Here is a 60,447-nt window from a genome sequence, read left to right as displayed (position 1 = left end):
TGTGAAGTTTTGGACGTTGGTCCCTCGTCTTCCTTGACTCCGACTACGGAGAAGTTACGTCTGAACAGTTGTAGTGTTGTTCCAAACCTTTTTCCTTCTTAATGACTCGTATTCGACACACCCACGCAGTCCTAGACTCTTCCACAGTCTCTCGCTCGTCCGTTCCGTCTCCACGCTTAGAGACTGCAACGGTACAATGACCGAAAGGACTTATGGGTCCCGAAAACTTGGACCCAGCGTGCTTTGGGAACCAAAATACTCGTCCACAGTCTCTCTCGTTTCAATATTTTCAAGATGGCGGCGAAAACGAGAGAGACTGTGGACGAGTATTTCGGTTCCCAAAGCACGCTGGGTCCAAGTTTTCGGGACCCATAAGTCCTTTCGGTCATTGTACCGTTACAGTCTCTAAGCGTGGAGACGGAACGGACGAGCGAGAGACTGTGGAAGAGTCTAACGCAGTCCTACCTAGTAACCTTTAATCATTATCTGACATGTATGACATGTCAAAAAAATCCAAAGCTAGTTTCAAGATATCAAAGACACTTCGATCTTGAAAATCCATATGTTAAATGACTTTCCTACTACCTTTGTAGCTGATGTAGTGAATTTCTTGAACATCAGTAGGGACATCGTATCTTCACCACGGGAAAACCATGAAGCGCGTGCAGCTTATCGCGTTAATACTATCGTTACAAGTTACGACTTGAGCGAATCTTTCCAATCTTTAATATCCTCATTGCATATATGGCTACGTTAAAACTACAAAGCTGTGGGCAGTAAGCATTATAAATGAATGCATGAAAAAGGTTCGAACTGCTTAACTTATTTGGTCTTCATGCACCAGTTAGTGATAAGCGTCTTCAAGTATAGCGGTATAGCAGCAAAAGCTTTACATGTTCTATAATATTATATTGATGTTTCCAGGCTGTGATTTCAGTCGGCCTCAGCAAAATAGCTTTGTGCGCAATGGAGGGAGTTCACTATCATAGCTTTGTACAAAAGGATTTATATTCGAGATACGGTAAATAAAAGTAGAGAGTATGTTGCATATAAAAACAGATGCAAACAGATGTGCTTGTTATGATGCCATTGATTGAGTGATAGCTTTCAGTTTTCAACTCATTTCAGGACGGTTCAAATCACTCCGCAGTCAGCGAACTTTTCTCTGCCAATCTCTACAAAAAGATAGTTGTCATCGATACTTACAATCATTATATCACTTGATCTTGATAGTACATCTGGTAGCAGAGCCACTGCTCATGATATCAAATATGTTATTATGAGAAAAGGTTTATTTGTATTTAGTCTTCATGACAGCAGCCATAATTTACTAAAATCGTGTTTTGAATCATTTAAGTCTTATTGACAGGTTCCTTCCAAGAACGCCCACAAATAATAAAAATATGTGCGCAAGGGATGATATATCACTCACTGGTCGCCGGCAATCCGAGAAGAGCACTGATCATCTAGAAATGGCGGCATTGTTTCATGTTATCAGTCCCGTGATTCTTTTGGCCATTTTGCAATGTATCCGACTACTTTCTACAACAGGTAAGGAAAGTTTATTTACTTGTTTATTGTTACAGAAATCCGGTATTTACCTTATGTTCAAACTTTTGAGGAAATCAATATCTATTGTAAATCAATATAAAAGGCCCCGAGGGGCAATCTCAAACCCATTTTTATGTTCAAAATACATATTGGTAAAATCTCGGTATAAACGATGAATATAGGAAAAATCCTCAGAACCAACAGAAAACCAGTCATATAAGTATAGTCAGTAAAAGAGAAAAATCATATTCTTCTAGTTTTTTGCACATACGCGTCAGCTTACTCAGAATAAACAGAAAATCATAAGGCGCACATGTTTCCTCGAAGTTTCCCATGCAGTTTAGCCACATGCGAAACATTGCTGCGTGCAACAAATTTTGCTTCCAAGACGCAAAAAATGCTTTTGCTGTGCGGCAGAAACATTTCATGTTTCCAAGACGCATGGAAGCATTGTTTCCCGATGTTTCCTGACAGTTTTGCCACCTTAGGTAACATTTAGGGAAACATGTTTCCTAGTTTAGCCAGTGCCTAAGTATAGTCGGAGAAAGAGATCCGTCTCCAACTTCAGTTTAATCTGAATCCAATGAATCTGAAGTTTTGGCTTCCGTCAATGAAAGTTACCGGAAGGGCCGAGTTCAAAGAAATTCCCTTAACTCGACATCCATTTAAAAGTGCTCATGTTAATTATGGCTACGCCTGAATACTCATAATCTAAAAGAATTAAGTGTCAACTCAACAAATCGACAACCTTGAAGATCAGGTATCAAAACAAACTCGAACATTTAATGAATAGCATTTTCTTAAACTTTTTAATAAATATTTCTATTAACGTTTTTTACAATTGGAATTAATATGCTTTGTCCATTTCAAGCGTGGGTACGTTGTCTCTGATTGGTTGAACGGGAATTTCGTTTAACTCAGCCGGTGCTAACTTTGATTTACGTAATTTTGAAAATGGGTGTAAAATATGAATGCATTATCATTTTGACATGCACTTCGATTTCTGACTTCGCGTGCCACCTAAAGAAAGAAAAACAAGAAATGGAGAAAGAAGAAGATTCGTCCAGATGGCATGATTTATATTGGTCACTTTATTTAATTCAGTGGTTTATTTGGACAGTTGGCTCGATACTTCGCTCTCAAAGACAAGAAAATATAATTTCCCAAACAAAGAAGCTACTTTTGGCTGTCAAAACGGAGTGAAGAGGAAGCCATAAACAAACTAACAAATAAACAAAAAACAAAAACAAAAAAACTGGCAGCCGATTGAAAATTAAAAAGGTTAACTTGAAAAATCAGCCAGTATTTATAGCAACTAAGGGGAAAAAAATTTGGGTGATGAAAGTAAAAATATATTATAAATAAAAGGAAAAAATAAAAACTGCGTTCGTCAGATGGTTACAGTAGAGTTTATTTAATGTAAGTTTCAAAGCAAAATGGAAATCAAAGTTTGAATAATAAACTGAATGTTTGAACCTTGAGTGGAACGCATGAGCTGGTTTGACTGGAAGTTTTTTTGTTTGTTTTTTTTTTTTCAAACTTAGGTATTATAAAGTACTTTTAGCAGGGAACCGACTTTGTTTCAGGTCTTTGACAGTTTGAAGAAGAGAAAAACTTTCTTGATATTTTGCCAATCAAAACATTACGCGTGAAGTCATGATCATCACGAGTGAGCGCGGCGCACAAAACGTTTGCGCAGAAAGGATGCGCGTGAGCAGTGCCCAAGGACGTCCTTAAGTTTAATGACAGACGTTATGTTTACCGACGACGTGAAAACCTCCATATATTTAAAAGTAATGACGGATTCCATTTATAATGCTTGAGTCCAAATAATTGCGAGTTAAATCATTCCCATGTTACACGCATAAAGCACTATCAAAACTGATCTCGATCATTACGCATGGTGATTGGCTGTATTGTCAATGCGTGGGATATAATGCTGCTACATTTTGAAATGATCTGCTCCTTTATTATTTCAGCTGCTTCATGTTGTTCTAAATGTACTATACGGAGGACTAGCATAAGTGATCCTGACAACATACTAGTAAATGTCACTGAACGAACCGATGGCCACCTTGATGTATATAAAAGATGGAAGCAATGTGATTGGCTACTGACAGCACCTGATGGTTATTCCACCAACTTAGTTAAAATTAATCGCTACCTTGACCTTTACTATAACGAACCTCTTTTGGCTTATGATGGTGTTACTCCAAGCAGTTCTTCCAAGACGCTATCTAAACACAGTTCAGACCTTACAATGACTTCCAGTGGCCGAAATATATGGTTGAAGTATGTCATAACGGGTCGGATTCAAACCAGGTTTACATTGGAATATAGTGTCTTGAAACAGCAAAAAGGTATTGTTCTGAGTTAATTGATAAGGTTGTTATGACGACGGGGTAGATTTGAAGTACTGCTTGATATGCCGGTACTTTTGGACAATTCTCTCTTATCACGTGACCACTCAGATATTATCTTCTCAAAATATTTTTCTATTTAGTATCCCAGTGCTTAGGGGTGAAGATCCAGAATGCAAGACTGAACTGTTCCGTTTATACCTGTCACGTGTCCTGTAATCCTGGATATTTCATTTTTGGGTCTACAAAGTTGACGTGCGTCGATGGAAACCAGTGGGCTGGTTTGTTGCCCAAGTGCTGTGAGTCATATCATAGTCCATGTCATAGTCATAGTCATAGTCCATGTCATAGTCATAGTCTGTAACATGCTACGTTTGGTGCTCTAATGTAAGTGTCCGCGTATCAATACTAAATCCTTTTTCTTTCCAGTATCAGTCAAGGTCGTAGGTACAACCAAGAATGACTCCATGGGTCGTGTAGAAGTGTTTGTTGATGGACAGTGGTACGCGGTGTCTTACAGCAGGGGATGGACCATCCAATCAGCGAACATTGTCTGTCGAATGCTGGGTCTTCCCAACGCAACAGCAGCACCAGAAGGTTCCATATTTCCTTCTACAACAAGATACACGTTAATGCAGGTTGAAGGATGCACAGGACATCGTCTTTTAGAGTTTCTTAGATATTGCTATAACAAAGACGGTAATTCTGGAGTCGTTTGTGGCCTCCCCACAGGTAAGGTATCACCTTCATCTCAAATCATAGGTTTTCCCTGACTAAATTATGTGACTTTTACTGACGGCCAAAAATGGCATGGACTTTATTTCAGGATTTCAAAAAACGTTTGTTATATGACACCTTCAATTTGTTCTATGCCGTGAAACAGCTTCTGGGCAGATCAAAGTCAAGGCACGGCTAACTAACAGATCGAATTAGAATTTAGCGTATCGCCGGTGATGAGGTTTTTGCGACTAGGGAGGAAAACCGTAGAACCAGAGATTTTAGAAATGACCTGACGAATAAGACCTAGCAAACTCTACTCACATGTGAAGCTGGGTACTAATCTGGAACTATCGAACGCATAGGCCGGGTCAGCATAGGCCTGAGGTCGTTCAGCAAGGTTCTGTCAAACGGTTTTTGCAATGTTACTTCTATCTTTTTTTGAAACCAAACACTCAAATTTATGATACTAGTCGAAGTCTATCTATTTGTTACTTTTAAAGCAAAATCTAAATATGTGAGTTCTATTGCATTCCCCCAGCTACTATGATAGTCTCTAAGTCCCCTGAAACCAATGGAACCTTGATAACTGGCGAGGTTCTACTGTCTCTCAATGGGGTAAAAGCACCAATTGGGATCAATAATTGGGATAAGAACGCTATGGACGTAGTGTGTCGAATGCTTGGCATCGAAGGACCTCATGATGCATCTCCTCTTACTAAATGGAGTGGCAGTGACAAACATATATGGGTAGATCATACCAAGTGCTTAGGAAACGAGAGTTCTTTACTGGACTGTGATCATCCTGGGTTGAGGAATAAGAATCAGTACATCGTTACTTCATCTACTACAGCAGTAGTAGCATGTGGACAGCAGAAGAGTAAGCAATGTGTTCAATTGTCATGCAGTACTCTATTTACAGCGCAACGTGCAAAAATATGACTGGCGATAATATATCCGCATACATTTATGTGCACGGGTATGTTATACGCTAGACCAACACATTTGGATGGAAAGCTGGCTGGTTTTCACAAATAAGGCGTGTTTGGCAGCAAGAAGCCTGTGCATAGAAGTATACCAATACAATTTATGTGTTCATGATATTTCGCGTTGCGCTGTCAGTTCCTACCTTCAAACCAACCACATCTCATTTTAATCTATTTTTAGGATGTGGTTCCTCTTTAAAGATTCCAAATGGAAATGTCAAGTGCATAAATGATACCTGTCACGTGACCTGTCATCTGGGATATTTTATTATGGGGTCTAGAGTGGTGACTTGCATACAAGGAAAACCGTTAGCAGACTCGATCCCTAAATGCCGTGATTGAACAGTAAACCTGCAAGGGCGGATCCAGCCAAAATTTTAGGGTGGGGGCTTATTGAGTTTAGGGGGGAGGGGGGGGGGCTAATTGAGTTTCTTCCGCCAACACAACGGGGAAAAAATGCATCGTTTTTCCCTGCTGAAGGGGGAGCTTCAGCTCCCCTTTGCCGCCCCCCCCCCCCCCCCCTCCTGGATCCGCCCTTCACCTGTCCTCATTGTCTTAGACTTTAAGTTAGAATTAATGTTTTCTCATTTCAAATCACATTTCATTTTTTTGAGAATAATTCTCTCGGTTTGAGTTGTTCATATCCATATTTATGTGTCTTCTCATGCGAAATCGTTAAAATGATCTGAAATGGTCTGAAATGGAAAAAACATCACGTCCAAATTATTAACTATGTCCAAACTATTAATGTATTAATGACGGGTTTTTCAACTCAGTGAAAATGTTGAGATGTTGATGGTGGGGTTTGTCGTAACAGCAACCCTGAACATCTTACAAACATATACCTTCATGTTCTTGACAAGAATTATAATAAGAAACACCATTCATTGATATTCTTGGATTTTGGAATAACCGATCTCCTATTGCCTATAGATCGCCTTGATTCCAAAGGCGTACCTTTAAATATATAGGTATATATCGCAGTAGTGATCCTTGATCACGCGTCACTGCTTTGACTACAGGCCACTTCACCTAGTGTTACGAATTTGGCAAACGTGGGGATAACGGATTGGTATGTAGTACAAAGCCCCTGTACAAAGAATATAAGTGCAAAGGGCTTTGCAAGCTTTTCTATAGTTTAATATTGATATAGCGCCCTTTTTATGTCAAATAAGAAGAAGGTACATACCGATCGAAGGCGTCACTGCAGCTTTTCTTTTTAATTACGTCCTCAGTTTGTCTTTTACTTTCCCCCGATATTGATTAATGATAATTAAGACTGAGTAGAGAAAGAGGAAAGTGGTTGGTCATTCGAGCCGCTTGAGAGTCTAAACATTTGCAATTGCAAACGCAGTTTGTGAAACGCCGACCTTATTCTCAGTTATTTTAATACCCCGAGTTAACCAACACGTTGTCGTCATCCGGCCTTGATTCCAATAACAGGCCACTAAGAACAATTTTGAAGTTTGATTATTTTTGTTCAGTTTCTGTCAGGATTCAAGGCAGCAACAGTAACTCAACAGGTCGAGTAGAAGTATTTCTTTACGGGTCCTGGGGCCAAGTGTCTTATAGCAGAGGATGGACCATCCAATCAGCGAACATTGTCTGTCGAATGCTGGGTCTTCCCAATGCAACAGCAGCACCAGAAGGTTCCATATTTCCTTCAACTACAGGAACGGATACCTTGGTACATATTGAAAACTGTACCGGTGAAGAATTATCCATCTTTGATTGTAATGGGCTTACCTTGAAAAAAACCCCTCCATGACAACAAAGGCTTTGCAGGGATTGTTTGTGGCCATCCCAAAAGTAAGTGTTACTTTTCTAGAGAACTGAGTGTCAGACGCATCCAGACTCTTTGTGATATTGGCGGTTCTACCTTCACCAGGGAATTGGGGAGGTACTGAAGAGAATGGAGTAAGAAGGGCCTTAATATCAAGTCCCAACATCCTCACCTTATCTAATCTAGATACGAAAAGCTTTGTGAATTATAAACCCTGGTTAAGATTGTTGGAGGGTCACAAGTTTATCAGCTTAAGATGTAGTGTTTTCAACCCTTGTGAAATAACTGTATCATGATGATGTCAATGATGCTTGATGATGACGACGATGATGATAATGATGACTATGCTGATGATGACAACGATGATGATTATGCTGATGATGACAATGATGCTTGATGATGATGATGACGACGATGATTATTATTATTATGCTGATGATTATGACGATAATGATGATTATTATTATTATGCTGATAATGATGACAATGATGCTTGATGACGATGACGATAGTGATTATTATTATTATTATGCTGATGATGACAATGATGCTTGATGATGATGACGATGATGATTATCATTATTATGCTGATGATGACAATGATGCTAGATGAGGATGACGACGATGATGAAGCCTAAGCGTCAAATACAAAGAAATCTGTTCGTAATTAATAGGTCTGTTTCAGCAATAAAAGATAGGCTGATAAAAAGTCGATTAGTCTTTCTACTCGATGAAATAAAAAGTGTCCTCAATCGGTCAATATAAAGTAAAATAAAATTTCAAAAAAATCACATCAATCTTTCAGTTGAAGTTGTCACTTGGCTTGACTCCATAAGCGAAACACAACTAGCCATAGGGAATGTTCTACTTTCTGTGGATGGTGTAAAAGCACCAATTGGGATCAATAATTGGGATAAGAACGCCATGGACGTAGTGTGTCGAATGCTGGGCATCGAAGGACCTCATGATGCACCTCCTTTAAGCAGCAGAAATAAAGCTCCTCATCTGTGGATAGATCACGTGAAATGTTTAGGACACGAAAGTTCTTTACTGGACTGCGATCATCCAGGGCTGAGGAACAAGAATCGCTACAGTTTAACTTGACGAAATAAAGCATTAGTAGCTTGTGGACGGCTGAACAGTAAGTAATATAAAGCCAAATGAAGCTCATGATTCAGTAATAGACATTGTAGTTAGTACTAACATCCTATTAGAATTGCTATTCAAGTTTTCTGATGTTGAAATATCCTTAATTGTTTGCGCTGGCTACCTGCAGTTTTATATGATATTTTTTGGCGTCAGACTGGTGGATTATTAATTATTTTATAAAGAAAATGATGAGAATCAGTTCTTATAGCTGATATTACCTCACTGCTACATTTAGCGCCAAAAAGAATAGGGTGATTCCCCTTTTGATTCAGATCCTGAACCAATTATGACTTAATCATTAATAATCGTCAGACGGTCATAAAAACTTATTACATTTGTTTTGAAAGTTACTTTCCAGCTCGCTAAAGGAATGAGCAAACAAGAAGGAATTGTTCATGTGTCTTTCAATGGCATCATGGGATATACTGATTTACAGTATAGTAGCCTTCCAGAATTTCAAAATGTAGTATTACGCATGCTTGGTCTCTCAACAACACACTGCTTATTAATAAGACATGACGTATCCATGTCTTTTGACGTATTACCCTATGATGGGCTGGCATTGTCAAATATATATTGCCATGGAAACGAGTCTTCTATAAAGGATTGTAGCTATACGATCACGGTACTGCAACCGCGAGTGATCTTCGTGAAAGTTTCACTTTACAACCTGGTCTGTGGTAAAGGTACGCAACCATCCAACCATCCAACCATCCAACCATCCAACCATCCAACCATCCAACCATCCAACCATCCAACCATCCAACCATCCAACCATCCAACCATCCAACCATCCAACCATCCAACCATCCAACCATTGAATAAACATATCAGCCAATCACAGATTATTATTTATCATCGTGTAAACACGCTTGGGTCCAGAACGAAGAATCTTGCTCTGATTGGCAGACTGTCTTAACTAGAGTTTGTCAAAGTCGCTTGCTAGTAGAAGTAATGCTTTTCCAACTTTTATCACTGAGTTTAAATATGATCTAATTTTTTTTCTCATATGGTCAGATTTTTCCTGTCCTTCTGGTTGCCAGTGTTTTGATAAACATGTTGAGGTTTATTGTTCGAACGCAAACCTGACAGATGTCTGGACAAACATTCATATAATGACGTCAACTCTGTGAGACACAATGGAATATAAATATTTCCTTCCCAATATTTTATCATATTATTATAGAGTATATACTGACTTAAAACACATACACGGTACGAAATGTCGTAGTGCCGTTTTGGTAAGATACGGTACTGGCTTACAGCATGTACACAGAGCGGTCTTGGTAGAAGGGGGAGACATACGGTACTGGCTTACAGCATGTACACAGAGCGGTCTTGGTAGAAGGGGAAGACATACGGTACTGGCTTACAGCAGATGTACACAGAGCGGTCTTGGTAGAAGGGGAAGACATACGGTACTGGCTTACAGTATGTACACAGAGCGGTCTTGGTAGAAGGGGAAGACATACGGTACTGGCTTACAGTATGTACACAGAGCGGTCTTGGTAGAAGGGGAAGACATACGGTACTGGCTTACAGTATGTACACAGAGCGGTCTTGGTAGGAGGGGGGGGGACATACGGTACTGATTTAAGTGCACAATGTATACAACATATTCTCGAAACTAAATGGCAGCCAAATTTGAATAACTATTGTTCTGGCCTGATTAGCCTTGTGTTCAAGTGGAAACATAAAAGCGTTTTCACATCTAAGAGAAGCTATAGTCAGTCCAGAACAAAAGTTACTCAAATTGGTCACCACATAGTTTCGAGTTAGTGTATAGATCATGCAAAGATAGCTCTCAAAATAGCTCTCGTAACGTCTCTAAATATAGTTTATTATATACAGATCCATTCACAGCGATGCGGATATGCCAGACCTCCAGGAGAATTTTTTGCTCCAATTTCCATACTATATAACCTATCTGTAACTGCAGTATCTTATTCAAAGAACAGAGTTGTGACCGCAGTGAAAGGCCCTTTATGGTACTCACTGCTGGTTCAAGCCGTTTTCCTAAATTATTTTCCAAGGTGCAGTTGATAAAGTCGGTAAAAAATGAACGATACGCTTTACGCTTTTTACTTCTTGTCTCTTCAGTGAAAAAAGAAAGGAAGGAAAAAGACAGGGGCTACGAATAAAATAAAGAATAAAATAAGTAAATTTTGAAGGACGACCACCCCCCTAAATAATGGGTCATTCCACACCAACCAAATTAGCCAATCACAATATATTATTTAAGTTGTGTATGATCAGGATTGAACAAGAAACAGTCTAAACAACAGAAATCATCAATTCATCTGTCAATCAGCGTTAAAAATGTGATTTGTTAATTTGATTTGAAATTTGTCTGGATGGCCTTGGTTAATGTATTCACACTGTAATTGAAAATTGCAATGATTGTAAGAACAAATAATCTAACTACGTTGAACTATTCTATTACAAAATATACGAAACATTTTAAAGCACGATTTTAATTTCTCTTTATCGTCTCTTTTTTGAAACAAATTCAAAAACTGACGTCATCAAATGACGTCATAATCAAATATTCCTCAATATCTTCCTTCTACACTTAAATTTAATTCCACCATCTTTTGCCCCTTTAACGTCCTTCAGAAAAGTATTAGAGGTCATCAAAATCAAACTTTATAGTTTTGAAATGTTCATATTTGAGAACACACCATTGACTACATTTCTAAATTCTCAGTAAATTGTTCAAAACATAATTTTGTAACAATATTGATAGATTACTTTGGCGGCTACTACCTTATTTTACTAAACCATATAGCTTTTTGCCTAACCTGTGATGTACGTTAGGTCTTAGACAAGTCAAAGGATAATCTTGAATGACATTTCTTGGCCGACAAGAATACTACTCTCGTCATTTTCGGCTGAATGCTTACGCTGATAATATAATTGTTCTTCAATATCTCTACATTACAAATTCAAAAATCAATAATTTTTGCCCTTGTAGTTCGTGGTCTAAATAACTGGAAAGCTGAATTGGTTCGAGCTTTTTATTCCATCAAAACTGAAGCCCTCTAGCAATTGCAGTCCGGCGTTATTTGACAATCACCATCATTCTTTGGCTCAGTTCTCCTTTCTTCTCTTTACATAGTGCGATCAAAGGATACAGACTCATGGTATGAGTGATATTAAGCTGGATGATGTTGGAATATCTTCCGACTGTTTTGGGACGGGTTTGATTCCAGGAATGAGTCATATGTTATTATGTTATATGTTATGATGACATTATTTATTCATACAATACAATACAACTGATAGTAATATCTATTTTACCCCAGAGTTCTCCATGATAACCATTTAAAGATTATCGACCCGTGGTTTCTATCAAGTAATTATCTTAGAACCCTGTATGTAACTCACTGTCCGTCCTTTTTCGTCAAAACCATAATAAGTACAGTAAAGCATAGGACAGCATAGAAATACCATGCATTTTTTGTTCATTAATATTATGCAATTCATGAGAATATATCCCCGGGGGGGGGGGGGGGGGGTGGGTACTCTTGCCCGTTTAGGGTAAGGATGTGCCGCTGAGCCCCCTGAACCCTGACCCTGTTCCAGAGCAAGATCGCTGAAAATCATTACCTTTTCCGGTAGTTCGAAAATGGATACCCTGTTCCAGAGAGGAGAGAGCGTGATTTCATATACCCTGTTCCATAGTAGAATTGCTGAAAACAATACCCTGTTTGGCGGCACGTACCCGTATAGCCAATATAGGGGAGTACCCCCCCTCCCCCCCGGGAATATATCACAAACTCAACCCACGGCCACTGCATCAAGCTAGCAAGCAGGCATTTTCTACATAGTTCAATAACGCTTTATCACAACCGCTCGACGTCCACGAAGATCACTAGCAATAACTAAGGTGATTATCTAAATAAATTAACGGAATATGTGACTTCATTTAATTGGCAGGCAAATCCATGGCAATAACATTACCACAGTGAAATCAAAAGCTTTCGCGGGACTGTATGGCCGTTCAGGAATGTACGTACCATGGAACACGAACAAGTGTGTCGTGTTTCTATTTTTTGGTTTTGGTGAGGAGTGGGTGATTAGTCATGTGTTATATTCTTACGATTTATTCACCTTTTACCTCTTTAGAGAATTAGTAAGAAACAATATAAGATCTTTGGAAAAAGGAGCGTTTTACGAACCGTTTTCAATGTAAGTTGGATGGTAATTTTCTGTTTTTAAAAAGGAATCCCTAGAAAAATTGTTTTTAATAATCATAATTTCTTCGTGCTTTGCTTCATCGACCTCAGGGTTCTGGAAGGAAACAAGATTGCCAAACTGAAGCAAGAATATTTTTACTCCTGGTAACTGTGGTCATTCATTTATTTTTACTTCTACTATTAACATACATTGCAATGCATAACTTCTAAGCTCTTTTACTACTACTATTACTATTACTGCCACTAATATAAGATCAGTGGGCTAGATAACATCAGTTCCCGGAGTAATAGATGGCATTCGAAACACCTGTACAGAGTTCGCTTGTATCTGCATTCAATTTGAGCTCATAAGTAGCCATCCGTTGGGCTATATCGGCAAGACATCTCTCAATCCGATAAGTGATTGAAAGAGTAAAGCAGCAAGCTCCGTAACACATATTTTGGACGCATATTAAAAATAAAAGTATTGGTCTTAAAATGAAACCTTGAGGTGTTTATCCATTGTTTAGGACACAATTAATCCCTAGTGATCTGGATACCCAATTAGAGTCCAGGGAAAGATCCCTAGTGATCTGGATACCCAATTAGAGTCCAGGGAAAGATCCCTAGTGATCTGGGTACCCAATTAGAGTCCAGGGAAAGATCCCTAGTGATCTAGATACCCAATTAGAGTCCAGGGAAAGATCCCTAGTGATCTGGATACCCAATTAGAGTCCAGGGAAAGATCCCTAGTGATCCGGATACCCAATTAGAGTCCAGGGAAAGATCCCTAGTGATCTAGATACCCAATTAGAGTCCAGGGAAAGATCCCTAGTGATCTAGATACCCAATTATAGTCCAGGGAAAGATCCCTAGTGATCTGGGTACCCAATTAGAGTCCAGGAAAGATCCCTAGTGAATTGGATACCCAATTAGAGTCCAGGCAAAGATCCCTAGTGATCTGAATACCCAATTAGAGTACCGGGAAAGATCCATAGTGGTTTTGATACTCAATTAGAGTACAGGGAAAGATCCCTAGTGATCTGGGTACCCACTTAGAGTACAGTGAAAGATCCCTAGTGATCTGGATACCCAATTAGAGTACAGGCAAAGATCCCTAGTAATCTAGATATCCAATTAGAGTCCAGGGAAAGATCCCTAGTGATCCGGATACCCAATTAGAGTACAGGGAAAGATCCCTAGTGATCTAGATACCCAATTAGAGTCCAGGCAAAGATCCCTAGTGATCTGGATACCCAATTAGAGTCCAGGCAAAGATCCCTAGTGATTTGGAAACCCAATTAGAGTACCGGGAAATATCCCTAGTTATCTGGGTACCCACTTAGAGTCCAGGGAAAGATCCCTAGTGATCTGGATACCCAATTAGAGTTCAGGCAAAGATCCCTTGTGATTTGGATAACCAATTAGAGTACAAGGAAAGACGGATCCCTAGTGGTCTGGATACCCAATTAGAGTCCAGCCAAAGATCCCTAGTGAATTGGATACCCAATTAGAGTACTCGGAAAGATCCCCAGTGATCTGGGTACCCAATAGAGTCCAGGGAAGATCCCTAGTGATCTGGATAGCAAATCAGAGTCCAGTTGAAAGATCGCTAGTGATTTGGATACCCAATTAGAGTTCAGAAAAGGATCGCTTTGGGTACCCATTTTATTGTTCCTGCCATCTAACGTACATGGCTGTATCAGAGTCTAGAGAAAGGTCGCAACGAAGGAGTCTGAGTGAGCTAACGACTAACTACTCCTTTCAATACTTATGTTTTTAAGGCCTGAAGAAGAAGTAAAAAAAAGACTCTCAAGTTTCAAAGACGGCAGACTTCTTTCGCGTCCTAAGGCGTTTATTTTTCTGTAAGAAATAACACGACAAAGAAAAAAACATTTGGAAATATTAAAGGAGAAAAAAATGAGCAAGAACTTAAAAACTGAAATAAAAAACAAATTATATCCACATGTGCGCAACATAGAAAAACGGTTTCAATTCTTCTAAACAGATCAGTATTTTTTTTGTGTTTTTCCTGGATGAATAGTTAAGATTTGTGCAATTATTTTAATATATATTGCAAGTGTATGCTACAATAATGACTTATCCCTGAACAGGCCACCGGCTTTTTATTATTGCAAAAATATCCTGATATAAGATACACTTATAAGATATAAGATACTCAAGCAGTTTTCTTTTGAAATTTCAAGCGGCAAACTCTTGTTTTTATCAGGATATTTTTCTTCGCAGAAGGCTTTGAATGTGGACAAGTTTTTGTCTCCAATTTCGTTTCATTTGAATCTTTTCTTTCAATATGCCAGCAATTTCTTTTCGGGACAAATCAGCAAAGCTAGACAGTTAGCTAGTCAGATAGCGAAGCTTTCAACAATCATACGTTCGTGCAATCGTCACGCCACCTTCTATCACGTGCTGTTCGTGCAACCAAGTTTGCCGGTATATAAACATTGGCGTGTAACAATAAACCGTTACCCTCTGACGTCATAGATTTTGCAATGTTGTCTGCCCAGAAACGTTAGGCGAGAAACAGTGTTATCGTTAGATGTCATGTGACCACGAATCAACCAATGAGAGTGCAAGCATTAGAGGAAAACATTCCAGCTATATAACAATGCTTCTTATTCTAGGGGTTTCATTGAAAACCAGATAGAAGAAATAGAAGATGTTGCTTTTGGAACTTACACGAAAGATGTTCAAGTAATGTGAGTAACTTTAATATAGAAAAGTAAAAAACAAAGCGGACATATGTAGACGAATCTCTCCATGCATCGATTAACTAACTATCAGAAGAGGATATCCCAAATGCCTCTGTCAGCTTATTTAGAAAAGAGCACAATATTCTATAACTTTTCAAAAACTGTTGAATTTTCGAAACAAACGTTTATCCTTCTTCTTCATTTCCTTCCCCTAGAGGAAATGTGACTTCTTAATATGTCTTGATTGGAACGTAAATATAGTCGATGCCATGAACGTTTTCCACCGAAAAAGACCACAATGAAATTCAATAAATGAAGATTTAATTTTCTCGAGTGTATTTTAAAACCTTGTAATTAATTAACATAACCCTACATTACTGATGAAGGTTGCAGTACCTCGACCGAAACGTCAAAATAAAATAAAATAATCATAGACAACGCATTTTTCGTTACATCCAAGTAAATCACGAAGTAAACGTGGACGGCGTTCGTTAATGCATCAAGTGTGACGATGCGCAATGCACGATAGGATAGCCAACATCCCCGCGATAAATCACGATGTAAACATGGACATCTTTCGTTAACTAACTTATGGCTCTCGAAATACAAGATCATTTTGACAACAAGGAGGGCATATTGAAAAAAATAAAATAAAATAAAATAAACTAATGCTCAAAGAGTTTAGTGGCGGGTATATTGAATAGACCAATTGGCCAATCGTGAAGAGAGATGACGATTGCTTCAAATTTATAGGTTTCCATAATATGTGTCTCTGATGTGCCTAACGTGATGTTTGCCCTGTTTCCTTGTCCTTTCAGACTTCTTCAAAAGAATCTCATAAGAAAAATCAGGACGTTAACGTTTCATAATCTAGGAAAGCTACTTTCGCTGTAAGGCCATATCATACACTATGGATACACTTTATTGTCAATGCATGGATTATCATTTCTTTATCTACAAGATAAAGACACAAAGGAAAGCGGGCTAGGAAAAGATGGTACTCAAACAAGAGGGGACATAGCAAGCAGCTATTCTTGTTGACTTAACAAAAAATAAGCAGTCCAAGACTGTGGCTACTATCATTGCAAAGTAATGCCCTGTATATGTGAAAAGTAGTTTGCTGGACAAACAAAAGTAATCTTAGTATTTTGTAAGCGAATAGTCTGTCTATCGTTTTGCTCATATACACTTATTTCAATAAAGCTAGTTACCTGAAAAGCTATAAAGCTGAGGCCGACAAGGATTATGGGTAGATACATTTTACACGTTCAACCGCTTGATAACTGTTCATGGACTTGCGAATCTTTTACCGGTTACACTCTCACCTCTTCTGAGCATCATCGAGCTGCAATTTGTATTAAAAAAGCTTTGTATATATATGCTTTTTTGATATGAAAAGTTTCCCATGATGCTCAGTGATCTCAGCTTTCTAGATTTTTGGTGACTAACTTTATTGAAATGTGAAAGTGTATAATCTGAACTAAATGTGTTCTGGCGTGGAAATAGCAAACGAAGAATAAACAAAACAAAAAAACTAGTAAACAATATTATTTATTCCCAGTTCATTCTCAAAGGAGACTCTTGAAAAACCACTTGAACAGTTTCAAAACGTTTCCTTACACGACGATAAAAGACAATAACCTTACTCATACTGATACAACCCGATCAAGCCCTAAAAGCAAGAGTGACACAAAACGAAATGTTCTCATTATTTCAGGTGGCTTTCTTCAAACCCACTCGAAGTCATCGAACCTGCAGCATTTCGAACAAATTCTCGACTTCATACCCTGTAAGAAGCAACTGCAAAAATAAGTTGGGACAGTTGTAATGCGGCATGACAGGGGGTGACGGATGTATCAAATTCTAGCATATTTTAATGAGGAAACGTGATAGGGTCAGCGATAGTATAACTGTGGGTAGACAGGAATCGGTTTGAGGATGGCGAGTTGCGAGCAAAAGCAGCAAAGTCCTATATCTATTCCCTCAAGAATCGAAACTAACACTGAAATTTCATTTTTTGCAGGAACGTGGTGGACACTGCCTTGCATTACATTGTTCCATTTATGTTCTTATACGGTGACTTTTCACCAACAACGAATCCTCACTTTTATCGTACTAACATTCAAATGTACGTAGTCCCTCATTTGTTGGGTGCAAAACCAGCAAAAGACATGTAGATGTTAGAAAATACGAAGTTAAAACGGATGGTGCATGTTGTACTGTAACGCACAGGCTTCCCAAGTTCATGTTGGGTTTCCTGTGTTATTCTTTGTGTCCTGTGGTTGCGCATTTTTGTTATGATTCTGAATTATCGAGTGTTTTCCAGCAAAATACTAGTTTCTAGTAAACATCAGTATTATATGTCTGGGGGTCATAAAATCATTATATATATATATATATATATATCAGTCAACCCCTCCATCCTCACCAAAAGCACCTTCGCCTTTCTTCTGACTTGTTTGATGTTTGATGGTGCAAACCAGTTAGGTACTAATAATGTAAAGCGTAATTCGTAAACTTTTCAAAATATCGTGAAATCTCGTTCAATTTGCCCAAATTTGATCAAATTTTCAATTCTTACTAGTTTGTATGTAGCCTTCATGAGGTCTTTTCGAGTAACCCGGTTCCAGTCCTCTGCTCGTTTTGTTACCAGCCAATACTGCAGTACAGCGTAAATATGATAATAAATAAAATTCAAAAATCATACCAATATATGTTCCTACTTGAGTCTGGTGTTTTAGTCGCCTACCGGTTGGCTCAGTTGGCTGAGCATCGGAGTGCGGGAGGCTAGGTCGTGGTTCGAGTCCCGGCCGGACCAACACTCAGGGTCTTAAAATAACTGAGGAGAAAGTGCTGCCTTTCTGCAAATGGTTAGACTTTCAAGTGGCTCGGATGACCACTTGACCACACTCATCATTATTAACCAACATAGGAGGGACGTAAAAGAACCAGTGAGAACAGCTTATGTTATTATTTTGTCAACAGCTCACGAAAGGCTACTTCGGATACCGTTCATTTCGATTGTACGACAGTGGCAAGTTTTTTCTCTGCCAGAGGATATGTTACCTACCCGCGCTTGATGAATCGCAAGATTTGTTACCCGTGTCCATACGGAACATTTAAAATGGGAGGGCAGTGCGTGGCATGTCCAGCAGGTAAGTTTTTCAATCAATCACAAAAATAGAAAGCTAGCATCTTTTCTCTCTCTTTTTTTCTTTTTGTCCGAGGTATCCTTAGAACGCCGGAAACTGATCTAACCGAGAGATTCTTATTCAATATTTACATTCTCAAAACCAGGTGGTTTCTATCAGGATGAGCAGGCACAATATGAAATTCTTTCTCATGGTTTGGGATGTAAACAGTGTCCAGACGGAACTTTTGTCAGTCTGCAAAGTTCACCAGGAGTACAAAGAGCTGACTGTCAGACATGTCCAGACGGTAGGTGTACCAACGACCAGTGTTTCAGTTGCACTAATTGATTGACCTTATACGACCAATTACAAAATCTTAAAGAATAATTAATTAAGGGTTCGTTCAAATTAGGTCCATCGATCTAGTTTGGATAGATCCGTGATCGATCAGAGCCCAGATTTCGAAAGCGTTCACACTATAAACAACTATAAACGTCCAAAAAAAAAAAATAGGTAGGATAACCAAAACCGGGTGTCAAAATATCTAAGGGTTTGGGAACTAGTAGGGACTAGAATTGCAGATTTATTTCCGCTCGTTTCTCTTCTTCGTTCTCATTACGTATTACGCTTTTCTTCCATGAATTTTCCAACATATTCATAAATGCGTGCAGGGCTTGTCACAAAAAGTGCAACATAAATTCCTGCAACAACCACTTCCCCTCATGATTATATAATTTTCGATCCCTTTGCGTACTACTTTTACTAGTAATCCCTATTTCAAAAGCAAACAATTTAAAAGTCGAGCGCTCAACAATTGCATGTGCGTAGCTAGCATTCACGTGTATAATAAGCCTTTTCATAGTTTAAGAATCGATTCCACTGCGCATGCGATTTTATCCCGAATTTCTCACCTTCTTTTGTTTAATTAAGAACAAAAGAAGGTTTAGACAAAAGAAGGTGAGAAATTCGGGATAAAATCTCATGCGCAGTGGAATCGATTCTTAAACTATGAGAAGGCTTATAGGCCCTTTGCAGTTAACGGTCACGTGTTGTACAGGTTGTAGAAAGTTTGTTTGCTCTCCAGTAAATTTCACCCATGGGAATCAAAATATTCATTCATTTGCTCTCAGTGAATTAATCAGCACGTGATTAATGAGCTGCAAAGGGCCTATTAAGTTGTTTTGGTTTGGCCAGTTGGCACGACTATTGGGGTTCACACGTACATACTTGGTCCGTTTGTCTTTATATCCATTTCAGGTCGATCTATATGGCTAGTGTGACGTGCGCGAGACTTTTAAATTGTTTTCCTTTGAACAGTAATACGCAAAGAGATCGACAATTAGATAACTGAGGGGGAGTGGGGGTTGTTTTGTCGAAGTAGTCAGCTTGCTCTATATTTTGGGGGATTTACGAAACCCTCTTCCCACTTGATAATCTAATGGTCCGTCCCTAGGGTGAAATATACTGAGAAGAAAACACACAATAAATACATGCATATTTTGAGTGTCTATTTTGTATATGTATAGACATGCGTGTCAATGGACCCTTCCAACGCGAATAGGCACTAGAAAGCCAATAGAGGTTTGATGGCATGAACAATACAATCATAAAAAAGAATTCAATCCCCGAGAGCAAAGGGATTTTATTGCTCTGCCATCTAACCACAGGCGGTCCAAGCTATATTATGGGCGCCAGCACGTGATAGTGTAAAACTATTGTTCATATATGAAACTCGGCGTTAACCTAAGAGACAGGTCAGTCGGCCCCTAGACCTTAGATGATTAACCCCTATGACAAGCAACCTCAAAAACCTTGATTGACTCTGATGACTTTGAACGCATACTCACTCCTTTCCATGTGGGATGCGTTTAGTAAAACTCAATGGAACAATGCATCATAATAAATTTGATCTATTTGAAACTTTATCTGCTATGGAAACATGATTTTGGGATTTTTTCTTTTTTATTCATTGAAAAACTAGACGCCCGCAGTAGCGCTTACTCGGGGTTCTTCCGTATTTAAATAATAAAGTTGAAGCTAGTTGACGTCCTTCAATTCCCCATAATCAGTTATCATTTAAATTTTAACATTTTTCCCCTCCATGAAATCCAAAATCTAAGTACCCAAGACGAAAGAGGTACTACTTTTCAAAGATCAGCAAAGATTTCTTTACTTTATTTCACATTTTGACGATTTTATTGAGTTGTTTTTTAAGTATCGCCATTCACTTTCTTATAATATGACACCACAGGAACCAAGCTTGGGCTACCTGTGATGCTACAGCGTCTTCCAAGAAATAGGCTGACTGCGCATTGCCTCGTTCTGAATAATAATAATAACTTTCAACGAATCAGAATAGAATGCTCACTAACAATTATACGTTCATCACTCGGCAAATGCTCGGCAAGACAATAGGCAAATATTCGTGGACCTCAGCTTTTGACAACAACACGCATGCGCCATAGTGGTCAATTGCAGATTTGGCGACTAAGAAAAACGGCTTGCATTTCATAAGTCGGGCCGTTCCACAGGAACCCTTAGCAGTAAAAAGGACCATACTTACAGAAATCATCGAGTGCTTAACCTCGTATGCCAGCGCGAAACATTTACGGCTACGCCGGAGATTTCAGCCCCGACACTGCTATCCGCAGATTTGCAGACTGATCAGGAATTTCGTCCAAAGCCTATGGGAGAGGTTAGTCGGCCCCTAGACCGACATGATTAACCCCTTGCTCTGACCAGAAAACTCAAAAATCTTGATGGTGACGCTAATCGGGCTTTGAACCTATACTCACTCCTTTCCATTTGGAATGAGTCTAGTAAGACTAAACGGAAAGTGCATCATATTATAGTAAATTAGATCTATTTCGCAAAGTTTATCTGCTGAACCGACTACTTGTTTTTTGTGTGTGTGTGTGTGTACGTTTATGATCGTTTATAATGTGAACGGTCTTGAAAACTGAATTTATTCTTATCAATTTCGGATCTATCCAAACTAGATCGATCTAAAATGGACCTGGGGGAACGAGCCCTAATTCAAACTTTTCATACCTCTTTTTCACCAGGAACGCGTCATGATCACCCAGCTTTGTTCAGAGCCTGTTTTTGCCGTGACGACCATTACCGTGTACATCGCTTTGAGGCCTGTTTTCCATGTACACGATGATACAAATGTACAAACGAGACCATCAACCTGTTGCCTGGTTTCTATTGGAAGTGGAATTCTACAGAAACCAAACACATGTACCTGAACTTTTCTGCCGAGTTACAACTCAATAGCCAATCATATAACAAAAGTCTGGCTCACTATACTCAAGGTCTTCCTAAAGCCTACGCATGTCTTACTGCATCGGCTTGCAAAGGTGGTATAGACTCGGAATGTTCTGTTGGTTACGAGGGTCCCATGTGTGCAATGTGCAGTAGACATTTTTATATGCTCGCATCGATATGCCGCAAGTGCCCCACCCTACCCTGGATAGTAACCCAGATCATACTTGTCATTGTGATTGTAGTGGGTCTGATTGTCTTGCTGATAAGAGACAAAAAGAACAAGTCAAGTGGGAGATCTCTCTCTGATATCATGACAGCCAGACTTAAGATCCTGATTGGATTCTACCAAGTCACTTCAGGAACAATCTCCAGTTTCTCGTACGTCCATTGGCCTGATGCCATGATCAAGCTGGTCAGGTATGCAGAGGTTTTCCAGATGAATCTTCTACAAGCAGCTCCACTTCATTGCATATCAGACTCCCTCAAGACTAATGTTCACGTCAAACTGCTTGCTGCAGTACTATTTAATGTTGTTGCTATAATGGCTGGAATCGTATATTATCATATCAGGGTCAGACAAATCCCCAGCAAGAGGAGGTCTCTTCTTCAACAGCGTTGTTACCGCACGGTCTTCCTGATCTTATTCATTTCGTTCCCCATGACATGCAGCTACATTTTTCAGGCTCTCCCCGAGACTTGCCAGGAGGTCTGCACCTCAACAGATGAGAAGTTCTGCAAGTCGTACTTAAAATCTGACTACTCTGTAGAATGTGGAAGCAAGACTTTCAAGGTCAAAAGCCTCTTCTCTTATGTCCTTGTATTCTATCCTGTTGGATTTCCATCGCTCATTTTCTACCTGCTTTGGAAATATTACTACAAAGGAGGAAAGCATGCTTCCCGCGAGGAAAGAGTGCATACAAAGAATGATGGTATCGTGGAAGGGTTGAAATTCGTGTACGAGAACTACGCCAGTAATGTGTGGTTTTGGGAAATCATCGAACTGGTGCGCAAAGTTCTCCTGACGTCTGTCATTCTACTGGCTCATGCTGAAAGTCGTACATACCTTGGTGTAACAGCCATAATATCAGGAATATATGCCGTGTTGTTTGCTTACTACAAGCCAATCACAGACACCTTTGAACACTGGCTTCAGTTGACTTCACTATTGGCTACCATGGTGAACATGATCGTTGGGATGCTACTGAAGATCCCTAGTGACAGCCTGTCTTCAAGTGTTAATACCCACGTTGATGAAGCTTTTGTAACAGCGGTGCTGATGATTGCTAATGTTGCTGTCATCGCCATCATGGCTGGTTAGTAGAATAGAATGTGCATTCTTAGTTGTACGCTATTGTACGATCCTTGAATCGAACATAGTGTGCTGTTACATGACATGAGGCTTCTCAGTGATGTAACAGTTGTCGGGGATTAGCCATCCCCACTTTCCTAAATTCTGTTCTGTTTGTTTCATGTTTTTGTTCCACAGTCAATTATATGGTAACGTTAGTACAGACTGTGCAGGTCATCAGGAAGAACCCACAATGTTCTATCTCGTGCTGTTTGTACCTCTTCCTGACCATAAACCAAGCAGGGAGTGACGTTTCTGGGATAGAAGGTAATAATGACCTGAAGAATTACCAAGATATGAACGTTGGTGTTGAACAACCGGAACTGGGAATGAGCCCTGGGGGATTTGACATTGAGCTTGAAGACAAAGAAGAACAAGAGGAAGAAGAACAAGAGGAAGAAGAACAAGAGGAAGAAGAACAAGAGGAAGAAGAACAAGAGGAAGAAGAACAAGAGGAAGAAGAACAAGAGGAAGATGTTTAGGAAGTTAATGTTACGTAACACAATCACAGTCAAGAACTGCTTTACGGTAACTTTATTCCAATAGATGGGCGTACGATAAAGAAATTTGTTTTGGTTGAGTTGGGGACCGTTCATTTTTTATAAGGGAGGGGTGGGAGGTGGATTTCCAGCAAGAGCCCATACAAGAAAAACTAGCCCACCTCTATATTGCTGTTGACATCTGCTGGCCCCCCTCTCATGTTCTATACCTGAATGACCCCCTTTTGACATTGATTCTTCTACATGTGCCCCCCTCTATAAGCCGAATTTTTTTACATGCCCCCCCATATTTCCACTGGCCCCTCCCTGATAAAAAATGAACGGTCCCTTGATGGTTATTTATATTGCCAACCAAAAATCTATTACACAATCCAACAAAACAAAGTGACAAAACCTTATTAAAATGGTTGGCACATTAACATCACAATGGCAGTTTTCATAAACATTACGTCCACCTATACAACCGCTTTTAGATTTCAAATGAAGTAGCTAGAATCACTACTAACTACTGCCTGTAAAATAAGAGATATTCCAAAGTTGAGTGTATGATGTCCAAGTCTTTTTGATGATACGAATTACATAACATAATTTATTGCCTAAATTGGTTTGAAAGTTTTAAATGTTGTTAAATAGTCCCTAACTTTTCTCATTCGGTAAATACCGCTGCGTTTTATGACATATTATAAAATAACTGTCATAAATCTCATGTTCTGATAAGTTAAGAGCACGTGCTTTATGATAGCAAAAATTAAGTATGCGCGCGCACTTTCAGGTGCGCCATTCCTATCCAAAATAATGGTTGTTGTAATTAGTATTTTATAAAAGAAATAAAAAACTTGCTTGCTGTGCTGTGTGCAGTTATAAAGCACTTGGGGATTGGCAGAACACTCGAGAAGTGTCGAGAAGCATTCCGCTACGCGTCGTGCTTCTTCTTACACTTCTCGTGTGTTCTGCCCCCACGTGCTTTATAATTGCACACAACACGCGCGCGCGTTTTCTATTTCTTCAATACTCATTTGTGAAGACTTAGCTTAGTTTAAAATCAAATTATTTGCAAAAGTCAACTGTAATGTAAATTTACCTTTTTATCATTACTGTAATGTAAAGAATGTGCAAGTTGAATAATACTAGTGTTTTGATATCTCACGGACTTTTAATGGTATCTCTAAATAGCTTACTTATAAACGAGGCTAAGCCTGTGAAAATGAGTCTGCTGTGATCTTCAAAAATAGCGGTATGCATCGAATGCGAAACTGGTGTATTGGACAACTTATCATTCACTTTTCATTGCTTCGTAATAATATTATTAACTATCATCATCCAATATTTGAGATATGACGCTTGCTCTGTTTGGCTGTGTTCGTATTAAATTTTATTATATAGTTTTATTATATTAGTTAGGATAGTACGCGCGCGCTGATTGGTCGAAAACTGTGGTTTATTAGTGAACGGAGCACAGTGCTGACACCATCTGCGTCAATACCGTCAATATTCAATACCGAAATAAAATTAGTAACCCTATAATAAAACGAATAAAACAATTTTTTCCGTTCTCCGTTCAGTAATAAAGCATTTAGCAAGCGATGCGTTAGCCTCCTTCGCAGCCGTTCTTAGGGTCGTCACGCAACGTTTCCCTCCCCACAAACGTCTGCTTACTTGAGCCGAACATTCCTTTCTCATTGTTATCGATGCGACATCATGGGCCAATCAAAATTGCCTATTGTCTTATCAAGAGCCAATCAAATCCTGCGTTAGAAGTTCGCGACAACTTGAAATGAATGCCGCGTGCTGTCAAAATTTGCTTTGGAATTATTTTGAAAGGCGACAACTAGCGACAAAGAAGATGTTCTCTGATGTTCTCTGATGTTCAGAACATCAAAACATAGTGGCAGGGCTTGATAGATAAGCGATTTACCATAACCAGTTGGTAGATTGGATGTATTTTACAAGAGAAAATGCGTGACATAACCGGGGTCAAGCTAGAAAATCGTCTCTCCTTGAAATAAAACAGAACCAGAACCCCGTTCTTTCCTGAACATGTTGGTATATAATTCATAGGAATTTGTTAAAAATTAGAACCGTATTTTTGCTGATTTTATAAGCTCATACTATCTTTTAGCTAAACATTCGCCTCTTATGGTTTCTCAGGATTCGTAGCCTCGAAAACACGCTAACTACGGTAGTTCGCGAACAACAGAAGATTTACAGGGCCATTTAGGATGTTGTGTCACGCAGTTTATGTGTGCTATATAACTTTACTTTTAAATACAACCTTTTGCTTTAGAAAGAGACCGAAAAGAGCGAACATTCCAAATGTATAGGAAATTTTTTCCAATGAACACTACAAACACTCTGAAACACTTCTTCGAAGGACGCCATATTTGTTCTGTGGTTTTCCGCGAAATATCGACCAATCAGCATGAACCTTCTCGTTTTTAGTAGGTTCGTGCTGATTGGTCAATTTTGGGAAAGGAATGTTCGGCTCAAGTAAGCAGACGTTTGTGGGGAGGGAAACGTTGCGTGACGACCCTAAGAACGGCTGCGAAGGAGGCTAGCGATGCGTAAGCACTCAAGAAGTGTGAGAAGCATGCTTACGGCACTTCCTGCGTGCTTTATTACTGAATGGAGTACGATAAAAGCTATTTTATTCGTTAAATAGATAAGTGATATGCTGGCGTACCAGAAGGAGTGGTTCTCAATCCCGCATATAAACCTACGCACGAGACGCACTGGGGCGAGAGAGCCTGTGGCACACATGCTAATGCTGTTGTAAAATGGTCAAAAATAGTTTAGCAAAGCAAAGTAAACTGTCTGCTGTGTTTTTGTAGAGCACTTGATCTCTTGAAATGTGGAGCAATGGAAATATAAGTGAAAGTTTAATAGTACTTCTCTAATTTTCTAGCTTGCAGCATATATTGCAGTAAATAGAGACAGGGAAAACACACGTTTTCATACTGCTTGTGCAGTAAACCACTTTCTGAAGCCAGCTTCTACAAGTACAACTGCTTGCGTCCTTATGAATTTACTAAAAGCAAAACTACCATTTTAAACTACCATTGTAACAAATATTTATATAACTTATACCAGAAAAAACTGCAGCAAATCAGATCTGAAAGGAGTTGTACATTTGACGGTATTTCCCTCTTAATTTACGTATGTGCTCAAAGTTTCTATTATGGGATATAATAGCTATTTCTTGTATGTTGATGGAATATCCACTTGTCTCTTGTATTTTCTTAGTAAACACACTCGTTTGAATGCTCATGCGTGGACAAAGACAACACAAGTGCATGCCTAGTGGGATACTCCAAATATACGCCATTATATAAATTTACGTATTCGATAAACGCTAATATACAGCTATATCCAAGAAGGTTGGTTAAGGTTTTGCTGCATGTTGCTTCATACCAAGCTTGAAAGGTATTACAATCACATACATATGTAAATAATGCACAGAAGGACATATACCGCGAAAAAGTGCGTAGTGTTTTCATTTCACACCACGTGCAATTTCCCTAGAATATTCTTTCGTTTAACGGTTGCACTTGAGAAGACGGATGAATATGGATACAACTCAGACAGATAATCTTATATTTTCAAGGGAATAACATGTGGTCTGGAATGGGTGTGGTTTTAAAAGGGTGTATTCACATCACCCATTGTGCAATGCGGGGCTCGCTATGCAACAAAACCTTCCCCAAACTTTTTAAAAATACCTGTATCTCAACAGTCTTTGTAAATCAGGAATTGCTGATGAATCTAGGTCTCATTAAAAGAAAGCAATTCCTGTAATTGGTGGTGCAAAGTTTTGTATTCAGTGTCTTACATGCGTGCATGAATTACTAAAGCACTTTATGCTAGTCGAAGTCATTTGGATATGTTAATAGATGCCCTAGAGATTGATATATATGTAAATGAGGTATATATAAAGAAAGCATGGTTCATCTGTATGTACCACTTCATACATATTAACAGCAAGAGTCAGAGCTGCCGAACTCGCCCACCTCCCGCGAGCAAGCGGGACCTAATCCTAAGTGGGAGATAACTTGGCCTTGTTCTAACTTCAAATCTTTCCTAATGGCCCTCCACTTGGAGGCCACAGCTCTCTCTCCAATAAGAGAGTATCTCCCTTTACTCGATTCGATACGGTTATTATCTAGTTCGTTACATACCATCTTACCTTACTGCAACAACGCCTTTCCACTTTACTTATAAAGGTGCGGCCAACGAAACCGTACAACATTCCACACAAAATTATCGCATTCAAAGCTTCTACTTTGTGCAAAAGATAATAAATATAACAATCGCTCTGCTGCTTTGAAACCAGCAATGTCACGCAACATGTTGAACGGTTTTGTTCACTGCATCACTTTAAGCTCTTGATATGAATTTACCGCAGGGAGGAACCTCAAAACGAGTGATTACATTGTCGATATATATTATATAGTACTCTATAATTTTTAAAATCCACATGAATAAAACATTTCAGAGCCAAACATCGCCATTACATTTAAAAAAAGACTACCACCTTTGCCTCGTTTACTGATTTGAAAGTCATCTTTTCCTTCGCTTCCTACTTGCAGACTTGACGGATGTTTCTTCATCTTCGGATTCTTTTCTTTTCCTATCTTCCTTTTCACCAGTAAACAAGCGATTCCTGATAAAAGCAATCAAGGAAAAATAATAGAGAAGAGAAGAGAAGAGAAGAGAAGAGAAGAGAAGAGAAGAGAAGAGAAGAGAAGAGAAAGCAAATGTCCAACTTTCTACACAAAAGGATACTGATCGAGGTCTAGTTCTTGCCTAAGAACGCCCGTTAGCAAAAGCTCTGACGAATACACAGGAATACTGCAATCTAATGCAGCCTTACATAGATCTCGATCTTCCTCACTGGAAACCACTAGTATATTGTTTTCCATAGTACGGGGCATGCGTGGGAGATACTGGAAAAGTGAAAACTAAATTATTGACCTCGGTCAAGTCGATCAATGCCAACAATAATTATATAATTATATTGAATGACAATGTTGGTGCTATTGAAGATGCTGTAGTTTTAACTGTTTCTTTTACACGGTAGAGATGATAATCATAGTGTACATATTGTTGAAGATAGTGATATAGTTCTTAAAAGATATTTGATGTTTTTGCTGTTGTTGGTGTTTTGGATAAGGAAGGTTTCCGTCATATACAACATACCTCTCCTTTAGCACTCTTGATGATGTCTAAATGAAGAAGGATCAATAACAAGTTATAAAAAATGTCTCTAAACTATGCTGCATGCTATGTCTACAGCGCATGCTCAGATATGCTTAAAACTGCTGTAAATATCAGATAGTCTATAGACCTGTACCGATTGTTTTTGTTAGCATACCTTTCATCTGACTAGGGTCTGGTTTAACATTCTTGGTTATGTGTACTTTATATCCTTCAAGTAGCCCTCCCTTTTTTGCTCTCTCGAGTGACCTGACAATACACAAAAATATTTATTAACAATTGAATTATATTCTTTAGCAAGTAATTTTTCATGTGACTTACTGTTGAAGTGAGAACGAGTACTGCTTCTCCGCCGCCTCATCGCTCACAATAAATGGCACTGGTTCTAAGACATTAAAAGAAACGCGTGCAGGGTTTATTACAGAAAAATAAATATCGTACATCATAAATTCCTGCAAACCCCACCCCCTTCAATTATCTAATGGTAAATTCCTAATTAGGATCATTTGATGCAATTTGAAGTTAATACTTGTCGATTAGACATTCGTTCCCCTTCCCACGAACGCCTGCTTACTTGTGCCAAACACTTTTCAAGCAATTTTCCAAAAATTGACCAATCAGCATGAAGCTTAAATAAGCTAAAATAAAGAAGATTTATGGTGATTGGTCAATCGACACTACTTTGAGTAGGAGGCTAGAACTGGATACGAGATGCGAAATTATAAAGGAAAAAAAGCGCGGGCGAAAAATTATATTTTTTCACTTGTTTGTGTTGGGGAAGACATCGATATTATCTTGACCTCGAACACAAAAAAATAACTAAAGTCAGTTTTCCCCCAATTTTTTTTCCATCTTTTATTTTTTTTTAATTGAGCTCCCTGTGGTTTACCTATAAAGCACTTGGCTTTCTTGCAGGCTGTTAACCATTGTGGCTGTACGATCATTTGGGCACTTGCCACGCCACAAAGAAACTTGACTGTACGTCTCACCTACAGCAAGAACACGCCAAGGCATTAGGAGCAAAATAATATGGTTAATAAAAAAATAAAATAAAATTTTCAAGCCGCCATTCAGTATACTATTAAGTAGATAGGCAGATTAGCTTTTGCTATCTCTTATATGGATATGCTTTATTTTCTCGTCTCATGGACCTTTTGTGACGTTTAAACTGGAACAATAGATTTTCCCACGCGTAGCCTCCCATTGAGAATGAATTTATGGATTATACAAAGGTTTTCATACATGGCTGCCGCCCAAGTAAGGACCATTTGAAGAATGAAAAAGCAGTATAGTAACCATCGTGACATACGATAATTACAGAACCCTCTTGTGCCACTTGGGGCTCTGACTTGGGGTGGAGCTGAACAAGATGAAGGTAAACACGACGCTTCAACGACCCTGAGTAAAACTCAAATGTTTCGACTTTCAAAATGAAGCGCGACGTACCTTATCTGTGATGAGATGGGTGCATTCATACACTGAGTCAACCAATATCCCACCAAGACTGGTTACTATCTACAAGACAAAACATTCGTATTACTTTTTTAAGATATCCATCGAAGGGAAACCTTTGGTTTGAGATTACAGTCGTCCTCAATAGACTTTTAAGAGTGACGTCACTGGCATGGAAAAACAACTTCCGGATCTAAAACGAAAAGCAATTCTATAAAGATTTTTCTTGCTTTCCCCCTATGACAAGTTCAACTTGTTTCATGTGGGGGTTAATCATTCAGAACGTTTTATTTTAGCAGTTTTTGTGAGCAGTTGGTCCCCGAAATGCGTTACAACTTAAAACTCTATACAGAGTTTTCACCGTGACGTCACAGCCGCCATATTGGTGTACCTTTGACAATAACATTGTCATTAGTTTCTTAAGGTACACCAATATGGCTGCCCGACTCTATTATCGGTTAACTCTCTAGGGACAGGGTGAGAACGCCTTATAGAACAACTCGGAATAGTCTTCGCGACAAAGTAGGTTTTGTCGGATGCCATCCAAGCGTCGTTGAAATTCAATAGGCACGTGTCTTTGAAAACTTCGTGTTTCTCGAGAGTGTTCACCAAATCCCTATTTGTCGCGACGGCAAATCGTACGATCCCGTGCGTGCTTTTGAGTACGACTGTAAAAGACAAGCTGTATACCAAATGAAGCTTTAGCAATATGAAATATTTTGGGATATACTTTACTGACATAAATATTGACATACCTTTTCTGCCTGTTTGTCGGAGACACCAGTGAACATTATTTTTGGCGTAATGGGTTTACGTTCTCTTAGAGACGGACTATGTACCACAGTGGGCGAGTCTTCTTGTTTCACAGTTCTACCTTTCTTGACTGGAGTCTCTTGAACTTCCTGTTCCTTGCACGATAACACAAGCAAAAGTAATAAATCATATATTATTGCACACCTGGTAGATGTGGTGAACTTCCATATTACGTCATACACAAACCACTTCCATTATTCACTAGTTTAGAATAGCAAATATTCAGACATACATGACACTATCTACTGTACTTGACCATTTATGAGGTTTTTACCTGGGAGTCGTCCAAAGTACTAGGTTTACCCGTCCTTCTTCGTCCTTTTCCTCTTGCTCTACTTTCACCTGAAGATGCAGTACTGTTTTGGGATTCGCTCAAGTCGGATGATGCTTGGCTTGCACTGTGGACCTTGAGATGTATAGAGGATTTTTTGTTAAAAATAATTACTAAAATGCAATAGTATTATGAATATATATGGCATTGGAAGATGAAATGCAATATAAATATATAATTATATGAAAATTATATGCTTCCAAGGGTAAAATGTGAACATTTGTGCAGATTCTATCGTTTGAATCATCAATCATGATTGGCTAATTTGGTATGGATATTTTTCTGGGTGGCCCTGGTTGGTGTAGTCGCACTGTACTCTGAACAGATGTTCATAACTATAGTTATGGACCTCTAACTCTGAAGCATCATTCCAATACCAACATCCTACGTACATGGGTGTCATCTACTTTTGTAGATTTAGCTTTTTTCCCTTTTCCTTTTCCTCTTGCCTCTCTTCCCACTGATGATGTAACGCTGCTTTGAGATTCATCCAAGTCTGTCCTTACTTCCTTTCCTCTTTTTCTCGTCTTACTTCCCCTAGGCGACGAAGAGTTACTTTGTGTTGCATTTATGTCCATCTATGATTAACATAAAAATAGAGAAGTCAATGCTTGCTAACACATTGCACGATAGCCTGACAGCTCTGGGATGTGAATTAGTGCGCATGAAAAAGCGACTTTGGATACAAAATTAAAAGCAGCCTTGTAAAGATTGTTCTTGAAATTGCCTGCAAATGGACCCCAAAGATGCGTCAAACAATTCTTTTTTGGATACCAAACATGGTTGAGTGTGATCTAGCTTTGATAAAGACATCTTCGCATGGTTCTTTCGCATTTCTGGTGGTATCTTAGTGCTAACTATTTAAAAAAAACTACAAACCTCAGTTTCTTTCAGGTTCTGCTCTTCTCCTTTCTTTTTCTTTTCTTTTTTTAGTGCCGATATGGATTTAGCGACAGACTGAGGTGACATGAAGTCTTCTTCTTTAAACTCTGACAGCTCTGACCCAAATGAACCTGGGACCTAACGACACACACATCATCCACCACTTGACTAGCAAGGTAATAAAATGGCACCGCCTAGCCTTTTGACATTACTTAAGTAATTGTTCTAATAATCAAGTAAGGAAAGTAAAGTCAAATAAAAGAGAAATACATACTGCAGACGCTGAATCATCAGACTGGGTAACTCTTCCTCGTCCTCTTCTCGGAAAGAATGGCTTAACTTCTATTGTTTCGAAGGACATCCCTTCATTTCTTACTGCTTCCGCCGTGGAAGTATCTTTCCCGGACAATAAGACAGGTGTCTGGAAAAGAATGAGGCGGCTTTGATCAATCCCCTTTCAATAAACCTTATCATGCCAGACAAGGTGGGTGTAATGTGGACATTCCCTTGAAATTTATATCATTGCTCATAATCATTCTGGATTAAAAATATAAATATATATACACTCGATTGCAGAAACGTTGTAGTATACATTTATACGTATATCTAATTTATTCAGTATATTTAATGATATGCAAAACAGAAAAATCGCTTTATTTATTGTTTGTTTCATTCAATGACTGTCAAAATATTTTTTCTTGTCTATTAGATCGTACAGATTATAAATCACTTGGTTTTAAGCGTTGGAAATGGTTATTTTGCATTATGCATCTCATTAGATATTTGTATAAATGTATAAATGTATACTACAACGTTTCTGCAATCGAGTGTAATATTATAAAAAATATATATCGAATATATCAAATAATATATCAATAAAAAGTTTTAAAAATTTTAAAACAATAAACTTTTAGCAACTGATGGATTAACGTTTTGATCCTCTAGAAGTTAAAACTTGTGAAAAAATCCAAACTCTGCTTAAGCTTACCTCTGCATCTTTAGTTTTTCCTTTTCTCTTCCCCTTTGTTACTTTCTTGTCAGAAAAAATAATTTCCAAGGACGGCAGTTCTTCTTCATCTTTACATGATGAGTCCTGATCAACTTGTAAAGACTTCTTATCCTTTCCCTTCCCTTTATGTTTGACAGCAAACTGTTCCTCTTCGGAGTGACCTGGTGAAATATCGAGATTTTCCGCACAAGTATCTAATTTTTCTTTATTGTCGCCTGACCCAGTGCCCTCTAATCTATCTTCTTCATCCTTCTTAGTTCCTCTCGTTGACATTTTTTGTTGCACACGTTTTTGGGGAACTGATTCTGATTTGTTTTTATCCTCTGCGTTATCAACTGGTTTAATCTTTTCTTCTATGTCGAGTTCTTTGCCTGTTTTCATTGATCTTCTCCCCCTCAAGGACTTTTTCTCTGGGAGATGTTCGTTGTGAGTTGTTTGTACAGGTTGTAACGACATTTCATCTTTCTCAGTATCTTCTGGTAAACTATCCTCAATCATAGCAGTCTTTACCACAGTTTTCTTGGGTCGACCTCTTGTTGGCCTTTTCTTTGTCGTGGATGGCGATTCTTGTCGTTCTTCTTCAGTATTATCTGGTAAAACATCTTCAACTCTAGATGGCTCTACTTCACTTTTCTTTAACTGTCTTCCTCTCGTTGGCCTCTTTTCCAACATTGATTGTTCTTCCTCGGTATCATCTGGTAGAATACCCTGTACTCTGGTCTCTACTTCACTTTTCTTTGACCTTCTTCCTCTCGTTGGCCTCTTTTCTGACATTGATGTTGATTGTTCTATCTCGGTATCATCTGTCTTACTTATCTTACATGTTTTTCCTCTCGTAGACTTGCGCTCCCGTGTACTTTTCTCTTGCTTTGTTGCGATCTTGAACTGCTCTTCTTCGCTGGCATCTCCTAAAGTATCTTGTATTTCAGTCTCCACTTTATTCTTCTTTGACCTCTTACCTCTCTTTGATCTTTGAACTCCAACATCTTCGGGAGCAGTTGCTTGCTCGTTTAGTGATATATCTTCTGCCGTCTTCGCGGTTGTGGTATCTTCAAGCTGAAATTGTACCAGATGAAAGGTAACTGAGCAAGAACGAAAGTTTATAATACAACATTGGAAAAAACCTTCAAGTTGTTCACTCCCATTTATGAAAAAACTCGAAAACCACAACAATTCAGGCAATTACAATCCATTTCTATGCTATGGAATGGAATGAAAAAATGAAATGCCATCGAAGTACACGCTCGCATGCACTTCCTTGCTATCGTAAATACGATATCTCCATCCTTTCGAGACCTTGTGTCCGCAGCGGGTTAGTGGCGTTAGCAACGTACGTCACCCATGCTACCCTTTAGGTTAAAGACAACATAATGGGCCATACGATGGTAAAAGTTTACCTTGTTCAGCATGGCTGGCTGTTGGTTTTCCTCCTCAGGTGAAGAGTGTGTCACTCTACTTTTCCCCCTCCTTTTTGGCCTTACTATTATTTCAGCTTCTTCTTTTTCTTCTTCTTTTTCTTCTTCTTTATTACCACTTTGTTCAACCTGTATAAATGTTGCGCAAAATAATATCATATTAATCATATTAATCATCATCATCATCATCATCAAGCATCATCATCAAGCATCATCATCATCATCATCATAAACATGTATTCTTTCGACATAATTTACTCGCGAATTTCAGTACCAGCCTTAAGTGAAGGTGTAACTGCATTACTGATGATAATTTGTCATTCAACTTTGACTAAACTCGATTGATGTCAAATTATATGAGATTAGATTGATGGATGGTGTTTATGACCTGTTGTTTATCATGTTGTATTGTGGGTGTCTTGACAGATGCATTGTTATTGACTGTATCCTCATCTTCACTAATTCTTTTTAGAGGGATTTCTTGTGACAGCAAATCCTCACTATCAGGAATAACCTGAAAAAAAACAACAAAAACAAATCAAAAATCAATACCATTATACTGCAAAACGTATTCTCAAATCGCATGAGCCTCCCATATCGTAAATGTACGTCTACCCAAGTTTTATTACAGTAGAGAGTTTAAGATCCTCGTTTACGACAAACGTGAAACGTCAGTTGACAATGAAAAAGTTCTTTAAAATTAGTGAAAAGGAAACGCAAAAAACTCCAAGTAGTAGAAAAACAAAAGAATACTTGTCTTTGTCGAGAAGTTTTGCAAAAGGTAAAATGAAATGTAGGGAAACGATGAAAACGTGGTCACGTTTGCCGTTTGCGGGAAGGAAAAACGGGAATCTTAATCTGCCTAGTGTATGAAATTCTTACGTCATCTGTAACAGTCGCCTGGTCCTCTAGCCCATAAGCTTGAGGCTCCCCATCCGCATCATTCACATCGGATGCACCTGCTGAAATCAAAACAGAATTTATCATACGCAGGGTGCAACTAAGATGACAAAGATAGGCATGATTACGAAAAACCACTGTAAACTTATTGCTGTTAATCTGCCAATGAGTAACACGTAAATTAGATTCGTTGGTGTAATGAACAGGCTGTTTAAACATCGAATAATATGATGAAAAGCATTTCTAAAGTGCTCACAGGAATTTTGGACGCCCTGAAGTTTTGAAATCAAAGATTTTCAACCACTGGCATAGAAAAAAGCGCCAATCCGAGACAAATATGTACTAGACAGCATCATTTTTTACAATAACATTGCCTCTGAACTAACTATGCACGTTTTTTCATTACATGAAGATTCAAATCACTCAATATTTTCGGCTTAAATTCTGTGACTGTACTGTACATTGGACCTGCCTACTACGAGATGGCACCGTGTGTCTTAAAAGTGACCCATACTACATTGATGTAACACTGTCATAAAGATGACAATCATACCTGTGTTGATAGCATTCTCCAGTGCTTCTACCTCAACACCATAAGCCTGTGTCTCCATCATATCAGCCATGTTAAATGTGTTGATAGCATTCTCCCGTGCTTCTACAGGTACCTCATCACCATAAGCCTGTGTCTCCATCATATCAGCCATGTTACCTTCTTTTTTCTCTAGATTACACTCATCATCGGTTTCTGAGTCATCTATATCTTTTCTATCATAAGCTTGGGTCTCCATCTCCATGTCATAAGGTACTGTGGCTTCTATAACTAGATTATCATCTTCTGCATTTTTCTTGGACGTTTGTCGAGAGGTTTCTTGAGCATCTTTCTCGTTGTTATCGAAATCTTGGGTTTCTGTTTCCAAGTCATAAGGTAAGGTAGGTTCTATTGTCACGCCTCTGCGATCACCAACAACGACAGCTGACATCTTTAGTTCTTCAGGAGTTCCCTTGTCCTCGTCGTCTGTGCTGCTTTTATTTAGGCTATTGCTTGCAGGACTTGTTGTTTCTTCAGTCTCAGCTTCGTAAGCCTGTGTCTCCATGTCCATGATATTGTACGGAAGCGTTGGTTCTATTTCCACAGGTTTGTCCTCGGGATGTTTTCCCTTGCCTTTAGTATGGTCAACAGACACGTTTTCTCTCTCAGTAACATAAACTTGTGTCTCCATTTCTGCGACATCATAAGCAATGGTTTGTTGCATATCTGCATGGGGTGAGGAGGATGCGCAAGGGGAACTGTCTTTCACATCTGCACCTTGCTGTATGTCATCATCGTCATCGTCCTTTTTTGGTTGTTGTATGAGTGAGGGATATGCCTGCGTGGCTTGGAATCGTAGCTCATCATCATCCCCATCATCTGCAAAACATTGATGGGATCGAAACACAAAGCAAAGGAACAAAAAATACCAAGTATTCCTTTATTAAATGCATAGAATCGCCTAAATCCCATAGTCTTTTATTCTTTGCTAAAGTGACAAATCAAACTTAAGGTAGTCTGAAAGGAACACAATGAGGTATGAAAGAGGCAGGAAGATTAAAATCATGGGGGGACCAGGGGGGGGGGGGGGGGGTGGGTGGGTGGGTAGAAAGTGTATGGAGACAATTTACTCCTAGGGATAGAGCAAAAGATAATTTATAAACCCTTCAAGCATTCAGTAATAATTACTCTTTCCTTCAGTAATTTGGATATTTTACAGCGATGACGGAAATATTCTCTTTACAAAAACAACGCTTTCATGTGTCTGGGGAAGGCAGAGACTGAGATAAGATCATAAACTTACCAGTAGCATCACTATTATCCCATGTATAGGCCTGAGTAGCAGTATCATCATCATAGGATAATGTTTTTTTCACCTCTTCTTCCTCTCCTTCCTCTTCCTGGCTGTCTGGTATACTGGTTACATCACTGACCATTTCCCCAGGAGTTTCTTTAGGAGTATCAACAGGTGACTCTTGTAAATAAGCCTGTGTTGGCTCACAAAATGATGTTTCTTCATTGCCTGGGGAAAACCCTTGAGTTTCAGGTAAATATACATTGAATTCACTTGGTGTTTCTCCAAGTTTTGGCATGTCTTTCAATGGAGTTTCTTCCAAGCTGCCAGCTCCATGTAACATAGTTGGCTCAACATCTCTTACAGGGGTTTCTTTTAGGGATTCTATCTCTTGAACTGGCAATGTTTCAGCACAGCTTGCAATTTCTGTTTTAACGTGCATCTTGTCTGGTGTATCAGGTTCATCAGTACTCATCTTTACAAAATCTCTTTTGTTTGAATACTCAGGTTGACTAGACCCTTCTTTTTCTTTTACTGGATTCTTTTCTTGATAGGGGGACTCACTTCCATAGATCAAAGTGGGTGGACATGAACTGCCCTCTTCTTTACCTTTAGGCAAAATGCTGGGATGGTCAGGGGTTCTGTCTTGTGTGTCTGGGCTATAGACAAGGGTCAATGGAGTGTTTTCTACTTCAGGCACTTTCTTTGAATTTGGCCTGAGAATAAAATGAATGAATGGATGAATAAATGAATGACAGGATGAATAAAATGTATGAATAAATGAGTATGTTAATGTGTGTAAGGATAGATGGATTGATGAAAAAATGACAAATAAATAAAGTTGAAAAAGCCAAATAGACTGAATCAAAATAGAAAGGAAAATGAGAAGCACAAACTTTGGTTATGATCTTGAGAAATAGGAAATTGTTGCAGAATTCAAAAAACAATATATATATAGTACTTAATATTAATATAAATAAATAAAATAAATAAATGGGATTTAGCAGTGGCATTTCGACAGAGTAGCTATTCATCCACTGTAATTCCAGTGGGAATTTGGGAGTTGATTTTTGCGGAGGGAGGAAAGCCGGAGAACCCGGAAAATCCTCAAAGCACAGGAGAGAACCAACCAACAACTCTACTCACATATGACACCGAGCTCAGCGGGACTTGAACCCGGGTCGCATTGGTGAGAGGCGAATGCTCTCACCACTACGCCACACATGCTTCCCATAGGATAATGTGGACTGTTAATCCACAGTAATCAAACATACCTGATTATTGGCAAATCATCTGGACTAATCAAGCCAAATGCCAATGTTTCACTATCTGCACTCACATCAGCGTGTGTTTTTATATCATTAGATGATTTTGTACAATGCTTATCATCACCATGATCATCATCATCACTGGAATCATACATAAAGGCAGGAACTATAGGTTTGGGTTGCTCACTGTTCTCTATAGCTGTTGGTTGCAAGAACAAATATTAATGCAAATGAATGATAATATGCAAGCAATGTTTAATGACAAAAAGCATTATTATGAATTTAGTCTCCTGACTGGCAATACTCTTAGCCATCATCAATAGATGCATATACAATGTATATGTAAAGTACCTATTGTCAAACAGCACCCACTGTTTGTTTTTCAGTTAAATAAAGAAAAAAATTATAACATTTGTTGTTTTTATTTTAAGCCAAACTTAAAATGGCTGTTCAACAGATGGCAATGCTTGGCCAAAATTGGCAATAATTTTGACATAAAAATCAATAGGATAATGAAGGGAGCAAAGATAATCCAGGCATAAACTAACCATCAATTTGGGGCAACTTTTCATCAGAGCTGTACATGGCAGGCTTCTTTATATTGACAGGATTCTTTTCATCATCTGTTTCAGAGTCAGTGTCAGCAGCAAATACATCTTTTTCTTTACTGGTACCCTTACTAACATGTATTGCAGATCCTACTGGTAGCATAGACTCAGATCCTGTCTCTGATCCTGTATCATTGTCCTCATTATCCTACAGTAAAATATAATAAGATTACCAATCACTTCTTTTAAGATATGCCTTATATAGCTTAGTTAATAGACAATCACTCTGATGTGCAAGAGGTCATGGAATGAATTCCTGACTAGACTTGCTGAAAGTTTCCCTCACCAACTTTTTTTTCATGGCAAACTCGGATTCAAATAGTGCACTTCTGGTTACATTGGCTTTCTGAGGGGAATGGCACGAAGGAAACGAAAAGGCAATAAAGACTTATAAAACTTGGCACCTCATTAATATTCATCAGGGAGTTGGCAGTTCACTCTAAACATTTTGTATTTCTCAAAAGAAAAATGCATGTTTAATCTATGACTAAAAGCACTAATGTCGTGGCAGAAATAAAGCTGTATTTTTTATCTTCATCGATAAGGCTCAAATTTGAAATCAAATTATGACTGATTATGACTGCCAGAATTTTCTGCTGTAATTCATCCTTTATAATATTCATTGGCAATCAAATGGTTACTCGTGAAATTAGGAATAAATTCCCTCTTTAAGGAAATCTGTGTAATTTCTCTCGTCCAGGAAGCCTTGGAAATTACTGCAATTTGACGAACATGTGAAATTTATCCCTAATTTCATTCATCACCATATGATTACCTAATCTTTTAGTATTAAGATAATATTTTCTGTTTGTTATTTTCAGAAACTTTCCCTATGGCAATTGCATCTTAAAAAAAGCACACAGTAGATAAAATACAATAATATTAATTTTACAGGGGGCTCTCCTTGTGCATGTGTCCCTTTACCAATGAAGGGATATTATCCTGGAACCAGTTGTACAAAGGGTGAATAGTGCAATCCCTCATGGATAAATCCTTATCCAGTAAATAGTGCTATTCACCCTTCATACAACTGAGTCCTGAATATTACCCCATAAATAAATAAAGGTGTAGTTCATTCATACAGAATGTACACATGCAGGAGCAATATTTAATACTGTTATTCCAGTAACTGCAGTACCTGTTCCATTTTTCCTTTGAAATACTGGCATTTTGTATCAGCAAGAGTCAGCATGTCACCATGGTGCAGCTCATATCTCACTTGAGGTTTCAGTATCATCTTTGAAAAATAAAATATTAATTATGAATACAGATTGATGTATTTTGAATAAACATTCATTCAATTTACAGAAGTTGCTGCTGTACCTTATCTCGTCTTGTTCTGTTTTTGCTGTTATCATCATAGACAAGGTGAAGACCCTCAGAGACTTCAATACACGCATGTGTTTTGGAGAGTGACTGGTAAAAAAACATGATGGTTTTAAAAAGAGAAAAAAATGCACATATCAGAACCAGCTTATGAACCATGACATTAACTTCTACAGTGCAAATGAAGTAAAATTATATACATACAGTACCTTTCTTGGAATGTAAACATCAGTCCTTTCATCTCGACCTATAAAATTCTCTCCTTAAAATAAAAAATATATTACATATCAATCCCTTTGCCTTTCAATTAGCTAGTCATTGGTAGACAGACTTTATTGTTACGCTGTCATAGCAGGAATACCCTCTAATAATTGTAAAAATCTCATGTCTAAATTGTCTTCATCATCTTTATATGTATTTCATCCTCTTCCTACCTTCAAAAATATCATAAATTTTCTCTTCGAAATCTCCAGTTCTAAAAACCTTCAGTTGGCCAACCTTAAAAAAATGAAACATTTTATTAGTCTGGGAGCTGAGGCTGGAAATCAAACCCACACAACAGTAACGGTTGACACCAGAATATTGTGCATGCATTGAGGCCTCCTGAGCAACATCAGGTTGTTCATGATCGATAAGTGGTGTCAGTTTTGAGATACACCTGTAAGGGGACTTTTTTGCAGGCAGTTATTCTTGAATGCACACATGCTCTATGTAGATCTGATGACATAGAACTTGCAAAAGGAAAATTTTGCCCTAAAAAATTGTAATATTTAAACTGAAAAAAAAAAACCTCTGTGGTGAAATTTCTTCAAATTTTGCATATGGCTTTGGTTTATGTTTTCGAAAACTTAAGGAAAAATTTTAAAAGTTCTGTAAGAGGGAACTATTCCAAACAAATTATATTGATTTTTACGAATTCCCTCTTACAAGCTTTTTTCTATTTTCGAAAGGAAGAAAATCACAATACAAAGTTTAAATATTCCGGTTTTTAAAAATTTCACCATTGGTTTTTTTAAATGAACATTTTCAATGGCATAACAAGGGTTCTGATGTTGTCATAGAAACGTCTGACATCATTTTTTTCATATTCATTGTGATCTTTGGTTTATAGTCTTGGCTTTCCAGGCTTACTCACTCACCCACTTACTTACTTACTCAGTAGTTGCTTAGGAAAAATGGAAACACTGAGGATTTTCAAACTGCATACTATACGCCATAAAAAAAACTCAAAATCTTTTTTTCCCACAAGTTCGCTATAAGGTGCATTTGTTAATTGTACTCTAGATAGAGTTTCATTTATAGTTCTTCTGTATGTCCCTAGTACAAATATAGAATACCCTGCAAGGAAAAGTATTATAGTGGGCTGCCTACGTGCCTACGCATTCATTGTAGGAATAAATAATTGAGTACCTTGGGGTTAGGTTTAGGGTTAGGATTGGGGAAGGCTTTGTAGGAATAAACAAAGGTTTGTAGGCGCGTTGGCTGAGTAGGCATATAGGCTGTGCAGGCACGTAGGCTGATTTGGCTGCGTAGACTGAGAGACGTGATGAAAAATACACTGAGAATTCATATGAAGAATTAAACACCAAGTAGGCCACGCACATTCCTTAGAAATGGCTTTCATTTGGCGGGGTATTCTATTCTCAGTTTGCAATCAATCCCAAGAGAGCACAATAACAAAAGGAATGTCTGCCATGTTGGAAGATATAACAAAAGAATTCATTGAAAAATCTTTTGTCAAATTCTTCCAACATGGCGGCTATGACGTCTATTGCAAACGAAGAATAGTTATTTCCATGTCTCCTCTGTGACATTACATGTATGTAAAGCTCAAGTATCGATATGTACTCAAGGGTCCAACCAGGATCAATATTATAACTAGTATGCCAACAGAAATCATTAGCCATCGTTCAAGCAAGATTTTGCACACGCATACTTTAAGACGGCTGATCATGACAGTCTGACTGAACCAGCAGTGTTGGTAACGTTACCTTGCATATAGGGGCGCCTTGCATATAGGGGCGCCTTGCATATAGGGGCGCCTTGCATATAGGGGCACTTTCCATAAAAGGCCATCGGTTGAATGATATATGATATGAATTGTATACTGCTGCAAACTAAAACATAGAATATATCGAATAAGGTTGTGTGAATGTAAAAGATTGAAAAAATCAAACTAAAACATGTACGATTTACAAGAGTCTATCCGTGTTTTGAGACCGGTTTTAGCGAGAGTGTTTAGCGATCACTGCCTGAATTAAAAGCACGTTAAATCTCGCAACAATCATGTATTCATGCAGGGGTTTATAAACATCTATTGACTACTAGTGCTGGTTGTATTACATGATTCATTTACAAGGATCTCTTTTATCAAATATAAGCCGAAAGCGCCATTACAGACATAAACTTCATAAACCAGTCACGTAAATATATCAGAGAAATGTTGAAAACCAAATTCGAAAAATTAACTTTACTGCCATGAAACAAACACCGTAGTGATCTACAGGATTAAGTGGTATCAATGTAAAAGTTTCAAGAGAAATTGATTCATTATTGTAATCTAGGGGCGCCTACTTACGTTACCTTGCATATAGGGGCGCCTACTTACGTTACCTTGCATATAGGGGCGCCTACTTACGTTACCTTGTATATAGGGGCGCCTACTTACGTTACCTTGCATATAGGGGCGCCTACTTAGGTTACCTTGCATATAGGGGCGCCTACTTACGTTACCTTGCATATAGGGGCGCCTACTTACGTTACCTTGCATATAGGGGCGCCTACTTACGTTACCTTGCATATACCATACCACACACTCATTTCTCGTGTTTTACGAACATTTTCATAGAGGAATTACAGAGTGATAATACACGAATGTTCTTAACGTCTTATTTTTTTTCTTCTTTTGAGTAAGTTTGTTTTTGTTGATCTCCTTGAGGTCCTAACTTTCAAGTCTGCTTGTGTGCAATAAAAATCGTTGTTATTCATGCACTCTTTCTCATTTATTTCGTCGCGTACAATGAATAATTTATCAACACTGCTTACAGCCAGACAATTTTACTTGTGAAGCTAGCTGTATTTTCGCTTTCACTCGTAACATAATCCGGCTGTAATATCTAATCATGATAATCTATAATAATAATATCATAGTAATAAGCTTCATTTGTATAGCGTCTATATCAATAATTGTTCTAGGCGCTTTACAATCGATGATAATAATCCATATTATAAAATATAGTATATATAATGTAATCTATTTTTATTATACATCTTTATCGTAAATGTTCAAGTACTCGAGCGTTTTATAACACGGGGTTGATATCATGATCAATAATTGTATAATAGTATGATAATAAACGTATAATATTAAACAACCTGGTTTGACAAGATAGTTAATATGTTAACACTGTTCAATACATTGATAACGACATAAATCCGTTGTTTTTCAGCTTGATATGTAGTAGATGAAATGGAAATTGCCCTCACGCGAAGCCTACTCCAGAATACCTTTTACCAAGTCAAGTGGCAACACTAGTCTACCATACGCTGAAAAGGCAGCGATCTTGATGGTTACAAAAATGATATGTGCATATTCTTTTATCCCAATGTGACTGTTATTGACTTACATTTTTTAACCAAAGACGAAAAAATAAAAATAAACAAAATATTGGAGCTCATAGTGTCATTTTAAATATTGTTCATCAGAAATTATGATTTTTATTCACGATAAGCCACTTCATGACAGCTTCATGTATATTATCAGCCGAGCTCATTCTCCGTACAGCTCACGATAATTAAAAAATGGTTCATGAGAAGTAATATTCCGCGTTCAAAGCAAATTTCAAAAAGATTCGAAATAAATTCAAATTGAAATTAAAAAAGGAACGCGATTTCACGCTAATACCGCACGCCCCTGTTTAATTCTTAAACAAACCATACACTTCTGGAACGTGTATGGGTTGCCCAATGTGCTGGTATCTGGAGCTTGTACCGTTATTTGGGAGGGGGCACTTTAGAACATTTTTTGTGTATCTTTCTTTCAGTACTTTTTTCAGTACAAATTTATTCAAACGTGTACACCTTTTAAATGGTTTATTTTAATAAAAATGTACCGCTTTCGTATATCTTTTAACCAGTGAAGTGGAATGACACTCGATTAGTAAAACTAGACAGATGCGGTTTTGTAACAGGAGAAAACAGCATTGCGTTACTAACGTCACTATTAAAAGATTTTTACTTAGTTAATAGGCTCCATCTAAAATTGCACTGACAACAAAATCAGTGATAGATTGTGGCTATTCTACTCAAGTTTCTTGTAAAATTCTGAATTTAGAATTTAAAAATCACAATAAATTCAGCTTTTACAAATTTTTTTCTTTCTTACAACGTCAATAATCCTACACTTTTCATAGATTGTAAGAATAAATTCAAATGATTAGAAAAGGTACCTTTTTATTTAGTGTTGTTTTTTTTTTTGAATGGATGTGATGAAATTTCCTATCTTTTCTCAAGTTTAGTCCTTTAAAGGAAATTCGAAAAGCAGATAAAAAGGTACTTTTTTTGCGGTCACTAACTACATAATTATTGATTCCAATAATTGAAAACGCAATGCCAAATAATTTTTCCCCCGTGTTTTTTTACTTGTTTTTGTTATCGTTTTGTTTTGTTGTTTAGCTGCAAAGAATACCGGACCACGAGCGCGGGCAGATATTGAAAAAAATACCGCCCGCTCAAACAGCAAATCAGAACGGAAGTTTTTTTAGGATACCGAACCGGAATAAAATAAAAACAAAATATGTGAATTGCAAAAAAATGCGGATTCTTAGAAATATTATTTAACCGCTCATTAATATTACTTCTAACTAAGGAGAGCCTAAAGTCACAGCCTCAGCTGCGCATGCTGTGCCAGCGTATGATTCATGAATCTATGAACACGTCATTCAAATCCATTTATGTGTGATCTTGCACAAATTTGCCATTTCGTAGAGCAGACCATAGTTTTTATAAAAAACAAGGCATTTTACGCAACCCAGGGGAAAAAAATGTTTTGTTTTTTGAAAACAATAATTTTCACATCTATTGTTTTTACTATCCGCCTCCATATTGTCCGACCTGATTCTGCTACCTGCTCGCTATTTTCCCCCTACATTCTGATCATATAGTTGATGAGGAAGCAAAACTCCAGTTATTTATGCGCATGACAACCGGGGGAAAAATCGAAAAAAAAAAGCTATTAACTAAAACAACCTGCGCATTTCAATAACGCCTGTTCATAGCAGTAACAAAAACTCGGAAACTCATCGACAAGTTCCGTTTTTTGTAAACGTTTCCTAGATGCACGAGGCGGTATATCAATCTATGAGTGTCAAACCTAAAAAGCAAAAAAACAACAACAACAAAAGAATCAATATTATAACACCTTAGATCTATCTCCTTCTCTGTCTACCCGTATGCAAATTAAGCTGTTTTCCGGAAATCAGTCCTCTCTCGTAGCCAATTAGAATTCTACGCTAGGTACCCTATTTTGACGAAAAAAATCAATGCTGTCATTTGGCTGCTTGGTACGTCCAGTGAAGGATTTGGGTTTCAAGAACACCAGTACAAGATTTTGAAGAAATCAAGATGGATGGTTGTAAGTATATACCATTGATTTCAATCAGGGGAGTAAACCCCTGGACAGAAAATCACCAAGAATCAGGGGAGTAAACCCCTGCACAGAAAATCACCTAGAATCAGGGGAGTAAACCCCTGCACAGAAAATCACCTAGAATCAGGGGAGTAAACCCCTGCACAGAAAATCACCCAGAATCAGGGGAGTGGACCCCTGCACAGAAAATCACCCAGAATCAGGGGAGTAAACCCCTGGACAGAAAATCACCCAGAATCAGGGAAGTAAACCCCTGCACAGAAAATCACCCAGAATCAGGGGAGTGAACCCCTGCACAGAAAATCATGTTCGCCAGCGCAATTCCCTCTTCTTCCACCTCTCTTGCCAGTTCCAGTCCTCCTCTTCCGATTCCAGTCTAATAGTAAAAATCAACGCTTCCTCTTCTGTTTGGATCAGTCTTCGTCACGCATCCGACCTATCCAATCCCGTTCCATCGTAATAATCACCCAGAATCAGGGGAGTTAACCCCTGCACAGAAAATCACCCAGAATCAGGGGAGTAAACCCCTGGACAGAAAATCACCCAGAATCAGGGGAGTAAACCCCTGGACAGAAAATCACCTAGAATCAGGGGAGTAAACCCCTGCACAGAAAATCACCAAGAAGCATTTCTAATGGAAAGAAATCCTTAAGATAAAACAAGAAAAGAAAAAATGTTGGGAAAAAGAGAAAAAAAGAAAGTTGTATGAATACTAAACGCTGGCGACAATGAGTCAGGTGGTACCTGATGATACCCTTCTGAATATATTCAGATTAATATCCCGTGTGTGAGAGGGGACCAGCAGCCATGTATATCATTAGATTTATTTGCCATCTATAGTCGTCTTTGTTATTCTTTTGCGGAGCAATAAATTCTTTTTGTATTTTTGATCACAAATGGAAAAAAAAAAAAGAAAGGTAGTTTTACAACAAAAAATTAATGTAAGTAAGGCGCCCCTATATGCAAGGTAACAACAGGGAACCCGACTTTTGGAACTTTTTATAATTTTTTTTGCTCTTTAAAGGGTTTCTCCTGGTAAGATCAGTTTACGGCTAAATCAGCTGTAATTAGATGTGGTTTATTATATAGATATCGATGAAATACCAGGTTTTCTCTAGTGTTTAAAGCTTGATATCTTCCACCAGGGGAAAATACCATATCTTTCACACGTGAAGATGTCGCTGTTGACAATAAAGTAATAAAGAATTTTTGAGCTTTTGTTTTATTTAAGTTTCAACGATATCTATGTAATAAATAGAGGATAGTACATGGCCGCGCGGAGATACGAATTTTATCTTCTCGTGTTTAATTTAGATTTCTCTCTCGTTCGCTGCGTTCAATTGAACACTCGAAGATAAAATTCGTATCTCCGCGCGGCCATGTCCTATCCTCTATTTATTCTTTATGGGACGCCCGATGTGTACATATGTAACGCACTTTCTTAAAAGCAGTCAAATGAAACGAAGCAAAAGCAATCAAAGTAATAAAGGGAGTATCGGCTTTATTTTTAAAGATCTATGAAGAATATCAATTAATAAAAACGCCACGAAATGTTTGCCCAGTAAACGAAGAGGTTTTATTTCGTTGAACTCAAAAATGATACAATCCTATGATATTTAATTTATGTGTGTTTACCTAACCAGTTGCTCAGACCGCTTACTCTCATGAAACAGGATATATCTTGTGAACGTCAACTTTGAAACAAAAGAATTTGACAATTTTTGATCTTAATTTGAGTCGTTCAATGTTTTCCGCCGCCCAATATGACGTACGTTTATAACTCGCACGAGAGACCGCAACAAGAGCAACAAGAAGGAAAGGGATATTGATCTGGGAATTCATTGTTTTTTACGGTAAAGGCAGATATAGCAAAGCATTTACTTTTCACTCCAAATCACTGTGATGAAACAAAAACGTCCAGTAGTTTGTAATTACTTCCTTTCTAATCTAATTGCTTGCTCTCTAATCTACCCGGCGCCACAATAATCTGTTCCTTTGCAAGGCGGCAGAGCCTCTATGAAAGTTCTGCTAAGAGAGAAAAAACCCTGAAGAATGCAGCTTGCGGAAGATGCCTTGACGTTTCAATAAACGAACTATAAATATTAATTATTCAGCTTCACGAAATACCCATGATCAGTAATAACGGCACCACAATTTGACTCTCTTGGGAATGCTTGCAAACCATCAATATGCAAGGTAACGTAAGTAGGCGCCCCTATATGCAAGGTAACGTAAGTAGGCGCCCCTATATGCAAGGTAACGTAAGTAGGCGCCCCTATATGCAAGGTAACGTAAGTAGGCGCCCCTATATGCAAGGTAACGTTAATAGGCGCCCCTATATGCAAGGTAACGTAAGTAGGCGCCCCTATATGCAAGGTAACGTAAGTAGGCGCCCCTATATGCAAGGTAACGTTAATAGGCGCCCCTATATGCAAGGTAACGTAAGTAGGCGCCCCTAGATTACAACAATGAATCAATTTCTCTTGAAACTTTTACATTGATACCGCTTAATCCTGTAGATCACTACGGTGTTTGTTTCATGGCAGTAAAGTTAATTTTTCGAATTTGGTTTTCAACATTTCTCTGATATATTTACGTGACTGGTTTATGAAGTTTATGTCTGTAATGGCGCTTTCGGCTTATATTTGATAAAAGAGATCCTTGTAAATGAATCATGTAATACAACCAGCACTAGTAGTCAATAGATGTTTATAAACCCCTGCATGAATACATGATTGTTGCGAGATTTAACGTGCTTTTAATTCAGGCAGTGATCGCTAAACACTCTCGCTAAAACCGGTCTCAAAACACGGATAGACTCTTGTAAATCGTACATGTTTTAGTTTGATTTTTTCAATCTTTTACATTCACACAACCTTATTCGATATATTCTATGTTTTAGTTTGCAGCAGTATACAATTCATATCATATATCATTCAACCGATGGCCTTTTATGGAAAGTGCCCCTATATGCAAGGCGCCCCTATATGCAAGGCGCCCCTATATGCAAGGTAACGTTACCAACCCCCCTCGACTGAACGGCTCATAGTTCCCAATGAATATTATATTTGTTATCTTTGATATGTTTTTACCTGCTTTCTGTTCCTCTTCACCTCTTGTTCTTCTTCTGTTTCATCATATTCGTCCAAATCCAAAGCCTGAGTATCATCTAGATCCATTTTTATTAATATTATAACATTGCACTGTTCAAAATCAATACTTGGTTGAAAGCTTCAATCATACTATCTCACATCTACCAGTCATCCAGACTGCGAGGGCAAGACGCAGGGTAAAATAAACTCCTTTGACAGGTGTTAGGACTTTATCACGCTTCGATCATTCAATGCATAGTAATATTGACTATTAACATGTTCAAAGCTAATGCCTATTTAATTAAAAGAGCGACGACAAGATCAACTTATCCATTCATTTGGCCAGCCATTTTGCTTAGTCTTCCCGCAACTTTTTATATTTACAGGACCGCAAGCATAGCAACCAGCGGTTTTGTAAGACCTAGTCCTACTCTGTCAGGATGTCGCGTGACCTGTCACGCGGATGTCACGGAAAACAAAAAACCCAAACGAAGTTTGCTTTCAGTCTTCAAATATTTCTGCTTGAGTTATTTAGGATTTCGCAGAATAGAAATGAAAATAATTGAAGTAACGGCTCGGGATATCAGATTCCCGACATCCCTCGAGCTACATGGATCGGACGCTGTGGTAAGTTGTTCTAAAAATCTCCATATTTTCATTCACACGTGATATCTCATTTGCCGATTGGGTAAGTTCAAAGTAGAATAAGAGCTTTGCTCAATTTTGTTTATTTTATTTGCTTTAATTTTTGTCTCATGTCCATGAACCATTGATCAAAAGACTCCACAAGAATTTACCTAAATTAAGGGAAGGGGGAGGAGGGGGTGGGGAGGGTGGAGGGCTATTAGGGGGTAACCTCTAATAGGGTATGGTTTTTTAGGGATAGGGCATATGAAATTACACTCAATCTCTGGAACAGGGTATATGAAATCATGCACTCTCTCTGGAACAGGGTAACTGTTTTTGCAAGAACCGGAACAACGGGGGTTTGTTATATGAATCTTACTACAGGCTATGAATTTCAATGATTTTACTCTGGAACAGGGTCAGCGGCACATCTCTATCCTAATTGGGCAAGAGTAAGATTGCATGATTATTTTACAAAATGCTCCCTGTTAACAATACCTGTTATTCCAGGGGCAAACATACTAATAGACTGAGAGCTAAGTCCCTCTATTCTCTTGGTCACTGTCCATCTGTCTGTCCATGTCCATTGGTCGAGGAAGATTGGTTATGAGTCAAAAGTCCCTAGGGAAGAGGGCTGGGGAGGGCTTTGACTCGTAACCAATCTTCCTCGACCAATCAACACAGACAGACAGACAGACAGTGACAGTGACCAAGGGAAATAGAGGGACTTAGCTCGCAGTCTAACATACTAACTATTATATATCATATCCATTCATTATTAAACAGCACAAGGCACCAGATTACTCTGCTGTTTACATTGTACTGAAAACTGATAGACCTGATGGATTACAAGGATATGGCCTGACATTTACAGTGGGACGGGGGAATGAACTGGGTAAATAGAGCTGTTTTCATTTGAGTGGGAAACATAGGTTACTCAGACTTACAGTATAGGTAGACCTGCAGGTGTACACTGTACAATGATAATGGTGAAGATGACATAACTCTCATTTCAAGAGGGATACAATTACATACCATGACAGCGAAATGGCTTCCCTTTTATCTTTAAAGTGCTACTCTGACGAAAATCGCTCAAACTTGGATTCAGATTATTTTTTGGAGTCTGTGATGTCATGCTCTCAACGTCTAGATGATGGCTAGTAAACACTAGCGTGGACTGCGTCGGTGTTTCTAATGAAACAGTTATCGTAGATTGATAAGTTTTACACCGTAGTGAAAATAGGAACTGACGTTTCGGACGTTAGTCCTTCGTCGGGGTCCAAACAACATCGAACATTGCTCCATACATTTCTTTGTAGTTTATGATCAAAATATCAGTAGTAAAGGGAGAAAGAAATACCCAAACACCTCAAAATATAAATTATAGTCACAAGTAATGTGAAATAAGCACATTAGCCACCCAGACTTTGGGCTTTATAGGAATAAAATAAATTAAGGATTTATATACAAAGAAATATATGTAGCAATGTTTGATGTTGAGTGTATGATGTCACAGACTCCAAAAAATAATCTTAAAAATATCATACTTTCGTCCTGAATATTGAGAAAACACTTCATACAGTGATTATTGGACCTTTAAAGAGTATTCTTAGGAAGTTTCCGCTGAATCCAAGTTTGAGCGATTTTCGTCAGAGAAGTACTAATTAAAAGTAATTCATCCAATCATTACACACAGTTACAGTAATAAGGTTAGGAAGATACAGTTAGGTTAAAGTATGGCTATGAATTTGCTGTATCATTAACCCACTTGTATGGAAACCACACTATAATGTTGTTATACTTGATATAGGGTTGTTTGCATATTGCATTATATTGTGGCCATGTTGATTCTACAGTATTCATAATCATATAAAAATCTATTTTACCGTATATATATTTTCTTCCTTTGTTAATACTAGGTACATCTACCAAATATTTACAACCATTTCTTCTTTTGACCTAAGGAGAGATTTGTCATATATAATTATCATAAATGCCAATGAACATGTTTTTTCTTTTCAAATCCATCATGTTTTATAGTTACAAGTGCTGCAAAGCTTTATGGGCAAATGATAAAAGGAAAATGTGTTGAGGATATTTTTGCTGATTTTGGGTCATTTTGGAGAGAACTTGTACATGAAGAACAACTAAGATGGGTAATAATTGGATTAATATAACCTTGAGCCTAATATAGCTTCACAATACCACATGCTGCAATTAGCATGGCTATTATCATGACACATGAGGTACTGAGAGATCCTTTCACAAATTATGTGTAATTGCATGATTCGTTTAGAGAATGATAATTTGATTAAAGAATGAATTAAGAATCAAAGGTCTCAGTCTTGAAGGGGGAAATATTATATAGGTGACCCTTACATGCCTTCCTGAAGTATTTATCAATAGGATTTTGGTAAACAGTGAGATATAATTCTAGATCATAGAGCCACAGTTTGCATCTGAATAAAAAGTTTTACCTTTTTAAAACATCCTGCATTTTTTTCATACAATGGCTTCAGTGATAGCTTGATTTAATTGTGCTTAATGATGAGCAGTGCAGACCAGAGATAATTGTACAGGGGCGGATGGATTTTTTCGAGGGGGGGTGCACTTATTTGGCTTATGACGTCATAATGAGTAATGGCATCAGTAAACAAGAAAATTCTAGTTTCTAGGGTTATTTCTACACAAGCAGCATTTTAATATGTGATATTAAATCTTAAAATGTCAGCTTCTCTCAGGTTGGGGGGGGGGGGGGGTGGTTGTGCACCCCCTGCACCCCATAGCTGGATCCCCTACTGTTATATTATATGATTATTTATTATACATGAGCTTGAGTGATCATAGCTTGATTTGATTGTGCTTATGATGAGTTGTGCAGACCAGAGGTAATTATATTATATGATTGTTTTTCTTATAGCTTGGTCCAGAAAAAGGTGTCATCCATCTTGCTTTAGCTGGAGTCATCAATGCTTTATGGGATTTATGGGGAAGAATGGAAGGAAAGGTAATTAATAGAACAATATTAGAATTCATTGACTATAATCAGAAAATGAAGAATATTGAAGTCCTTGGCCGGTGTCAGCCCTATTTGCATAGTCTTCTTAATTTTGCTAACAAGGATCTATTTCTGGTTTTTTTTGCAGCCTGTGTGGAAGCTCCTTACAGATATGGTAACTAGCTGTTTAATAATGATAAAGTTTTCCTTTCTATTAATAATTTGTAACAATTGCATCTTTTGAAACATCAAGATTCCAAAGGCAACGAAATAATACTGACTTAGAATATTAGTGCTTCTAAGTCTCCAAAGCTTGAATGCTAAGATATTTAATTGAAAATTTATAAAATAAAGAAAATAAATATGAAGGGTGGCATATAGCAGCAATGTACTCACATCTAACCTCTGCAGGGGGTCTCTGGATCATGTATGGCAACACATGTGAATAAAAGTTATTTGATTCCCTTGATTTGAGGATTGTTTTGAAAAAAAAAAAGCATTTAGCTAGTCATGCCCTGACCTAGATTCTGATTTTTTAATATTTTTTAGAGCCCTGAACAATTGGTGTCAACAATAGACTTTAGCTATTTGTAAGTACAATAAATGTAATCTGCAGCACACTATATAGCCAAAGATGGGGGCCATCCTGAAAGTTAGCAAGCAATAATGTTACAAGCAATGTATGTGAGAAAAAAATATAAATAGAAGCATACTTGTTTTGCATTCTTGTACCCAGACCCTTCTCAGCAAAAAAATATAATTTGAGTTATTTTGACTTTGAAAGCATACTAATCCATTCTAATTTCTAACACAGATCAGATGCCTTGACCAAAGAAGAAGCACTGGGTAATTTAAAATATTCTAAAATTAAATATTAACTGTATTCTAATCATTGTAGGAGAAAGCTCATCCCCTTCTTATACAGCTTTATCGGGTATATAATTTGTGTTCTAGATGGTAAACATATTAATTATAGGACGTTTCTCTCTTTCATAATAATCAAGAAATTCTAAGGAAAAATGAACCAACAAAGCAAGAGAGAGGTAGAGTATAAACGTTGTAATAAGTATAAGTGTATAACTATTGTCAGAATTAACTAAGACATTTCAAGTAGCAAGGAAAAATTACAAGTGATAAATAATACTTTTTTCTCTAGTTGACGATTAAAGTCATTTGTAGAAGAACTGCTACGTTTCGACTGCAAATAATCTTCATCAGGCAATGGTGTAGACTGGATGGCGCGCGTGTCATATACTGCTCTGGTTTGCTGCTGGTTTGTCTTTTTGGAAGGTGTGGTCTTGTTAACCTTCTGCAAAGAAGAAGAGGGACAACCGTGAGAAAGGAGAGGGCCAAAGCCAGGTGCTTACTTACACCTGTAAAGACGCACCAGGCCTCAGCCCTCATTGCTAAAGGTTCAAAAAATTAACAAGCCCAGACCAGCCGCAGTACAGAACTGTAGCAGTACTACCTTACATAGAAGAGGTTTCAGTCTCAGACCCCAAGCCGTTCAGTTGCCTTCAAGGCCATGGCATACAAACTGTCTTCAAATCAGAAACTACACTATGTAGCTACCAGGTGCGCCCCAAAAACCCAGTGGTTTTCTACAAGATCCCCTGCTGCAGACCAGTCTAAGAAAGAATAAAGAGTACATGAGAGATGTACCGGCGGTTGGCCCGATCAGAGGGCTCAGCAGTAGTGCACGCCCACAAGACTGGTCAGTGCCATCAATACCCTGGTTAGAAGGATGTTGAATGCATAGATCAAAACCCCCATTGGTAAACTCGCAAAGTCAATCGATCACAGCCGGATGATTCAACGTAGTGGTTCTTCTACAAATAAACCTCAATCTTGAGACAAATGAATATTTTTTTATAATTTATTACTATTTCCACGATGAATAATGTTTCATCTGAAATTGCGAGTAATGGATTTACGAGATTTCCAATGAAAATAAGAAGGCTTGCATGTTTGCTAAAATAATTAAACTCTTGATTCACTAAACAAATGCCAACAGACTATAGTAAAAAATGTGTCACACTCATGGTTATGGATAAACTTTCCTTTCCAGAGAAGCAGCTGTTGGACACAGGTTATCCAGCATACACCACATCAGCAGGGTGGATTGGATATACGGATCAACAGATTGAAGAACTGTGCACAAATTTTATGCAGAATGGCTGGACAAGGTACACTTTATATTAACAAGTTTGTGACTGGGGTGAGGCTAAAGCTGAATTCCAAAAGGTCTCAGTAATACAGGCTAATTAATTATTAGTGTAATTACAATTAAATGTAATTATCAGTATAATAGTTAATATTATTTGGTGACTGCATGTCCTCTGAGTTCGGCCTTGATGACAGTTTACTTGTGCCGCCCATTTCTACCTGGGCACGAGTTACTACCACTATACATCACACGGGCGTATCTACGGGGGCGGGGGGGGGGGGGGGGGGTGGTCCTAGGGTACTCGTGACCTCTCTACCCAGCTTGAAACTAGTTGGTTAGTTTAGCAAAAGGTGCGTCTTCTACATTTTGTGCCCCCACCCCCCACCCCCATGCTTTATAGCTTGGAATTAGTCGGTTAGTATAGAGAATGTGAATGTTACGTCATTGCCGCCATCTTGGTTGACAATAACGAAAAAAAGGAGAAGTGTCGAATAATTGTAGGATGTCTACGGATCAAGGCCGACAGTAGGTCGACAGAGCATCTTGTTGGGCGCATTTCTTTCGTTTTACCGCATACTTCACATAATTTTGTTGTATACGTTGTTTATTCTTGCGATCTGTAAATGCATAATTGCTTAAAAAGGAGCGAGCCTTTTAAATTGAGACAAGCTGCAATGAAGGATGTGTGTCACTAGATCCACTCATCCAAGATAGGTCTTTACTAGTCGCTCACTTTATTACCACGTTACTGCCAAGAATAAACTTTGTCAAGAGTGCGAAATGAATAATATGTTATCTGAAAACGTAGAATTTGAAATATTTTAAAGATCGTCCTTGTAACTTAGGTTCGGGACTTGTTTCTCTGCTGAACTTCATAATTCTGGGTCCTCACGTGCAAATACTATGTTGTAATTGGTGGAAGCTCTTTCCCGACTAAACTTCATTATATTTTTAAGGTTTAAGATGAAGGTTGGAGGTGATATTCAAGATGATATACGAAGAGCAAGAATTCTTAGGAAAACTTTAGGGCCTGAAAGATTTCTTGTAAGTATATGAGATTTCCCAAGTCGGAATGCGTCGCCTATCTATTTTGCCTGCCCACTCTGAGTGCTTTTCTATGATGCTACAGTCTATCAGACCTCTATTACATGTACTAGTTTTATTGAACCTATCGATTCTCTTAAGATAGTTCGGGACCCTTCGCTACTGCACATTATGCTTGCACTACATAACTCCAAACAAAAATTAAATGAACTTGTACGCAAACGATTTGGTGCGCAAAGTTTAAGGTGGTTTTTCTTTCCAGCAAACTGAATCTGAAACTGAATTTGCAGCATAAAACGAGTCATAAAACATAACTTTCTAAGTATTTTTTTCTAAGTCGATTACCCATATAGACACTACTACGAGGTAAAGCTATAATGAGTCTAGCTGAAGCATTTTGTACTATCTGCGGTTTAGCGATATGAGTATCTTGAAGGTCATATAAAAAGCTATTCCAAGAATCAACTTTACTCGTTATAAAAGTATGTCATCAGTGTACTAACGATTCAATAACATAAAGGGATAGATACTTCCTACTTCCTAATTATAAAGTAAGAAAAATTGTCAGATAAAGTTTTAAACGAGCCGGAAAAAGCTTTAAGTCTTCGATTTCCCATCATGCTTTGTGCTAAACATTTGATACCAATACGAATATTCCACACGGCATACCTTGTTTATTTTCAGTGATCGTCATTAATGTTACTTTTTCATGTCATTTCATACAGGCCATGGATTCTAATCAGCGCTGGGATGTCGGTGAAGCTATCGACACAATGAAGAAATTAGCAGAGTTTAAACCAATTTGGATTGAAGAACCTACTTCACCTGATGATGTCCTAGGTAAAACTCAGTATTTACTTGCACAGTGAAAATCACTTGTCGTTCCTCAAATTAATAAAGAGTCAATTGATTTTACCGAGCATGACTAGTAAAGGGCCTTACTCACGTGACAGCCATGTTCACTGGAACAGTAGATTTTCCCAGGCGTAGCATCGTATTCTAGTGTTTTAGAATAAATTTATGCGGGTTAAACAATAAGCAATTAATGGACGGGCAAAATGTAGCGATTTGTTAGTGGCGAGCGAGCGATTAATTGCCGAAGGCAAAGACAAATATTTGCTTGCGAGACACTAACGAATCACGATATTTTGTGATAACCGAGTTCAATATATGTATTTTTTCCGATTTTTCCCCGTTTTTCTTTGTGTTCTTTGGTTGTTTTTGCTATCTATCAAGCATACCAAGTTACAGGGAAGCAACATGTTGACAAATGCAATGTTACTGCGAATGAGCAGACTATTATTTGCAGCAAAACGTCTTTGCACTGTAATGCGCAGGAGCAGATTATTTTTTTGGGCAGTTATCTAGGCCAATCACAGCGACGGAAACAACTATCATTTGAATGATACAGGTTCTTATTGTCATGAGAATAAAGATAGCCGCTGCGTGAGTAAGATCCATGGTCACTAATGATGCTTTATTCTTGTCACAAACCCCGGTTGTATGATATGTATGTATTACAGTATTATAGGACTGACAAGTGACAAAACCTCAACTGAACTCCTCTCAATAGAGTAAATCGTTTTCATTTGAATTAATGTACGTGTTAGGTCATGCTGCTATATCGAAGGCCTTAGCTCCGTATGGGATTGGTGTTGCTACTGGAGAACATTGTCAGAATCGCGTTATGTTCAAGCAGTTTCTTCAAGCAGGGGGGATGCAGTTCTGTCAAATAGACAGTTGTAGAATGGGAGGGCTAAACGAGATCCTGTCGGTTCTTCTGATGGCTGCAAAGTTTGGGGGTAAGCTGATTGCGAAAAGTAGATGAGTAACTGTTTATTTAACTGTTTGGAAAGCACTAGCGCCAGAATATTCCATTTTACAGTTCTGTAAAATGTGGAACTGTAAAATGCAGTGTTGGTGTACTCATGCTATTGCATCCCGGTTCGATCTTCTTGGTTCTCTCTGGTTCAAGGGTTTTATTTCGTGTCTTTTAAATTTTTTTCATAGTTTTATTATTATTACATTATTATTTATACAAAAGTTGAGGATTCTGCCACTGACTGTTTATTAATTAATTAATTAATTAATTAAGTGCTGCCCCTCGAGAAAAAGAAAGATTATTATTAATTGAATTACCATGCATTTCAACAAAACTCACTATCGTTCTATTTGTGGTGGACCACGTATTCGTGTTCCCTGTGTTGGATGTTTTTCTTGTCATTTATTTATCACATTCTATTGCAACTTGTATTTTCAGTTCCCGTTTGCCCACACGCGGGTGGTGTTGGTTTATGCGAATACGTTCAACACATCTCCATATTTGACTTTATTTGTGTTTCGGCCTCCCTAGACAAGAGGTAAAGTACAAGCTACCATATAGAGATACATAGAAAATGGCAGACGGACGGGTATTGCGCTCTTTCAATTAAAATTCCAATACTCCAGTTACCAGTTCTCTGTTGCTTAGGATAAGCCTCGATTTTTTGCAATAATATAAATAGTTCCAGTGAAAGTCAGGAAATTTCAAAGTGCTTGCATTGTTGAAGTTGTGCATTGTTTATTTGCTGTTACCACGGGTATTTGTAAATGAGTGAGTCTGCAATCAAGGAACACAGCGGCAATTTGGAAATTATATTTCATGGTTGATTTTTACTTTATTGACCAACAAGAATACGTGGCAGTGGAATTCGGCAGAGCCTTTCATTCTTTACAAATAAGAATGAATACTATACAATGAACAAGCGCTATTTTTCTGTAAATAATATTCATACTCTATTTGCCGATTGCTGTCGTTATCTTTTTTTTTTGTCGGAAGTTGTTTGATGATGACTATTCATTACTGTCCGACCATCCAGTGCAGTAAGGCTTTCACCGGTTGTAAACATCGAAAAAAAACTTGGTGGATTATTAATTGCCATAGACTACAGAACCATGAAATATGCTAATGATAAAAAGCCGTGAGGTTGTATTCAGCACCTGTTATGTTGTTTTTGTTTACAGGGTTATCGAATACGCTGATCATCTTCACGAACATTTTGTTTATCCCGTCAATACTAAGAATGGCCAGTACGTTGTTCCTATGGTAAGTACATGATTACAGAATGATTGTATTACGATACTATATAGCGTACGATAGTGTGCATTTGACATGACTGTGATACAGCACGGCGAGATCACCAGTCAATCAGTGAAAAAGTTACATAACTTCACGGCACTTCTTCGCTTCCTGTTGAACGGCACGTTTTTACTTTGCTATGGTTTCATGCCTATATACTGTATACAATATATACGCAAGAAGGGATGCGGCGCAACATTGATAACATTGATCTCTTTGACTTTGGCAAGGTCATTGGCCGATCGTTCATATGATTTGTGCGTACATATTTTCTTAAAATAAATATATCCGCGCTTTGTAAAACGTTTCTTTCCAGGCTCCTGGGTACAGCGCGGAGATGAAAAATCAGTCGTTGAATGGATACCAGTTCCCTAATGGCGACGAATGGCAAAAGTTGTTCAAGGAAGAGAAATTTATTGCTCCTCAATAATCTATAAAAATTAGTTATTTTATATAAAAAAGTAGCAACCGAAAACTATGAGAAGATAGTTTAAAAAATTATGTTGAAAGATAAGATAGCGATGTCATGATACTTTCAGGGATCGTGATTGGTGGAATAACCGGGACATTATATAGCTACTTTCAATGAGATTAGAGTCTACCATAATAAAATAATTACTATTCAATGTCACAGCCTATTGTTTACTCTCTGCACTACAGGTATATTCAGTTCTAAAGAGGCTGGCAAAGGTTTTGTTGCAAGTTGCATCTTGCTTAATAAGCTTGAAATGTATTTCAAAGTTAGTAAGCAAGAGAAGAAGTAGAGAAGAAATTATGCCCGGAAAAACGCGCAAACGAAGTTTAGGAAAATTTCATATTGTAATGCATCCTCGGTAACCCGGTGATAAAATTCTGAGCGCGAAACGAGCGACAGAATTTTACCACTGGGTTACAGCAGAAGTTCATGGTTACAGAGGATGATTGTTGTGATCTTTCGCTGATTGAATTCACATCGCCTATAGAGCAATTCGCCGGGCTTGGTATGCAAAGTACAACAAAATCTTCACCAACCTTTTTTGAAATATATTAACA

At 38.1% G+C, this 60,447-nt stretch overlaps 5 protein-coding genes across 7 annotated transcripts; 4 read left to right on the top strand and 1 right to left on the bottom strand.

The window, feature by feature from the left end:
- Nucleotides 1-1,370: 1,370 nt before the first annotated feature.
- LOC116297192 (uncharacterized) lies at nt 1,371-4,695 on the top strand. The gene is made up of 4 exons (XM_031705372.2): nt 1,371-1,551; nt 3,531-3,911; nt 4,055-4,210; nt 4,341-4,695. The coding sequence occupies exons 1-4, from the start codon at nt 1,404-1,406 to the stop codon at nt 4,682-4,684; spliced, it is 1,029 nt and encodes a 342-aa protein (XP_031561232.2). The 5' UTR covers nt 1,371-1,403; the 3' UTR covers nt 4,685-4,695.
- A 479-nt stretch (nt 4,696-5,174) lies between these two features.
- On the top strand, nt 5,175-5,956 carry LOC116297183 (scavenger receptor cysteine-rich type 1 protein M130-like). The gene is made up of 2 exons (XM_031705357.1): nt 5,175-5,508; nt 5,796-5,956. Exons 1-2 carry the CDS (start codon nt 5,175-5,177, stop codon nt 5,954-5,956), a joined length of 495 nt encoding a protein of 164 aa, XP_031561217.1.
- A 12,603-nt stretch (nt 5,957-18,559) lies between these two features.
- Nucleotides 18,560-23,745, top strand: LOC116297184 (uncharacterized). Its single transcript, XM_031705358.1, has 5 exons — nt 18,560-18,590; nt 18,733-18,873; nt 21,797-23,149; nt 23,323-23,486; nt 23,731-23,745. Exons 1-5 carry the CDS (start codon nt 18,560-18,562, stop codon nt 23,743-23,745), a joined length of 1,704 nt encoding a protein of 567 aa, XP_031561218.1.
- Nucleotides 23,703-49,820, bottom strand: LOC116297185 (uncharacterized). Of its 3 annotated transcripts, none has more exons than XM_031705360.2 (25): nt 49,462-49,820; nt 41,157-41,220; nt 40,932-40,984; nt 40,720-40,812; nt 40,535-40,633; nt 39,337-39,544; nt 38,795-38,987; nt 37,530-38,236; nt 36,251-37,105; nt 35,680-35,759; nt 35,186-35,311; nt 34,780-34,926; nt 33,362-34,438; nt 32,648-32,794; nt 32,371-32,511; nt 31,884-32,069; nt 31,435-31,566; nt 31,103-31,255; nt 30,342-30,410; nt 29,785-29,884; nt 29,217-29,280; nt 29,053-29,144; nt 28,878-28,903; nt 28,464-28,624; nt 23,703-28,341 (listed from the first exon to the last, which is right to left on the bottom strand). In XM_031705360.2, exons 1-25 carry the CDS (start codon nt 49,546-49,548, stop codon nt 28,239-28,241), a joined length of 5,163 nt encoding a protein of 1,720 aa, XP_031561220.2. In that variant the 5' UTR covers nt 49,549-49,820; the 3' UTR covers nt 23,703-28,238. The 3 variants fall into 3 exon arrangements, with proteins under 3 accessions (XP_031561220.2, XP_088882920.1, XP_088882918.1); XM_089026794.1 differs by having other exon boundaries at nt 31,103-31,249; XM_089026792.1 differs by having other exon boundaries at nt 35,680-35,756.
- A 105-nt stretch (nt 49,821-49,925) lies between these two features.
- On the top strand, nt 49,926-60,041 carry LOC116297186 (mitochondrial enolase superfamily member 1). Its single transcript, XM_031705364.2, has 15 exons — nt 49,926-50,088; nt 50,875-50,983; nt 52,129-52,244; nt 53,009-53,095; nt 53,235-53,261; nt 53,636-53,676; nt 53,901-53,932; nt 54,091-54,129; nt 55,155-55,272; nt 56,210-56,297; nt 57,023-57,137; nt 57,908-58,099; nt 58,558-58,657; nt 59,301-59,382; nt 59,732-60,041. Exons 1-15 carry the CDS (start codon nt 50,014-50,016, stop codon nt 59,843-59,845), a joined length of 1,335 nt encoding a protein of 444 aa, XP_031561224.2. The 5' UTR covers nt 49,926-50,013; the 3' UTR covers nt 59,846-60,041.
- Nucleotides 60,042-60,447: the final 406 nt, after the last annotated feature.

The sequence above is a fragment of the Actinia tenebrosa genome, unplaced genomic scaffold, assembly GCF_029948245.1.
Source record: "Actinia tenebrosa isolate PJP-AT-01 unplaced genomic scaffold, QUT_ActTen_1.0 PGA_scaffold10__47_contigs__length_13832649, whole genome shotgun sequence".
Taxonomy (NCBI): domain Eukaryota; kingdom Metazoa; phylum Cnidaria; class Anthozoa; order Actiniaria; family Actiniidae; genus Actinia; species Actinia tenebrosa.
Note: the sequence above shows the minus strand (reverse complement) of the source record. Positions and strands in the feature narration are given on the sequence as shown.

Excerpts from the sequence above, each read along its gene's own strand:
- LOC116297192 (XM_031705372.2), top strand. The coding sequence starts at position 1,404 with ATGTGCGCAAGGGATGATATATCACTCACTGGTCGCCGGCAATCCGAG. Across the intron at positions 3,912-4,054 it reads TGTCTTGAAACAGCAAAAAG|TATCCCAGTGCTTAGGGGTG; the intron begins GTATTGTTCTGA and ends TTTTCTATTTAG. Across the intron at positions 4,211-4,340 it reads TGGTTTGTTGCCCAAGTGCT|TATCAGTCAAGGTCGTAGGT; the intron begins GTGAGTCATATC and ends TTTTCTTTCCAG.
- LOC116297183 (XM_031705357.1), top strand. The coding sequence starts at position 5,175 with ATGATAGTCTCTAAGTCCCCTGAAACCAATGGAACCTTGATAACTGGC. Across the intron at positions 5,509-5,795 it reads AGCATGTGGACAGCAGAAGA|GATGTGGTTCCTCTTTAAAG; the intron begins GTAAGCAATGTG and ends ATCTATTTTTAG.
- LOC116297184 (XM_031705358.1), top strand. The coding sequence starts at position 18,560 with ATGGGAGGGCAGTGCGTGGCATGTCCAGCAG. Across the intron at positions 18,874-21,796 it reads CTGTCAGACATGTCCAGACG|AAACCAAACACATGTACCTG; the intron begins GTAGGTGTACCA and ends GGAATTCTACAG. Across the intron at positions 23,150-23,322 it reads TGTCATCGCCATCATGGCTG|TCAATTATATGGTAACGTTA; the intron begins GTTAGTAGAATA and ends TTTGTTCCACAG.
- LOC116297185 (XM_031705360.2), bottom strand. The coding sequence starts at position 49,548 with ATGGATCTAGATGATACTCAGGCTTTGGATTTGGACGAATATGATGAA. Across the intron at positions 37,106-37,529 it reads GGATAATAGTGATGCTACTG|ATGATGGGGATGATGATGAG; the intron begins GTAAGTTTATGA and ends AATGTTTTGCAG. Across the intron at positions 31,567-31,883 it reads CAAAAGTAGATGACACCCAT|GTCCACAGTGCAAGCCAAGC; the intron begins GTACGTAGGATG and ends ATACATCTCAAG.
- LOC116297186 (XM_031705364.2), top strand. The coding sequence starts at position 50,014 with ATGAAAATAATTGAAGTAACGGCTCGGGATATCAGATTCCCGACATCC. Across the intron at positions 58,100-58,557 it reads GATGGCTGCAAAGTTTGGGG|TTCCCGTTTGCCCACACGCG; the intron begins GTAAGCTGATTG and ends TTGTATTTTCAG. Across the intron at positions 59,383-59,731 it reads GCCAGTACGTTGTTCCTATG|GCTCCTGGGTACAGCGCGGA; the intron begins GTAAGTACATGA and ends GTTTCTTTCCAG.